General features: G+C 42.7%; 2 protein-coding genes across 3 annotated transcripts; one reads left to right on the top strand and one right to left on the bottom strand.

Annotated features, from left to right (window-relative positions):
• The first annotated feature begins 30,543 nt into the window (after positions 1-30,543).
• On the top strand, positions 30,544-49,622 carry TNMD (tenomodulin). Of its 2 annotated transcripts, none has more exons than XM_089537205.1 (7): positions 30,544-30,591; positions 30,791-30,925; positions 42,760-42,900; positions 44,591-44,692; positions 47,571-47,724; positions 48,402-48,568; positions 49,413-49,622. In XM_089537205.1, the coding sequence occupies exons 1-7, from the start codon at positions 30,544-30,546 to the stop codon at positions 49,620-49,622; spliced, it is 957 nt and encodes a 318-aa protein (XP_089393331.1). The 2 variants fall into 2 exon arrangements, with proteins under 2 accessions (XP_089393331.1, XP_089393332.1); XM_089537206.1 differs by having other exon boundaries at positions 30,544-30,595; positions 30,798-30,925.
• A 5,049-nt stretch (positions 49,623-54,671) lies between these two features.
• On the bottom strand, positions 54,672-71,714 carry TSPAN6 (tetraspanin 6). Its single transcript, XM_089536692.1, has 8 exons — positions 71,305-71,714; positions 68,436-68,624; positions 64,734-64,808; positions 63,221-63,319; positions 62,219-62,374; positions 61,240-61,323; positions 59,700-59,802; positions 54,672-58,584 (listed from the first exon to the last, which is right to left on the bottom strand). Exons 1-7 carry the CDS (start codon positions 71,392-71,394, stop codon positions 59,734-59,736), a joined length of 762 nt encoding a protein of 253 aa, XP_089392818.1. The 5' UTR covers positions 71,395-71,714; the 3' UTR covers positions 54,672-58,584; positions 59,700-59,733.
• Positions 71,715-72,089: the final 375 nt, after the last annotated feature.

The following is a 72,089-nucleotide window of genomic DNA, read 5'->3' as shown; positions in this document are numbered from 1 at the left end:
AAACCTGACCTATTCCATGATGAGTTGGAGATTTCTCTCTGATGTTAATGAGTCTGTGAGAGAAGCACAGAGGAACTAAAGTCATTTAAAATGGGGCTCTGGGTTTACAGGTATACTCCCACCTTTTATTCTCACAGTTTTGCCAGTGCAGCTTCTAGGACATTTACGATATTGACATCTGAATCACACGCCAAGCAACACTGTACAACTTCTTTTTACTAAATAATCCAACATTATGGCATTTGTGAGAGAGACATTGTGAAACTGGAAACCCACAACCAGTATGTTGGCTACTTAGCTGGCATTAGTATGTGAATTTCAGACATGTACACACATCTGGGCTTTTCTGTTCACTCAGACCCTAACCTAATATTACTTAGCTTTCAAAGTTCCCTTGCCCAGAGCTTGGAAGGGTTTCTTTTTAGATTACAAGAATGTTCCAGCCAGCATAGCCAGGTACTGGGAACTGGACTCCAAAAAAAGTTACATTTCCCAGAACTTTCTTTGCCTGGCCATGCGCTTCCTACAAGCAACATTCAACTCTTCCTCTCTGTAGATGAGGTTATTCCTAAATTCCTCCAGTTTCATTGCTCAAAATGTGGAGGATGCAGTAAATAATGCTTTATGAAATACATCACCCTCTCAATATTAGTAAAATCATTATCATTCTATAAACAATAGATAAGAGGGCCACTGTAAACAGGTAAGGAAACCACACATGTTCAGTGTCCACTATAATTAAAGGTCCCTCCTCTCCAAAAACACCAGGGGTCTCTTCTTAGTACACTATTATAGTGCTATTCTTCCATTGACTGCCATGTTTTCATTCTATGGGATCCCAGAGTTTGTAGTTTGGTGAGATACTAGAGGAGCTTCTGGTTGATAAACTGCAAATCCTAGGATTCCCTAGAATGCAACCATGGCAGTTAAAGTTGAGTCATAGCACTATAACTGCATAGCATGAATGGACCACAGGACTGGTGCTACCATTTGGCACAGTGAAGCAACTGAGTCATGCAGCAGATGTTAAGGAGCAGCAGACATAGCCTCTTAGCTGTTTCCCTCTGAAGACAGAGCTGTAGGTACTATACAAACAGTCCATGGCACCTTAAAGGCTCTGATGTGATGAATGACACCATTTGTTAACCAGTTTTCAAGATCCAGCTGCCAATCTTCTGTACATGAAATGGGGAAGGGATGCCATCTTGTCTGGCAGCAAAATATAGTGGGCCAGCCCTGAGAACCACTCATCATCCAATAACTTATTATTATTATTATTATTATTATTATTATTAATGGTATTTATACCTCGCCCTTCAGCCCTAAAGGCTATCAGAGAGGCTTAGAACAGTGATGGTGAACCTTTTAGAGGCCGAGTGCCGAAACTGCAACCCAAAGCCCACTTATTTATCGCAAAGTGCCGTGTCCCTCTGGCTTTCTAGTAACAAACTCTGTGCTGGGGTGACGGCACCCATGCCCACAGAGGGCTCTGAGTGGCACCTCTGGCACATGTGTCATAGGTTCGCCACCACTGACTTAGAAGATGAAATGGCAAGACCAACCTGCAGAGGAAGGCTTTATAGTCCTTACTGTAGGAGTGGTCCAATGAGAAGCTCCTGTTGGCAGAGATGCAAAATGCTACAGCCTGGAAGACTGTTGTAAAGGTGTTACAATTCCTTTAAGACAGGAGTAGGCAAAGCATGCCTCATGGGCTGCAAGCAGCTCCATTCCCTCGAGCCTCCAGGGATCAAAAATCTTTTGTTTCCAAATGCCTTCTAGGGATGTTAGGGGGTTTTTGGTTTTGTTTTTGTTTTGTTTTTTCATTTTTGGGGCCCCTTTCCGTTATTAAAAGCATGGTCTAAAAGCATGGACCTAAAAGCTCAGTCAGTATGCTTTCCACACCCTTTAGAGCAGTGGTTCTCAACCTTCCTAATGCCATGACCCTTTAATACAGTTCCTCATGTTATGGTGACCCCCCCCAAACATAAAATTATTTTCATTAATACTTCATAACTGTAATTTTGCTTCTGTTTTCCTATGATCTTAGGTGACTCCCATGAACCCCCAAAGGAGTCACAACCCACAAGTTGAGAGTCGCTGCTTTAGAGAGTATTTGGAAATGTCTGGGAGCAAAAAAAAAATGTTTGCAGGGGGTGCAGTAGGAGCATGGCCTCCATGTTCTCTTCTGCCTCCCACAGCTCTTCAACCTTACTTTAAGCCTTATCATACTACTCCAACAGAAGGCTTATTTCTTACACCTGAGGAGGGAGAATTGGCTCTCAGGAAGAAAGTTTGCAGCAGGAACCATTTTGTCTGTTTGGTGAACATCATAAAGGAGCTTATCACTTGGGCAAATATACCGGCTTACTTCTTCTGGCTTCAGTTTTGGATCCAAGATGCCCCCGGATGTTCTCAGACCTAAATTGCCTCCAATCTAGGCAGGATGTCACCTCCCAGATTCATCCTAGGTCGAAGCCTTGCTCAGCCAGCACTTTTTCGAAGTCAGGGAGTTTCCAACTTCAAAAATTGGCCAGCTGTGTGAGGCTTCAACCGGGGTGCATCCGGGCAGCAGCACTGCAGCTAGATCGGTAGCAATTTAGGTATGGTAACATCCCAGGACATCCCAGATCCAGAATTGAAGCCGGAAGAGATAAGCTGGCTTGTTTGCCCAAGCAATAAACTCCAAAGCACACAGGCCTACAACTCCCTTAGAGTCACTCACAACACTTGACCAAAACCTCATAGGATCATAGAACAGGAGCATGAGTGCACTGAAAGCATAGAAGCAAATAATCCAGAGGGGGTCCTGGAACCAAACCCGAGAGGATACCAAGGGCCCATTGTAACTCTTATTAACTATATACTTACATTTTTATCCTGGTTTTACTCCAATGAATTCAAGGTGACATAGTTGGCTCTTTCCTCTCCAATGTATTCTTACAACAATCCTCTGGCATAAATCAGGTTGAGAAAGACTGACTGGCCCAAGGTCACCCAGTAATTGTCATACCTCTGCGGGAACTGGATCCCCCAAGGTCTGATGTAACACCTATACCAGGTGAGATAAACAGAGAGAGGGAGAGATGCATTGAGAATTCATTCCCATTTTTATCCTTACAACACAAGGGTTGTGTATCTTGCATGGCAAGGAGTTGAACTGGATGGCCTTTGTGGTCTCTTCCAACTCTATTATTCTAATAACCCTGTCAGTTAAGCTAGGCTGTAAGATAGTGACCTGGACCAAGGTTTGTGGCTGAGTGGCCATTTGAACCTACAGTGAGTCGCCAATCAACCACTGTAATCATAGAATCATAGAGTTGGAAGAGACCGCAAGGGCCATCCAGTCCAACCCCTGCCATGCAGGAACTCTCAATCAAAGCATCCCCAACAGATGGCCATCCAGCCTCTCTTTAAAGACCTCTAAGGAAGGAGACTCCACTACACTCCAAGGGAGTGTGTTCCACTGTCGAACAGCCCTTACTGTCAGGAAGTTCCTCCTAATGTTGAGGTGGAATCTCTTTTCCTGTAGCTTGCATCCATTGTTCTGTGTTCTAGTCTCTGGAGCAGCAGAAAACAAGCTTGCTCCCTCCTCAATATGACATCCCTTCAAATATTTAAACATATCACCTCTTAACCTTCTCTTCTCGAGGCTAAACATACCCAGCTCCCTAAGATGTACTGGATGGATGGATATATGGATGGATGGATGAACTGATAGATATAGGCAGATAGCTAGACAGAAATAGACAAGCAGACAGACCAACATGTTTTAAAACATTGTGTTTTCCTACTCTAAATCTTTGGGATGACATGGGTGACAAATATAGCTAAACTGTCCCACCATTAGCTGTTTTGGGAGTTGAAGAACTGTCACCATTAGGATAGAACAACACGGAGTGAAAGCTGTTGCTGCCTTTTATGTTCCTTCCTTTTGCAGGCCTGTCATTTGCATGAGATATTTATTGCTCTTTCCACATAACAAGGCACTTAAAATTCCACAGTGTTCTCTACCAGCATTGGAAAGCAAAGATTTACCTCTGGCCATACATTAAGCATCAAAGGAAAAGTATTGTAAGGAAGATGAAAATGACTGCACATAACTCCTGTTATTATGTCTCTGTGTCTCTCCCCGCACCCCCACAATCATTCGACTTGTCGGTAATGAGCTTTTGCACATCAGGGCCAAAAAAACAAAATAAATGCAAAATGCTCCTCTTGCCAACAAAAAGAATGTGCACTTATGTGCAACTGTGCCAGAGGGAGCAAGTCGCTCAGGCTGCAACCTTCAAACTACTCCAGTCAGGCCAGGGAGATTCAGATGGTGTCAAAAATGCATGTGGAAGAGGAGGGGGCAGGCAACAGCTCCCAGTTTCCTGACATGAAGCATGTCATCCACAGGCTTCAACATCCACAAAGAGAATGCCAAATGTGCCTCCATGTCGCTTACCTGTCATCTCCAGTAGCCATCGGCCCAACAGAATGCGACACTCCAGTGCCTGATGTAAGGCACGAGCCTGCACACATAAACACCTTCATCAACATCTAGCAAAACTTTCTAGGGATTTCTGAAAGGTTTGACAATAATAGTAACTGGGTGGCAGGGAGGGGGAAGAAGGCAGGCTGCCAGAAGAGCTTTTCATGCCTTCTCCAACTGAAGCGGCAGGAACAAATCAAACCATTTAGTCAGCCATTTGGGCAGCTTAGGGAAACTCAGACCAACCACAATCAGGTAGGATATGGAAGCACTCGATCACATCCTGGGGAAGCTTGGCTTCATCTGCTAGGCCCTGTGGCTTGTGTAAAAGTTGTCTCTTTAATACTGCGGCTACAATAAAGGAGCAGGTGCTTAACACAACAGAGCAACGTGTTATTTCTTCCCCACAAGGAATACAAGGCTCCACCGTATACCAAGTCCAGGCCAGACTATTTCATCATCCTGCCCAAAATAGTCCACTTTGACTGGCAGCAGCTCTGCAGGGCATTAGCAGAACTAAGCAGAACATCGTAATGAGCTACAGCGCACAGAGATACCCATAAAGAGTTGTGGTTTGGATAGTAAGGGTGTAATGAAACTAAATTTCTGAACTGACCTTATGACTTTGCAATAACATTGCTTTATTGGTGCAATTCATAAACCTTTTGAAGTTACAGGTATACCTCAGTCAACAAAGCAGACCTATTCCTGAGCATTACTACTTTAACAGAAAAATTGGCACCAGAGGTAGAAATGACATGAAATGAATAGGGATAGGTTCCTACAGCACAAAAAAAGAATACATGTTTCAGCAATCTTTTATTCCAAACTAAGAATATCCACCTTTGAAATGAAACACATGTCAGGTAAACCTTGCATAAATAAACAAAAACATTTTCAACCTTCTAGAGACCACTTGAAAGCTTCTTCCCAAATGTATCCAGGGATTGTTATTTATATTTCACTAGCCTTCACGTTTCTTCAAACATGGATCTGTGTTCCTCCTCCAGTGTGCCTTCACCAGTGACAATGCTGCTAAAAAAATCCCACCTAGACAGAGGATAAGAAGGAAAAGAGCGGCCAGGTGGCCATGAAAAGACTTTGAGAAAAAGAGCTTCTTGTCAGAGGCCTTGTTAACTGAGATACATCTGTATTCTTGAAGAAGTCTTTGGGCATTTTGACAGGAATTGTTCAATTTTTATGTCATCAGTCCTTTTTTAAAATAATAACTAGAAGTATGAAAAAAACAACTAGAAATGTAACAAGTAAGATGATTTACTTTTTGACATGATAAAAAGCAAAAATGTTGAATTACTTCTTTCAAGCATTATAATGAGTAATGGGACAATTTACTTTTCAAAACCATGCAGGGTCTGAGCCACTGGCAACAATTTTTGCTATCATCTCATGCTTATGGGATGTGCATCGTGTGGACGCCATGCCCCCACTCTGCCCCAATGCCCACCCTTATGGTCGGTCTGTCGAGGCCCTTAATTCATTTGAGATGTAGTGCTGGGAAACAATGCTGAGGATTCCATGGATAACCAAAAAGCTAAACAAATGGGTCCTAGAGATCAGAAGCCAGAAATCTCCCTGAAAGCCAAGATGGCAAAATTTAGGTTGTCATACTTTGGGCATATTATGGGATGGCATGACTCACTAGAAAAGACAATAATGCTAAGAAAGGTGGAGGGAAGTAGGAAGAGAGGAAGGCTCCATGTTAAATGAATGGACTCTTTTACAGAGGTCATGGGTATGACTTGCAGGAACTAAGTAGAGCAGTGGAGGACAGGGAGTCTTGGAGATGCTACATCCACAGGGTCTCCATGGGTCAAGATCAACTCAAGGGTGGTTATCAACAAACAAAAAAGAAAAAGAACAGCATGGTGTAGTGGTTTGAGCATTGGACCATGACTCTGGAGACCAGGGTTCAAATCTCTGCTCAAGCATAAAAACCCACTGGGTGATCTTAGGCAAGTCACACTCTCTCAGTCTCAGACGATGGCAATGGCAAACCTGCTCTGAAGAAACAAAGAAAAGCAAGAAAGCAAGAAACCCTATGCTGTCCCATGAGCCACCCAAAGTCCCCAAGAAGGTGGTCCAAGAAAACCTTATGCCTTAGGGTCACCATGAGCCAAAAATGACTTGGACACACAAAACAATCACAACAAATGAAAACCCAGTGAAATCCATGAGGGAATTCATGGGGACACCGTAGGTCAGCAGGTGACTTGAAGGCCCATATACATTCTCACAAGTGTAATGGTAATCATCTCCAGCGGAGGGGGGGGGGGGGTTGGAAATGAATGCAATTCATTACTTTAAAAAGAATCCCTGCAAGTTCTGCTCGTGCTTCAATTCTCTAATACTTTGCCAATAGCAAACATATAAGTAATGGGACTTACATCCACATCAATATATGTAAGGAGTGGGCTCTTGGGCTGCAATTATCCTGTGACTCTAGAGAACTGCTACCCATCCAGGTAGACAAAACTGGGCAAGATAAATTAATAGTCTGACCCGGGAATAAAGCTGCTTCCTATCTGTGTTTCTCAAATCTATGAACAAAAATAAATAAACTTCCAAACTGCCTGCCTCTACTCCTACTCCCTTTTTCCACCATACATAATGTCAAAGGAAGGAGTGTCACACTTGGTCCCATTCACAAACAATCATGGTATTTATGTGACTCAAAGAAAAAGAGGGAGACAGCCTGTTTCTATTCCACTTGCATGGCATCTTTCTTCCCTGCAAAAGGATCTCTTTGCTTTACTGTCATGAGCCTACAATAATTTGTGTTTCTTTTTTTTTTTCTTTTGAAAAAGCATCCTGAGCTCTGGCAGGTATTAATGCAAAGTGTGCTTTCAGTGGCATTAAAGAGTAAGAGACAGTGCCAGTGATGGCCCATCAGCATCCGGAATCACTTTCAATAATTACAGCTCCATTCTCTTTCAGAGTAAATACATTGCTAATACAGCCAAATAAATCACCCCACTCCAGCCTTTCCTTCCAATAAATAAATAAATAAATAAATAAATAAATCACAATCTCAACTCAACGAACAGCATCCATTGCCAGAAAGCAATGCCTCACCTTAAAAGTTCACTTCATAAAAAATCATACAAGGAGCTGATGAGAACCAGCATCTTGCAGCAACTTCATTATACTGAAGTCTCTCATTAACGCCTTCAGTGCCAGCTCACGCTTTCTAACAGATGGAAGATAAAAGGAAGGCAAAAAGAAAAGTAAACAGTATTTGACTGCTACATTTTAGCGTAAGAAACCACTCCAAATAGCATGATTTTGTGTTGTTGTTTTTCTGTCATTGCTCCGCTGACATTCAGAGATGTAGCAGGTCAAACTTTGCCTGTTGCTCTATTCCCATATGGGAGAGTGGGAAGTGGCATCTGTTAATGTATGTACAGCATGGAGATCTTACAACTGGGAATGGGCAACCTGCAGCACTCATCCTTTTTTCAAAATCTCTCTGGAAGAGATTAGTTTAAAAGTGGGGCAACAGCAATGTGACACACTCCTGGCAATCCATTGCAGGGGCAGGTGGGAAAAAAGCAAGAGGAGGAGGGAATAGCAACCACTTTGGACTCATTGGCCAACATGCCTAGGAATTCTGGGAGATATGGTCCAAAGTACTTTATCCAAACTTTATGCTTATGCAGGGTGAGATTGACTAGCAGCTGAAGAACTATTGAGCCACTGTCTGTACTGCAGGAAGGTGCAAGCAGAAGTGGCCAACAGAACAGGCTTTCTTGGGTCAGAGGAGAGTAGGAAGGGCCAAGCCAAGGGACAGCTCTGCAGATACTTGTGTCATAATGGAAGATCTTGGGTGAGCCATGCCAGGTTGAGGCCTGCATATAAATATGAATGCATCATTGGAGAGGTTTCCTGGTGGCATCTTTTTTCTCATATACTTTTATCCCAAATGCTCTTGCGCTATAATTATTTCATAACTTTTAATCTGCACAATTTCTGGCAACTTTTCAGAAGGTGTCCTCTTTTTCTCACATACTATATTCCAGGAGCACATCCATTAAGCCAATTTATAGTACAGTCCTGGGCATGTCTACTCAGCAGTAATACCTACTGAGTTCAATGGAACTTACTCCCAGGTAGGTGAAAAAGGAATTACACCCGTAGCTTCTTTCTTACATTTCGCACCTTTCCCTTTAATCTTTCCCATGAAAAAAAGCACACTCTTTGTGGTACTTGCAATGTATTTCCCCATCATTTCAAACACTCTTTTGAAAGAATATTGATCTTAATTGCCGGATTCGAGGAAGTCTCTCCACTTTTGTTTCAAGGAGACAGCTTTGACTATCTGCTCTGCTTCCTGCTCCAGTTTGACCTGGTTCTCAGTTTTTAATGATGAGACCCACAAAAGTTTTTGACCACGGCCAACCTTAACAGAATTTCTGTGGAGCATTTCTTTTGTTTGATCATCTTTGTCAGTGTTAACAAGCCTATCTATTATCTCTGAATTCAGTTACACCAGCTTAAATCAGCTTTATGTCATTTGGATCACCATTTTTTGTTTGTTTTTATTACACTTGGCTTCCAAAGATGTGCTTGCAAATTGGTCATATCAAGCCTAAAAATTCCAGTACAAATTTTACAGTCTTTTACCTTGGGGAAGGGGCTTTTTCATTTACGATGTACTATAAAGCATCATGCACACTGATGGCAGGACATCATAAGCAGCTAAGGCCAGCCTTACCATTTGGAAGAATGATCTGGGGATTTATTTTGTTGCATTATGCAGTAGTTTCTGGGATGCCATTCCTTTAAAAAGAAGGTGGCTAATGGCCAGTGCTTTCCAGTCCCAACCTGTGCATGTTTACTCCAATAAGTCCCACTTTATTCAATGGGGTTTGTCACATTTTATGCTTGTCTAGGATTGCAGATTTCCCAGGCAATTCTGTACATAACATAGAATCTTTTTTTGTGGGTTTTTTCACGCTATGTGGCCATGTTTTAGAAGATTTTCTTCCTGACATTTCACCAGCGTCTGTAGTTGGCATCTTCAGAGAATGCTTGCCTGGAAAAAAGGGGGTCTATATATACTGTGTGAGCCTGGGAATACAGGAGTGATTTGCATGTGTATTGTTCTGTGCTGATGGCACAGGCTGGGAGGCACAGGCTGGGAGGCTAATGCAAAAGTAGCAAACATTAATCCTCTTTTGCATTAGCCTCCCAGGCTGAGGCCAGCCATCAGCACAGAACAATACACATGCAAATCACTCCTGCATTCCCAGGTTCACACAGTATATATAGCCCCACTGTTTCCAGGCAAACATTCTCTGAAGATGCCAGCCACAGATGCTGGCGAAACGTCAGGAAGGAACTCTTCTAGAACATGGCCACATAGCCCAAAAAACCCACAAAAAAACTATGGATGCCGGCCATGAAAGCCTTCGACTTCACATGGAATCTTTCGTTTGCCGAACATGCATTCCATTAAAAGCATACAAAGTAAAATAAGGGAAGTAATCCCAAACCAAACTTTTAAAAAGGTGAGTAGGAGAGTGTTACTGGACAGCACTATCCCATACCATTTTCCCTCCTACCTCTTTTGCTCTTTTGTTGTGACCTGAAAGGGAGACACAAGAGGCATGAAAAATGGTGGTTTAGGTTCAGCAGGTCAGGTAGGAGTTTCAGGACCTTGGACAGATCTGATCAACTTTTGCTTTCTTTCTCGGCTCTTCTCCCCACTCCACTTACTTTACATTGAAGCAAAATGAACATATCTAAATCAAAAATGTAAACTTATACAAATGCATATAGAGGAAGGCATAAATCCGTACATTATACATTAATAATGAAATAAAATAATGAAAACAGAAATGGCACACTGTACATTCATCATCTCATGAGGACATATCAGAACATATTTTATAAACATTGCATATTAATAAATATTAATAATACATAAATAGGACACTTCAAGTCTCTTGTGTTTTCCTGCTATTTGTTTAGGCTTTTAAAATAATATTGTATAATTAGATATATTATATTTGGGCTAGACAGCTGAACAATATTGTCTAATATTCTTTGGCCAGAGGTTAGAAAGTTACTTTCCAAAAGTAATTTTTCTCTTATTTTTTATAGTGTTTTAAAGTCATTGACTAGTCTTACCCATTAGTCATTGCGTTACCAATTATTTTCGTGTTTTTTAAAACTGATAGATATAGAATTTGAAGCATTCCTATCAACATTCCTCTAGAATGCCTCATAAAAATAACATTGAAAAGTAACCAGAAAATGTTACTCATTGCATCATAGAATAATAAAATCATAGGGGCCTCATGGGACATCAAATCTAACCCCATGTTTTGTGCAAGCTCTCCAGCCAGCCATCCCCAGCAGGTAGCTGTCCAATCTCTTTTTGAAGATGTCCAAAGAAGGAGACCCCACCACCCTTCCAGGCCATCGGTTCCAATGCTGAAGCACTCTGACTGTCAAGATGTTCCTTCCAATGTTCAATTGAAATCTGCTCTCCTGCAGCATGAAACCATTAGACCTGGCACTACCCTCTGAAGTGGAAGAGAACAGCCTTGCCCTCTTCTCTCTGTGACAGCCCTTGAAATGCTTAAAGAGTGTAGTCGTGTCACCACTCAACCTTCTCTTCACAAAGCTGAGTAAGCCCAGCTCCCTCAACCTTTTCTCATGTTTTGTTCTCCGTGCCTCTAATCATCCTTGTTCCCCTTCTCTGAACCTGGACCAAATTGTCTGTATCCTTATTAAAATGAAGTGGATGCGGTACTCCAGATGAGGCCCGACTAGCACAGAATATAGTGGGACTATTACTTCCCTCCGCTTGGAAACTATGCTTTTATTAACACAGGCTTAAGTAGCATTCACCTTCTTTGCTGTAGCATCACCCTGTTGGGTCACGTCCAATTTATAATCAACAATCATCCCAAGGTCCTGTCGGGATCCTGACAAATCCTGTTATGAATAATGGTTTGCAGTTGTTTTAATTACTTTTCATCTTCATAATGCATACAGTCTATAAAAGTTTTGGGCTGAAAATTAAACATGTTAAACTGGGCATGACATATTATAGAAGCTTGGTAATTTAGCAGATGGGAGTTATAGTGTTTGTTCTGGGAAAAATAACTGCCTGGTTAGAGAATGCACAGATGCACAGAATGCACCAACAGATCAGGACCAAAAATCTACTCAGGCCGCCCAACCACTGGGACAGTTACTGTTGTTAGATTGTCATACACACATCCCACTGGACCCAAACCACCCCTCTTGTGGCACCCCTCTGCAACAGATGGGGCTACAGTGGCAGGGCATCACCTGGGGGTGACATCTGATGAAAATGCTGAAAAGCCACCCTTTTTCTTCACCCAGATGGGCAAATGGGCAGCAACCTAGCCAAGTGAGAAATCTAAGGTGAAACTGATCACCACCCATCTGGGGAGGGAGGCACCACACTGGTTGGTTCATCTTTACAATGAACAGCCAGCACTGAACAGCCTGCAAGCATTTATGATCCTCCTGTATATCCATTTTGAAGACCTTTCTGACAGGAGAAAGCCCGCACCCATTCACTGATGCTGCAACAAGGGGCACAGTTGGTCACTGAATATGCTGAAAAATTCAGGTGGCTGGCTGCCCAAGTTCCAGACTGAACTGAGGCCACAAAAATCCCATATTTTCAAGATGGCCTGCATCCAGATATCTTAGAGTGCTCACCGTCATGGGACAACCCTGTAATGCTCATGGGCTGGATTCTCCCAGCTGGGGAAGGAGAAATGGTAAAGAAATGCTCCCAGTTTGCTGGCCACTGCTGCTGCTGCCTCTCATTCCAGTAATTCCATGACTGAATTCTCCTCATCAATCAGCAGGTGCTGGGCCAAGCAGTTATCTGTTAACTTTTAGATTTTACTCTGGTCCTGGTGCATGGTGCATCAGCTTGGGAGAGTACAAAGAGGAGTTTGGACAATCTGTCAAATCTATCAGTAAACCAAGTTCAGAAAACTGGGCTGCAGCAATTAAAAAGTCAGTAAACCTTTATTCAGTAACTACAGTTCCACACCAGAGACATTCATTGTCAGAACTAGACAGCAAGTGTTAGCAATCCATAATTACACTACACATCATTTCAAAATATGTTGGGGCTCATTATTCATAGAACCATAGAGTTGGAAGAGAGCTCAAGGGCCATACAATCCAAACCCCTGCCATGTAGGAACACACCATCAAAGCCCTCCTTGTGACAGATGGCCATCCAGCCTCTCTTTAAAGGCCTCCAAAGAAGAAGATTCCACCACTCTACAAGGGAATATTCCACTGTCGAACAGCTCTTACTGTCAGGAAGTTCTTCCTAATGTTGAGGTGGAATCTCTTTTCCCGTAATTTGAATCCATTGCTCCGGGACTTATTCCCTGAAGCAGCAGGAAAAAAAAGCTTGCTCCATCCTCAGTATGATACTCCTTCAGATACTCAAACAGGGCTATCACACCACCTCTTAACCTTCTCCTCTGCAGGCTAAACATACCCAGTTCCCTAAGTTGCTCCTCATTGGGCATAGTTTCCAGACCCTTCACCATTTTAGTTGCCCTCCTTTGGACACACTCCAGCTTGTCAATAGCCTTTTTGAATTGTGGTGCCCAGAACTGGACACAGTATTCCAGGTGGGGGCTGACCAAAGCAGAATTGCATGGCACTATTACTTCCCTCGATCTAGACACTATACTTCTATTGATGAAGCCTAGACTCTCATTGGCTTTTTCAGCTGCAGCATCACACTTTCTAGCAAGCCAGTGCTCATTCTCCGCTTTAGCTTTTCTGACCCTCCCTTTACACATGCTAGCAAGTTGTTGGAATTCCTCTTTGGTGATTTTCCTTTCCCCCTATTTTCCCTTTTTCCATCATTCATTGCAAATTCAAAACAACCTCAGGAGTTCCTTCATTTCCCATACTGCTCCTTGGTATCCTTTCATCAGTTCCTTCTCTGCAGAATGGCCTTAGGTGTTCCAGTCCAAGCTGGCCTCTACTACTGTGTTGTCATACCAGCCACGCAATAACCATTTCCTTACAGGAACTGCTTCACTGCACAACCCATCACAGTATTACCACCTGCCCCATTAAAATCATGGCTGGTAAGATGTAAAACACTGCAGCTCTTGACAGCCAGCAGGGGGCCCCAATCTCCTGTAAAATGGATGCAGGGAGGAGCAGTTAGTCCCATTATATTCATCTACCTTTGAATCCAACCCAAGCTGCATCCACACCGGAGAAATAGCCCGGTTTGGCACTGCTTTGACTGCTCTGGCTCAAGGCTATGGAATTCTGGGAGTTGGCGTTTGTTGTGGGCCCAGAGTGGATGCAGCCCCAGTTCATATAATTTAATTCCAAAAAGGATCTCCATGCAGAGAAGATATTCTAACATGATCTGAATCTCACCTAAGACTTTTTATCCTTCTTGTGCCAAACTGTTCTTGCCAGGCCTTGCCCTTTTTCTGGAAAGTGGAATGCCCGAAAATGGCTTTCATTTGTTAGGTAGTTTGTTAGATGGGTATTTATAACCCGCCCTATATCTAGCGATCTCAGGGTTAGGTACAGATGATATTAGAGATTTTTTAAAAAATTAAAGTAAGTTAAAACAGCAAACACAATCCATGTGAGTTAAAAGATAAATCCACCATTTGATGAATGTTGGCCCCCAAAAGCCTTGATGAAGAGCCAAGTTTGTTTTTGTTTTTTTAATATCTTTATTCAAACATTTTTTATCCATCCATCTTTACATAACATATCGTTATATATTCTGGTACGTAGCTAATTCCATTTCATTCTTCTCTGTTACATTTATTTCTTCTTCTTTTGACATGGGGTTTTCTCTTCTTGTCTTTTTTTTCTTTCTCTTCTTTTTTTTATCCTTTTACAGTTTGACCTTTAGCACTTTAACGCTTTTGTATTTATTCATACTAACCTTGCATCCTCTCTTGCACCTTTATTTCATTTCCTTCATTTTATTTACTTATAATTAGTAATAACTTTTGCTCTCCAATTGTTTTATTTCTCCCTTCTCCCTTCTAATAAGCCTTTTCTTTTTTTCTCTCTTTCCATTATTGCTACCTTGTGACTTTACTTTTCTACCTTATTCTCTTCTTTAGCCTCTTATTTTCTCTAATTATCTTTAACATCCTCTCCATCTTCTTTCCTTTCTACATTTCTTTTGCCGTTCCCCAGCCCTTTTTTCCTATCCCTATTCTTCCTCTCTGATGAAGAGTCAAGTTTTAAGTTGATGCCAAAATGAGTTCAGCATCAGTGCTACTCATGCCTCCAACAGGAGGGCATTCTACATCATTCATTCTGTGACTTGGCACCCAGCATTTCCCCTCTTAGTCTTACATGTCACCTGTGCTGACATTGGAGGAGCACGAAACTATTAGGTTGTTATAGTATAAAGGAGACTAATCCTCTAGCAGGACCTGACTCAGAACATGCTGTTTCCGGGCTTCCCAGTTCAATGATCTTTGGATTAAAAGGCCCAGGCTCTGTGTTGGAGTCTGTTTTTGTGGCTTGTGCCACTAATCTTCATGATCTCACCTTCTCTTTCTCCTCCTGCTCTTCTGAGTCAGTGCCCTGACTGCTGCTTGGCAACAGCGTCGTCTTTCTCTCTCACAGACACAGATCCACAACCACAGTTCTCTCAGCCAGGGCCTATGGAGCTAACTACTGATAATGTGAAGTACATCACCTTATGGCATCCTGGAGTTTTGTTTTGTTTTGGATTTAACAATATGCAGTCAGCATTTGAGAAAGTGCCACAATATGCACAAATGGTCAGGGGGGGAAGCTACAAACTCTCACAACCTGAAACAAAATAAGGATAGCAAGAAAACGGATATGGAGACATACAGCAAAATTGAAACTGAGAAATTTCCGTGTCCTTTCTCCCCACATGAAGCAGAGAGGTCTGTTCAATGGAATGAAAGGCGAACACCCTGTGATCAGGATCCACAGTTGTGGGTGGGATCTACTCCTGTTCGTGTTTAATGGAAATAGAGTGTGCTTTTTTTCATGAACTTCATACATAGGGGTTTATTTGTTGTTGTTGTTGTTGTTGTTGTTGACTTTAACTCATGGCAACCCTGTGGATGAGACACTTCCAAGAACCCTATCTTCCACTTCTCTGCTTCGTTCCTGCAATCCCATGCCTGTATCCCCCGACTGAGCCAATCTATCTGGCATCTGGTCTTCCTTTCCTTCTTCTGCCCTCTACCTTTCCTAATGTTATTGACTTTTCCAGTGTTCCATGCCTTCTCATTATATGGCCAAAGACTCAATTTTATCATCTTGGCTTCTAATGAGATCTCTGGTCTGTTCCAAGGCTGTCCACGATATTCTAAGCACTCTTCTCTAGCACCACTTCTCAAATGAGATGATTTTTCTTCTGCTTCCTTTACAGCCCAGCTTTCACATCCATACATAGTGATGGGGAATACAATGTCTTGAACAAGTCTAACTTTTGTGCTCAGTTGTATATCTTTGCCCTTCAGTAGTTTTTCTAGTTCTTTCATAGCTGCCCTTCCTATTCCCAGTCTTCTTCTTATTTCCTGACTGCTGTCACCATTCCTGTCTATATTTGATCCTAGCTATGGAAATTCTTTATTAATTTAACTATTCTTTAACTATTAATTTAACTATTAATTCTTTAACTATTTCACTTTCCTCATTGTCTAGATTGAATCTGTGTTTTATTAGGCAAGGAATACTTAGAGGTGGTTTTGCCAGTTCCCTAGCCTACAGTACGTGGTATTAAAGGTATAGGTAAAGGTAATCCTTTGACATGAATGTCTAGTCATAACCGACTGTAAGGGGTGATGCTCATCTCCATTACTAAGCCAAAGAGCCAGTGTTGTCCAAGGACTGCTCTGGCAGTCATGTAACCAGCATGACTGCACCGACTGCTGTTACCTTCCCACTGAAGTGGTACTTATCCATCTGCTTGCATTTGCATGCTTTCGAATTGCTAGCTTGGCAGAAGCTGGGACTAGTGACAGGAGCTTGCCCCATCAGGCAGCACTTGGGCCTCGAACTGCCAACCTTCCAATCTTCCGATCATCAGAATTGGCATCTTAACCACTAAGCCGCTGCATCCCTTGTTATTACCTCCTGTCTAATGGCCTTCTGCAAGGTGACAAAAATATTTTCAAAGGAGTTTATCAGACAAGGGAAATTGGAAGTATAATCCAATGGCAATCCAAACGCAATCATGGAGTTTAACGTTATTGCGTGATAGACTACCACATGCAATTTCGGGCAATGGCAAGCTATTCTTGGGCAATGGGAAATCAGTCCGAAGGCAATCATGGGGTTTCACATTATTGCGTGAGAGGTGATCACATCCAATTTCGGGCAATGGCAAGCTATTCATGGGCAATGGGAAGTCAGTTCGAATGCAATTCGAATTCACGTAAATTCGCTGAACTAGTGAATTCACGTGAATGCGTTCTGGCCCCATTTTCTTTTCATTGTTCAAAATTAAGAGAAATTCCTCCCATGTGATAAACTAAAGACTGTTAGGCTATAGTGGATTTGTTTTTATACTAATCTCTGTGTTCTTTAATATTTTACGGCTATTTTCTGTTTACATGTTGCCTACTGTTTTAAGTTCCAGTGTTAAAGTTTAATCTAAATATTTTAATGTTTTTTGTTATATTGTAAGGGTTGTATTAAATTGTTAATATGTGGGGGGGTTTCTTTGCTGTTAGACCCCCTCGAGCTTTCCAGAGAAAAAGTGTAGCATAAATCAATCTAAACAATTAAATTCAAATTGCCTTCCTTCTGCACCCTCCCTGCTTATTATTAAATATTTCTTTGAAAATCTGATCTAGTGCAGTGCTGGTATTTTTATGAACATGCAGACTTGGGCCTTAAGATGGCCAGATTCAAAGATTAAAGCACCTCTTTATATTTCCTGATGCAGTGGAAAACAAGGCAGATGCAGGTTCATTGCTTAGCAGTTCATGCCCCCACTTCCCACACCCCATACCAAAATCACATGAAAGTCAACATGCACTCATTACAGTATCGGCATGTGAACTCAAAGGGCATTTGCCTCTTTTACATGCTAGCATTAGCATCTTCTCTCCTTACCTCTACACTAATGTTCGCTGGTAGCAATTGGTCCCTGCAGACCATTTAACTGCAAATGCTGATGGGGCAGAAAACAGCTTTTCAACACCATTATGAGAAGGTTTAATGATCTCTACACTGGAAAGTCTCCCATAGTTCTTTAAGTTGAAGAGTCAGTGTGTGCCTCCCGTCCTGTGTGCTTTTGCCAGCAACAAAACATCACCCAAGCAATTCAGACCCAGCCACCAATATTGTCTGGGCACCATTGCCCAAGGCACAGTAAAAATCCTGGGAACTAGGAAAAGAAGGGGCTCAGAAAGCTGCTTTTTCTACACAGAACACAGGAATGTGTTTTGCTCCAGTGAAGTGTTAGCTCTATGGACAGAGATCCATATTCCTATTCTGTAAAGTACAGTAACACTAGGGAGGAAGATAGTTTAGTTTCATTTTTCATTAATTTTACATTTGGGTTTACATTTAGGCTAATGCAGAATTATGGGGTGCTGGGAGTTGTAGTCCACCATATCTAAGAAGCACCCATTTGGGAAATACTCTAGGAGAGTTATTAAGCCATTTCAGATTAGACAAACAAAAATAACTCTTCTTTATTCCTTCGCTGTACCAGCTTCCACTTTTCTGCTCTTCAGTCTGTCTCAATACCAAACACTGTACTATTTATTTCACACAAAGACTCAAACCCCCTAAACACTTAACTGCATTGGGCTGAGATCAGGGCTTGGAAAACTTACCTTTTGAACTACAGCTCCCAGAATTCCCCAGCTGGTATGACCATTGGTTGCGCTGGCTGGATGTTTGTTTGTTTGTTTAATCTATATCCCACCTTTCTCCCAGTATGAGACCCAAAGTGGCTCACAAGATAGGATTCTAGGAACTGAAGTCCAAAAAATAACTTTGCACCTTCCAAATTGTCCTAACTATCAAAAAAAAAAAAAAAAAGGAAGGCATCCTATGGCACAGGGACATAGCCAGGATTTTAGGAAGGGGGGGGGGGGTCCAGACTAAGTGCCACCATTATAATGGGGCTTGGGTGCGGCGGCGCAGCAGCACACACCATTCATTTTTCTAATGGAAGGTGGGATCCGAACCCCAAGAACCCCCCCTTGGCTACGTCCCTGTATGGCAGCTTAGGATCTTTATCAACTAACCAATTACAGTTTAATTGCCAATGAATTTCCAGGTTACAGACAAAGATCTCAGCCATCTCCTGCTAATTGAGACTTTTAGTGAGAGATGTCTGGATTTGAAGCTGGGACCTTCTTGCAGGACAAACATGTTGCTCTACCATAGAACTATGATTGTCTTCCCAAAACATGGTCTCTCTTACTCCAGGCACATGGATATATTTGAGCAATGAGACCAGGAGGATGACCTCCAGCAAGTGTCACAGAAAATTCTAATAAACACACACACACAGGGATCAACTTTTTCCATCCTGGTGGCCACCAAACATGTTGGACATGACCACTGCCTTCATCCCTAACCAGTAGCATGGAGGAGGCTGCCCTAGATCATAGTGTGCCTGAAGAGGGAGTGACCTCTCCTGCCCAAGGTCTGAAGTGATCATTACTCACTTACAAAGGCAAAGTCAAGGAGGGGACAATGCATCATTGACAGAGACCAGATGAACTAGAAAAACTAGCAAAGAGACGGGAAGATCTCAAGTTAATAGGGTCTAGTTTTGAGCAAGGGAGCCTCACAAATTCAGCAGTCTGTTTCGGAGTGATTCTGAACAGAACAGAGACTTCAGGTTTTTTACACCAAATCCACTACTGGTTTCTCCAGTTTTCCTCATTTCAGCAGTACTGGCTCAGTGTGTGCGGTGAAAAGAGAAGCAGACTAGAAGCCAAAATGATCAGCATTGCCTACACACACACACACACACACACACACTCATCTTTGTAGTTTGATGACCAAGAGCAAAGTCCATTAACTTTGAGTGCCAGGCAAGACTCTCTCCCAAGAGCTGTAGGGTGTGTTTCTCAGAGTGGGGTAGCCAATGCATTAGTCATGAGCCCTGTGGTCTGGGAATGAGTCTTGCCTGCTGCTCCTAAGGAAAGCTTTAGAAGGATCCTTCCATCTCAGGCCCATTCCCTAATGCATTTGTGGTCCCCTCTGAGAAACATGCCCTGCACTCTGGGGGCAGATCTTGCCCTCTACTCCTAGGAAAAGCTTTAGAAGGATCCTGTGATGTGCAGTGGGGGAAAAGCTGCCAAGCAGACCTCAGCCTCCACCTCAAGCCCAATGCCTAATGCATTTGCTGTTCCCCTCCAAGAAATGTGTCCTCCCCTGCTCTAGAGGAGAGTCTTCCCTGCTGTTCAAAGTGAATGATATCAGCAAGTCACTCCTAAAAAATATACAAGTCACTAGTCAAATTGAGTCAGTGCATCATTTATTGTAGAGTTGAATCCAAGGAGCTTATCGTATGAACTTTAAAACCGGCTCAAGCGTCCCGGGCTGCAGCCAGGATACGGGATGGAGGAGGGGATTATCTCATGCTAAATCACCACCTAATCACCAGCCGCCATCAGCCTGGGTCCAAGCCGGGGCCCAGCCACACTCCACCAGCACTTTTTTGAAGTTGGAAGCTTTTTGGCTTCTAAAAACTGCTGGCGGAGCGCAGCTGGGACTCGGGCTGATCATGGCAGCCAGCCATTAGGCAGCAATTTAGCATGCAATAATCCCTGCGTCCTCCTGAATCCCAAATGCAGACCAGGATGCTTGAGCCAGTTTTAAGGTTCATGTGATAAGATCTCAAGTAAAGTCATTGAATCGACTTGAATCTGATGAGTAAATTAAAGTGAAATCTGAGATAAGGTCACAGGTTCTTCAAAAAAAAAAAGGGGGGGGGGAGGATCTAAACAATTACAGTTTGACATCTAATACCAGGAAAGATTCTAGAGCAGATCATTAAATAGTCTGTAAGCATGTAAAAAGGCATGCTGTGATCACTAAAAGTCAACGTGTATTTCTCAAAAAATAAGTCATACCAGACTAATTTTAACTCTTTTTTTAACAGCGTTACAAGCTTGGTAGATGAAAGGAATTCTGTGGATGTAGCATATCTTATTTCTGTAAGGCCTTTGATAAGGTCCCCTATTATATGCTTGTAAGGCAACTAGCCAATTAGGAACCATTCTTTTTCTTCATATTCTGTTCTAACAGTAGCCTCTTGTCCCAAGTATAGATTCCTCCTCAGGACTATCAAATGCAGCGGCACTCCCATTTCTTTAAAAGCATCCCATAGCTTTTTCATAATTATGCAGTCAAAGGCTTTGCTGTAGTCTATACATGCTGAGGGAAGTGATAGTGTCACTTTATTCTGCTTTACTCCAGCTTCACCTGGAATACCATGTCTAATTCTTGGCACCACGATTCAAGAGAGACATTGACAAGCTGGGATGTATCCAGAGGAGGATACCAAAATGGTGAAAGATTTGGAAAACATGCTCTATAAAGAGCAGCTTAGGGGGCTGGGTATTTTTAGCATGGGAAAAAGAAAGTTAAGAGGTAGACAGGTGACATGATAGCCATATTTAAATACTTGAAGGAATATTATATTGAGGATGGCGATTATGGAACTTTTTTTTGTATGCTTCAGAGACTAGGGAGATTATCACATTGACATTGACAAATAATCTGACTGCTCCCTAATGGGATGCAGCCAGGGTTATGAGATGCAGGTGAGTATTATAGCCCGTAATTTGTTGCTGCTGCAGCGGGCAGCTGCATAACTACATCCTGGGTCCTGGCCACACTTCAGAGGCCGCTTTTCAAAGTCGGAAAGCTCCCGGCTTCAAAAAGCAGCTTCCAAAGTGCAGCTGGGACCCGGATGCAGCGGTGGCAAATTACCTGCGATAATACCCAGCTGCATCTCGTAATCCAGCTGTATCCCATTAGGGAGCAGTCAGGTTATTTGTCAATGTGATAATCTCCTAGGACATGAAGCAACGGATTCAAACTACAAGAAAAGAGATTTCATTTAAATATTAGGAGCCTTCTCTGCTGGGTAGGATGGAAATAATCCTGATACTAAGACCTGTTCAACAGTGGAACATGCTTCTTCAGAGTGCGGTGGAGTCTCCTTCTTTGGAGGTTTTTAAACAGAGACTGGAAGCGCTTTGACAGTGTATTTCTGCATGGAATGGGGTTGGACTGGATGGCCCTTGTGGTCTTTTCCAACGCTCTGATTCTATGTTGCCTGCTGATAGGTCATTAGACATCTCCTTTTGTTTGACTGTTATTTGGAGGTGGGGGAGTGATTCATTTGCAAAACTGAATTAAAACTTTGTTTTCCAAAATGCCTGGCTTCCCTCTTTGAATAGCTGGTGGGAGCCAAATGAAAGTTCCCAGAAGGAGGTATTCTTTAATTTTGTCATAAAATAAAATGACTGCTCTCTGCCTATTTGTGGCAGTGCATTTTGCCTGTGTGAAGAGCAGTGCCATAAAAATAACCCATTTTTCCTCCTTATGGGGAATGCTTGTTTGTCATTTTTATAAATCAGTGTTTATAGGTCTAATTATTGTAAATGCAGCACACAATAAAGGTGACTGTGATTGCAATATCTGATAATCAATTTTGCAGCAAGCCTGCTGGGCTTGAAGCCGACAGCAAGAAGGACATTGTACCAGCTTGATGGCAAAAAAGAGAGAAACTAGCTCCTTTGTATTCCGCCCCTTCCAGACAGCATGGAAGGGCTCCAGCAGGTTCCTGCTGCTTGCTTAGGATATCCATATTAGAGCCTTTTCATCTTTTGGGGGGGAAGTGTTGAATGCTTCATCATGCCTGAAGGAAAACTGCAGTCCCTTCCATTAAAAAACTGATAATAAAGCATTCATAAGGAACTCAATAAAGGATAATTTGATGCCCTCTGATGCCAGAAATGTCTCACCCAGGAGAGTCACCTCACTCAACCGGGCTGGGCATTGCCCTATCCTCCTACCCTTCGCCAGTTGCAACCCTGAGTCATTTCTGTGCTGTGACTAAAGGCTGCTCATGGCAGCTCATTGGCCACAACACAGCACAAATCCGTAATGCTACCCTGCAATGCACCAGACTGATAAATGCATTTGGCTGCTTCTGATATTGGTATATTTTAAAACAAATGCTTCTTTTAAACTATGCAATCAATATGATAATGTATGGCACAAGTGTTTGAACAGAATGGAAATCTCATTCATGGAAGCTGCAGTCTTGCCCACAACCTCTTTTGATTTCCTTTGTTTATTTTATTTTAATATTAATAAACCACCATTCATCAAACCATATAAGGACAGTGAACAATACGATGGTTGTTATGTGCCTTCAAGTTCACTCTGACTTATGGCAAATCTCTCACGGGATTTTCTTGGAGAGATTTGTTCAGAGGACATTGTCTTCCTCTGAGAATGAAAGCGTGAGTTGCCCAGGGTCATTGCTAAGAAGGGATTTAACTCCTAGTCTCCCAATATTCCAGTACTCAAACCTGTACACCACGCTGGCTGTCAGTGAGCAATATACCTCTAATAAAAACAATAAAATACTGTCATAAAGCTATAAAGGCCATTTTAAAAGGACAACCATAAAACAAACTGACCAACTTAAAGTGTACCAGGTGAACAGAAGACACTTTGCCCCATGCCAAAACGATTATAGAAGTTGGCACCAGCCACATCTCCATATGGTTTGCATTGTTTGAATGGGGTGCTCCAAGAGCAGGGATGGGATTTATGTGCTCCAAGATGTTTTTGAACTGCAGCTCTCAGCATTTCTCACAATAAGCGATGCCAGCTAGAAATGCTGGAAGTTGCAATTCAACAGTATCTGGAGCACCCCATTATCCCCATCCTACCCAGCAGAGATTTACTCTTTCCCTGAGTAAAAGGCACCTTAGGAAGAGCCCCTCTGTGGAGTTCATGACACAATTTTAACCCAACCATGCTCTGTTCTGGTGCTTTTTACCAGCAGTAAATATAGTAGAGCTATTGTAAAAGTGAAGGGGGCCAAGACAAGCGGGTAACTATAAATTAATAAGAATCCCCCCAGTGAAATTTTCCTTCAGTCCCCATGTGCGTAGCATTGCAGAGAGTGAAAAAATTAAACACATTTACTATGTTTGCATTCCTTTGGTAATTTGAGATCCCCATTTCTTTGGATGCCTAAACTATGTTCAGTCAGTCAATTATAATTAAGAGCCATAGAACCAAATTTTACACATTCAGTCAAAAATGTACGTATCATCAAATTCCCCAAAATAAAATTGCCCAAAACTAAACTATATTTCCAAATATTCAACTGAAGGTTTAAATTACTGCAATGCTAGAAATTTGGGGACTGTAGGGAAATTTCATTTGGAGGAGGCACAAATCTTATTTAGGGAAGCAACTTCCTGATTTTGTGCCCTTCAGCCCAGCTACACCCCTGGATCCAGTCAGTGCTGGCGAAAAACAAACCTTTTCATCCCAGAGTAACACTGGAATTCCAGTCTGGGAAGAGCATTCTTGGGAGATTATCGCACTGCCCTTTTCTGTCCTTTCCTCCTGAACTAAGTGTGGAATGTAAACTTTAATACATGGATTTTATCACACACCTCCATGCCCAGGCTGGAGGCATCTCATGGCATCCTGTACCTGATCCAGACTTCTCCCACACCTTTTGAAAGAATGGATTTTTCTGTTCTTTGCAAGATGCATGAGAAGTCCAGATTGCTACGATCAGGTATGGGATGCCTCCTGCCTGGCCACAGAGGTGTGCGATAAAATCCATGTATTAAAATGCACATCCCACGCCTAGCTCTGGAGGAAAGGATGGGAAAGGACAGTGCGATAATCTCCATATAGTGGCCAAATCTAAGAGGAAGGGAAAGGGCCAGAGCAAAGGGAGAGGACCAGATGGAATTCTTGCCAATTTGTACATTAACCAAGCACACAAAGCATAGCTCAGTTCTCAGTAAGCCCAAGCACAACAATGGTTTGGTCCAACAGCTTCCTAGCCTTTAAATACCTTCTTGTTTCTGAAGACTTAATAGAAACAATAGTACTGTAAAAGAATCTTGCAGAATGGATGAGGCACCCACACAGGCTTTGTCTTCCTCCGGCTGGAGGTTTCCCATTCCTGCTGCAGACAAGACTGGTCTCAATGGACAAATGGTTTGCACTGCCAGGAAGTGACTTCCAGTCAAAGGAAAAGAAAAGCTTAACCTGGATGCTTAACTACAAGATTCACATGAACAAGTTCCTAAATATGTTTGGTGGCAGCAGCAGACAAAAAGGTACATGTAGTTCTTTATGAAATCTGCCTTGCCTTCCACACTGGGAGAAAGACAGGATATAAATTGAATAATAAATTAATTAATTAATATCTGCAAGAGGTTTGGAGACTTCTGAGAATGATCTGCATGTGCCCAACACAACAAGGCCCACAGGTGTGAGTTACACAGACTGTGAAAAATAGCAGTATGTTCTTTCCTGAACTGTTATTTCAGTATTACTTGCCAATAGATTCAGGGGGGAGAAACCTACAGAAATTGGCCCTTATAAGAGGTAGGCTTTCATTCAGTTGGAGAAGCAGCTCCTTCTTTGCTGTTCCATTTGAGACCTCAAGATGGTAGCAGCATTGCGCTTCTCAGAAAGAGATTAACACAACTCTGTCAAAACGCTTAAAGTTGAAAGATGCCAAGAACTCTGTAAACGTTTTTAAAGAGTTTTCAGCTAGAAAGGAAATTTGAAAGGGTTGCAGCCATTACCTACCTGCCCGCAAACATCTGAAGGAATGACTTTAATGTGTCACTTCCTAGCTTGTGTCAAGTTATTAAAAGAAATGTAGGGTCACCATACCAAGATATGTTGCTGACTGGGGCAAATTACAATTTTAGAATCAGAAAATCATAGAATTGGAAGAGACCCCAAGGGTCATCCAATCCAACCCCCTGCAATGGAATACAATCAAAGCAGTCCCACAGATGGTCCTCCAGCCTCTGTTTAGAAAGCTCCAAAAAGGAGACTCCGCCACAGTCTATGGAAGCATATCCCACTGTCAAATAGCATTTGCGGTGGATAGGTTCTTCCTAATGTTGAGGTGGAGTCTCTTTTCCTGTAGTTTAAATCCATTACTCTGTGTCCTAGACTCTGGAGCAGTATAAACAAGCTTGTTCCATCTTCAGCATAATATCCTTTTATGGCTATCATGCCAACTCTTAACCAGGCTAAACATACCCAGCTCCCTAAGCCACTCCTCATAGGGCACAGTTTTCATTTTGCTCACCCTCCTCTAGACACTTTCCAGCTTGTCAGCATCTTGAATTAGGCTGCCCAGAACTGGTCACAATATTCCAGGTGAGCTGTGACCAAAACAGAAGAGAGTGGTGCTATTATTACCCTTGATCTAGACACTATGCTCCTTTTGAAGCAACCTAGAATCACATTGGCTTTTTTAGCTCCTGCATCGCACTCATGTTTAGCTTGTGGTCTACTAAGACTCCTAGATGCCTTTCACATATATTTTTTGTCAGGCCAGGTGTCGCCCATCCTATATCTGTGCATTTTATTTTTTCTGTCTAAGGACTTTATCACACAAGGCTAGAAAAGTGTAATTTTAACAGGATAAAAATGTCTTTGGGTGGCCCAGTCACATAACATCATGTCTATTCTGCTGCTGCCTTGCATTCCATTCATTGCTGTAGTGCACATTTTCATTGAGGGGCAAAACCTGTCAATAGACTCTCAGTCTTGCTACTATTCCATTACTGCCTTCGTGTTATAGGTCCTTCCACTACAGTTCTGCTTCTCAGGCAGTCACATAATGTGAGTGGGTATGATCGCACTCTTTTTCACCCTGCAGCAATCATGGCCATTAACACCTTCCTGAAGCCAGCCACTGGCTTTGGGAGGTGGTTGGCAGCCATGATCAATCACTCTCCACTTCCCCCTGCAAGACGATGTTTGGCAGTGCAGAAAACAGATCATGCAACCGTGGATCACCAAAGTGCTACCGTGGGAGAAAGTATGAAAAGGAATGATGCCAAACCGATATGCTTCCATTTTTAAACCATCTTTACTGCTACCACCTTGGCCTCAGAGGGAGAGAAGAAGAGGCAGCCACAGTTCCACCATGTCTAGCCCAGAGGCAGATGAAAGGCCCTGCTTCCATCTTAACTGCTACTACCCTGGCCTTGGAGGGAGCGAAGAATGGGCAGTATCTGCTGGACTTGATCCCCTTCCCCACTGCCAATCTCTTCTCCTTTTGTGTCAAGTCTTTTTAGACTGTAAGTCTGAAGGCAGGGAACTGCCTATTTAGCAATCTGAAAGCTGCTCTGAGAGCCTTTGTGGCTGAAGAATGGGATATAAATGCTCTAAATAAATTAATAAATATTAAACTAGCACAATTGTGGTGGGACAGCAGGCTGATATGATAAAGCCCCAAGTGGAGTACCTTACATCTCTCCCTGTTGAAATTCACTTTGTTAGTTTTGGCCCAGCTCTCTAATCTGTTAAAGTTATTCCAAATTCTGGTCCTGTCCTCTGGGGTATTAGCTAGTCCTCCTAAATTTGGTGTCATTTGCAAATTTGATAAGTATGCCCCCAATTCTGTCATCCAAGTCACTGATAAAGATGTCCAATAGCACTGGGCCCAGGACAGAACCCTGTGGCACCCCACTAGTCACTTCTCTCTAGAATGAAGGGGAGCCATTGGTGAGCACCTTTTGGGTTCAGTTGGCTGGACAAGATGGGGAAATAAACATTCTTTAACTATTACTTTCTATTCCTTCATAGTAGGCCAGCCAAGCTGTATTTGGGGGCTCATTCTGCCACATGGGGCCCATAACATTTGCCCCAAAGTCCTCTCCTGACAGTACCATGATATGTGTGTGCGCATGCGCACTCGTGTGTGTGTCTTCAAGTCACCTATCAACTTATGGTGACTCTATGAAATTCATAGGGTTTTCTTAGACAAGGAATACCCAGAGATGGTTTTGCCAGTCCCTTCCTCTGAAATATAGCCTATAACACCTAGTATTCATTGATGGTCTCCCATCCAAGTACTAACCAGGGCTGACACTAATTAACTTCCAATATCACATAGCATCTGGTGCCTTTAGGGTATTTAGATTCCTAACCTTTAGTAACTGGGACTGAGCAACAACATCTGGCTTCAGATCCTTGTCTCTGCCTGAGAATATGTGAAAGAACAAGCAGAGTGTCCATACACAGCCAGTCTTTTCCATGGGGCTAAATAACCACCATACTCTGACCCCACAGACCTCAAATTTAAATCAGTTAAACTGATTTCACTTTATGTAAACCTGAGATCCTGAAGTAGTAGAGGATATAAGTATTTGAATGAATGAATGAATGAATGAATGAATGAATAAAGGATGATGGAACTGTAGCTCAAAAAAGTGCGGCTTTTAAAAAATTCAATTGTAAGCACCAGAATTTTCTCTCTCTTGCTCTTAGCTATCACCCTGTCAAAGGAATCTTAGTCAGTTCATCAGATGAATTTAAATTATTCAGTGGATCAAACTTGCATATGAAAAAAAAAACCCAATAATTTTAAAGGAAAAAAACACAGTTGTTTTCAAAAGAGACAGAGGTACCATATCTGAGGAAATACATCTCAGACCTCATATATAGGATAGAAAGGTGTTTTTTTTCTGATGTAGCATTTGCCATTGCCTTTTAAAAAATTCTTTAAACTATTGTTTTGAAACTTTTTTAAAAAAAATCAATAGATCTAGTGTGCCATTTTGGTCAATCAAATATCCAGGATCAGCTAATCTAAACAGTCCATAACATAAATGTTACAGCAGTGGTACAGTCCTACATATGTGTGTGAGCATCTGTCTGTGCGTGTGTGTCAACTACGGCCTCTTTGAGCATCAATCCCTTACCAGCAGCATCAACATTCCAAAAAATAAACAACATGGGAGGGAACCATCAATTGAAAAGAATGTGGAAGGCACCAGAGAAAGGGCAAAATGTTCCTCCATGTTTGTCAGGCAAATAGACAACAAGCATGTTGTCAAGTATGCCAGTTCACCACAAAGGCTACCAAATGGCACTCCCATCTCCATTCAGATGCACCAGCTCTCTCATTGTAGGTCAGCATCAGTAGGGAGGAACCCTGCTTTCACAGATCCCTTGGTAAGATTCTACAAGTAGTGTGGTCACACACAAAGCTAAAAAGAGAAAATGCATCACCAAAAAGGAAGACAAAGAGATCAATGCATCCCAGACCTGTGCACACCTTTTATTAATTTGTTTAATTTATATCCTGCTTTTCTCAAATAGGGGACCCAAAGTGGCTCTCACTGTGCATTAATATATGTCATTGTGAATGTTCCAGCCAATAAGTATAATTTGAATAGAAACAGAATACTTACCTGTGCGCAGGGTCAGCTTTAGGTATTGTGCCACCCTAGGCGAGAAATATTTTGGCGCCTCCTGTCTCCCATCATGGCTCATTTGACTGCCTTTTTCCTACACAAATAAAAGCCAAGTGATGTCCTTGCCACCAGCAGAAAAAACTGCCATATTTGATATTCAGAGTTTTATGTTTCATGCTTGACTGAATGTATGATTTGTGTGTAGACTGGGAAAAACAAGGGTGCTTTCACAATACCACTTGGAAAAAATTCTTGTGGCACTACAACTCCCAGAATCCCCTGGTCAATTGAATCAGAATGCACAAGAGGGAGTGCATTCTGGGCACAGATGGCCTGGGCACCACCAAAACAACAACAACAAAAAAACAGCTTCTCAAAATTGAGATTTCAAATTGATCTGCTTAACACTGAGGATTAATACAGAAGGGAGCTTTTCCCCCTTCACTTGCAGCAGTAGCCAGCAGGAGCGCGAGTGGCGCCCATGGATTCCTCCAAGCTCTCCTCTGGCTCTGCTGCTCTTTGCTCTTTGCAGGCAGCAGCAGGAACAACCAGCAGGAGAGTGAGTGGCGTCCTGGGGATTGCCTGGGCTGTGTGCACGCACATGCCAGGTGCCTTTCGCTCTCCCCTGGCTCTGCTGCTTTTTGCTCTTTGCAGAGAGCAGCTAGAACAGCCAGCAGGAGAGCAAGTGGCACCCCGGGTATTGCCTGGCTGTGTGCTAACCATCTCTTGGCCTCCCTTGTCACCCGCTGCGCCAGCACCACCCCTAAACTTTGCCACCCTAGGCAGCTGCCTAGCTTGCCTATATGGATGAGCCGGCCCTGACTGTGCAGCTACTAACTTGAAAGTTTCCTTGGGTTTTCCATCTTTAAGTAAGACTTGGATTAGATGGACTTTCAAGTGAAGATCGTCTTCACTCTGATGACCTCTTTGAACATTGTTGCTCTTGTTATCATCATCACTGTTCAGTCCATTTCTATCCAACTTATATTTAGCAATAGCTTAAAACTAGTTACAAATAACTACTCCCCTGTGATTATTTCCTCTTTCCATTAATTACGTCAGTATGATGATTGTAAAGTAACAAGGGATGATTTAATTCTTTTTGTGGTGTAACTGTAAGGTTTTAATTACTTTTAGAGTTATGGGGGTGTGGCATCTCTAAAAGGTGGAGGAGAAATGTCACCTGTTTAAAGTGATGGCTGGTGTTGTGCCTCATGCTTTGTCTCGTCCTCTATTGTGGTTGTTGTGATGGGGATCATGTGTATGGAAGGAAGGTATGTCAAATTAATAAACAGGTATCTATTCTAGTTCTGCTTTTGAGAAACAAGAATGGTGTACTGTTGAAAAGTTGTAATGGTCACAGTAAATATCTGCTTTTCCAAGCCTTGGAACTATAAGCATAAGTAGTAACATCATTGAACTTGGCCAGCTTGAGCCAAGGGGAAAAGGGAGCCGTTCCTTCCTTGACATACACTGAGCCAAAGCAGCGTGACTCCACCTTAGCCCCAGTGGTCTCTCGCAGTCTTACTCTGCACAACACACAGAAGGGATTTTGATCACAGAGGGGGAAACACCATGGCCAAAGATCCCCCAGAAAGCTCCCAGGAATTCTATGTGCTAGATGTAAGTTGACAATTTATTACTACTTTATAAGGTGGATTTATGTGTGCTTCCCCTCTCAATCCCCCCTCCATTATTTTCAGATCACTAACAACTCTCTCTTTCATCCCATTTTATATTGTGCACATTATAGCTTGCATGAACCAACAGCTTTATCTAATTCTGTATTTCCACTTTTTGCCCATTTGTTAACTATTATTAGGCACCAGCATCTGAGGTCAGGAAGGATCTCTCCAAAAGATACAAGATCCACTGGGTGCTCCTCTGTGCCCTTGCACTTTCTCTCATCCTAACCGTTCTGGGTGTCTACTATTTTTTGAACCCATCAACTAAAAAAGTAAGTTATATGCTCCACACTGAATTTATTTGATGCTTTATTTTAAATATCTCTCTAGCATTTCAAAGTATCTTGTTTAAAATAAAAAGGATATAGAGCATTCAAGGTGATTTTAAGGAAAGTTTTCAGCCTTCTCTGTTTTATTTTAATTTTTAATAATGAGTTCTTTGCCAGAAAAGCATTCTGTCACCTTCATAGCACTGGCCTGAGAATTAATTGTGAGAGAGCACTTTCCATTTTATTTCAATTAGCTGGCCAGAAGCTGATGGGAAACGCATTATGCCATCACATTAAGGGAAAAGAAGCCAGATTTCAAAAGTGATTGATCACTGCTGACTTTGACTGTATTTTTTATTTCAACATACCTGCTGCAGAGAGGACCAAGAGGCTCTTAAAGCAGAGAGGAATGTCCTACATTGCATTAGTTTTATTAGCTAGTGTTTGGAGAGCAGTGCTTCGTGTTTCATTCAAGGTGATTTTAAAGAAAATTTGGAACTTTCTCTATTTTATTTTTTAATAATGAACTCTTTGGCATAAAAACATTCTGATTTTTTTTAAAGAATGCATACATATGAGGGGAGAACTGAATTTATAAATGTTTAATTTTGAACTACAATTTCCAGAATCACACAAGAAATCTACATATGCTGGGATTTATATCCCCCCCCCCCCCACCTCCAAAAAAAAGGATCTTTCTCAAGCTCTGGAAAAGCATATGTATTCATGTGCCTTCGAGTCACGTGTCAACTTATGGTGACCCATTAATTTCATAGGGTTTTCCTAGACACGGAACACTCAGAGGTGGTTTTGCCAGGGCCTTCCTCTGAAATATAGCATTTGGCACCAGAATACACAGAATATGCAGGATACACAGAAAGAGGACACAATGCTTTGTGCTTTATTTCTCAAAGCACATTTTCCTTTGAATTTTTGCGCATGGGATTCTAGAGTCAAATGCCACCTTCTCTATCCTAGGTTTCCTTCCTTATGTCAACCTAAAATTAGATGATTTCGGCCTAACATTCATTTAAAAAAACGTTTTCATTTTTCCCCCATTCATGGATTTATTTTAAAAGGGATCAGCTGAAAAGAGGAGGGTGAGGATGGGGAGAAGAGAAAGAGGGCTTGGAGTTTGAAGGAACTCATGTTGGAGAGGTGAGTGCAATGCTGCCTATGGACAACATACAGTAGCTCCACATAGACTCCCACAGCCACCATAAAACCTGTTGTAGTGACAGTAGCATTTGCCACTTCTTTAAACATAAAGAAAGTGAACCCTACATGCCTTGTTTACATTTAAAAAAACAGAACTTTTACCACCTCTTCAGCAAATCCAGTGGTAGGAGAGATAGGGCCCACTTATAACAGTAGTGGAAGGACAAGTCTCTGCAGCCAACCATCCAACAGTCGCTGGACTTCCTTTCCCTCCTTGAGTTTCTTGGTTTTTTGGCTAAGATTAAATGTAATGACCATTCTTATCAGCTTAATATCTGGTACATCCTCATACTTTTAAAAATGCTTTTGTGTTGTTTTTAAATTGTAGTTTTAAACTTGCTTTTAGCCGTCTCGGGTTCTTATATTGGGAGGATGGGATATAACAACAACAACTCTCTTCCAGTATGTGACTATGCTGTCCATCTCCAGCCACAAAGGGCAACCCCTGCAAGCCACACCAGGATGTCCCTGGGCATGGGAAGTGATACAACATCACTTTGTTGCTACTGGGGAGCTTGGAGTTAACACATTTGGAGGCAGAAAATCCCCTGAATAGCAGCAAAAATGAGAGGGTTTCTGGAACTGTCAGGGAGTTGCAAAAGTGGAGTTCTGGGGCTGTTTGTTTCCCACTTCTGGTCAGTTAGTTCAGCTGTTTGTACTCCCTGTAGAGATTGGGATGTGGGACTTTTCTCTTTTTTGCCAACATGTATGCCAATTTATTTTATTTTATTTTACTTATATGATGCCCTTCTAAACTGGATCCAAGGCGGCTCACAAAAGATACTTGAAAACAGTACAGTTTTTAAAACAAAATTTAAAACATCACATTAGTTTAACAAGTTAAAAATATAAAATTACAGTCAGCCCTCCTCATAGGAGGATTGCCTTCCGTGGCTTTGAGCTTATGCGGAAGGCAAGCCCCAGCTGCAGCCTTTCTCAAATAGTGTGGCGGGCCCCCCAGGGGGGGCACGAGTAGGATTGCCATAACCCGATTGCAGCCGGGTTTTTCCCGGTTTTGGCTGCACCTTCCCGGTCACGGCACGGGTGCAGCCAAAAACCGGGAGAAGCCCAGTTGCAGCGGGGTTGCTGGGCAACCCTGGGGCCTCGCTGCCCTCCTCCTCCTCCCCCGCGCATGGCCACGCAGAGGAAAAGGAGGGCAGCGAGGCCTGAGGCGGAGGAGGCTGCAGGGAGGCGGCGCCTCGGGCGCAGCCGCGCCAACCTCCCCGCCTCCCTGCAGCCTCCTCCCTCCTTCCTGGCCTCCGCTGGGGCCAGGAACGAGGCAAGGCCGCGGCGATCGCCGCCGGGCTCCCCGCCTCCTTCCTGGTCCCTGCGGGGGCCAGGAACGAGGCGAGGCCCAGGCGATCGCCGCCGGGCTCCGCGCCTCCTTCCTGGCTTCCGCTGGGGCCAGGAACGAGGCGAGGCCGCGGCGATGGTCGGCAGCCTGCTCGCCTCCTTCCTGGTCTCCGCTGGGGCCAGGAACGAGGCGAGACCCTGGCGATCGCTGCCGGCTCCTCGCCTCCTTCCTGGTCCCTGCGGGGGCCAGGAACGAGGCGAGGCCCCGATCCTGGCCTCCGCGGCGGGGCCCAGGCGGGGAGGGAAAGCCTCCTTAAGTGGAGGCTTTCCCTCGCCGCTTGGCCTCTGCTCCCCGCCGCAATCGCCAGGAAAATGTAGGACAGAATTTTCAAATGTAGGACACATTTTTCTGTGTCCTACTTTGAAAATTCTGTCCTACATTTTTCACGGTTTTGAGGTCCGACGCTATGGCAACCCTAGGCACGAGGCTCCGCAAAGGGGGGCGCGAGGCTCTGTTATGCAGAGGTGTACTTATAACAATTTTATAGACAAATGATACTATTTACAGTCGCGCGGGGGGTGCGAAATGTTTTCTTCTTCCTGGGGGGGCATGACAGAAAATAATTGAGAAGCACTGAGCTAAAGTAATGGAGCACGTACCTGCTCTGCTGTGAACATGTGCCGCTGCAAGCACATGCTTCTGCAAGCCTGTGCCTCATTATTTTCTATGGGGCTTGAGCATATGCTCTTTTCCTCATATGTGGGGGGGAGAGGTCCAAAATGGATCCCCCACATATGGGGAAGGCAGACTGTATTTAAAAGTTGCACAAGCAAACACACTAGAAGAAACCTCTCTGGGTGCAAATGCATATTAAAAGCCTGTTTGAAAAGAAAGGTTTTTGACTTATGGCAAAAGGAAAGCAGGGAAGGAGCCAGCCTAACCTCCCATGGAAGGGAGTTCTAGAGGATTGGAACAGCCACCAAGAAGAATCTCTCTCATGTCCTCACCAAGGAAGCTTATGATGGTGGTGTGACCAAGAGAAAGTCTTCCACTGAGGATCATTCTGGCAGGTTCACCTAGGAATAGCCAATGTGGTGTAGTGGCTTGAGTGTTGAACTAGGACACTGGGGGATCAAGGGTCAAATCCCTCTCAGCCAAGGGTGACCTTAGACATACACACTCTTTCAGCCTTAGAAAAAGGCAATTGCAAACCCTCTCTGAAGAAATTCTACCAAGAAAACCCAATGATAGGGTTGCCTTAGAGTTGCCAAAGTCAGAGATGACGTGAAGGTGCACAACAACAACGCACTATAGATCAACATTCAGTTTGATGGGATCCTTCTGGAGGCAGAGAGAGAGAGAGACAAGATGAGTGAAAACAGAGGACCCAAGTGAGTAATAAGACTGGATCGTAGAATCATAGTTGGAAGAGACCGCAAGGGCCATCCAGTCCAACCCCATTCTGCCATGCAGGAACTCACAATCAAAGCATCCCCGACAGATGGCCATCCAGCCTCTGCTTAAAGACCTCCAAAGAAGGAGTCTCCACCACTCTCTGAGGGAGTGTGTTCCACTGTCGAACAGCCCTTACTGTCAGGAAGTTCATCCTAATGTTGAGGTGGAATCCCTTTTTCTAAAGCTTGCCTCCATTGTTCCAGGTTCTGTTCTCTAGAGCAGAAGAAAACAAGCTTGTTCCATCCTCAATATGACATCCCTTCAAATACTTAAACAGGGCTATCATATCACTTATCTGTCTCTTCTCTCAGCTAAACATCCCCAGCTCCCTAGGTCTCTCCTCTGAGGGCATGGTTTCCAGACCCAGATCAAAAAAAACAAAGCCATCCCACTCCACAACCTGCTTTTAGCTTTAGCCCTACTCACTGCTAGCATAGGGCTGCTGCTGACAGATTACTTGCCAGAAGGAGGCAGCCCTTGACAGTAAAGAGGTTCCTCATCTTTACATTATACCAACACAGGCATCAGTTCACCACAGAACTTCCTTTCCTTCCACTCCTCCCTGTAGAACCTGGGGCTGCTGGAGAACCAAAAATGCATCTGTGGAAGTAGACTTAAGTCTACAAAAGCTCATGCTGCCAACTTCTTTTTTTCAGTTAGTCTCAAAGGTGCTACAAGAGCTCTCTGCATACTGATTCTACAGACTAACACAGCTATATCTTTGAATTCTAGTGGGGTTTTCTTGTTCTCCAAAAGTTTTGGGGGGCACCTGGGGATGGGTTGAAATGGGAAAGGGAGATTGCTCCTTTTGTGGCTGGATTCCACTGGTCTACCCCAGTACTTTTCCAGGATCACCGTCAGAAGAGTACTATGCCCTGGAGTTGGCCATTATTGGGGTTTTTTTTCCTGGGTTCTGTTTTTCATGCTCCGCATTCAGGAGTTAGTTCTAAGAAGACTCTGTGAAAAGCAGCATCTCAAAGGCAGAGGCAGCAACCTGACTCTGATGTCTTTGTGGGGGCAGCAGGGAGGCTGGTGCCAGCTAGGAGCTGTCTGGATTATACACACCCTGCCTTTGCTTTCTTCATTGTTTGACCTGACAGTAACATCTGTTTGCAATCAGCCGCCTGCTATTCAGAAGCCAGTTCTGGAGAACGCATTTTCATTCCATATACATCAAATCCTTTTGCCACGTCTCAGATATGTATTAAAGCTTAGACTAAAAAATAAATCCAGTTATTAGTCTCAATTAGAGCAGACCTACTGAAGTAATTGAATTTACATAAATGCTAATTTACCACTTAGCAGTTGATTCAATGGGTAAATGTGACTAGCAATTGGATTTAGGCTCACAAGTCCCATTACTCAGCCTGGAAAATCCATGTCTTTTGGTGTACAACTCCCATTATCCTCAGCCAACTTAAAAAATCTTGGGGACAGGACACCAGGTTGAGGAAAGCTGATATACTATGAATAGAAGAAGAATCTATGTTGATATCCAGCTGACTTCCAGGCAGTTCCAACAGGTTTCCAAAGAGCTTCACCCCATGCAACATCTGTACAATGTCATCTACGGTCTTACAGAATGTTTTTAATGCATGGACAAAAAGGAATGAACTCAAAGCTAACCTTCAGATCAGAGAAACCAAGCTTCTCTAGATGTTATTGGACTCCCATTCTCAGCCAACATTAACAGTGTTTGGGGAGATGGGAGTTGAAGTCCAACTACATCCTGAAGGCATCGGTTACTTTACCAACCCCTAGCATTTGATAAACACCACTGAGTGAGATCTCTCCTTTCATTCCCTCTGTCTCTGTGACATCAGGAAGCAACTTTCCAGCCATACGTGGCCTTCCAGGAAAAACAAAATACACTAGGACTTGATTGCTAAGGTAATGCCAATTTTTTTGCAAACCCAAATAAAGTCAAGGAGAAAAACATGCTGAAAAGAATACAGCTTTCATCCTTTTTTCAATAAGCAAACACACAGAAGAAGGCCTTGTACTTTTTTCTGGAGTCATGCAGTCAGTTTCCCAAGAAACCCAGCATGACACAGAAGGCAGAGTATACAGACTAATCCACAGTATAAATTCAAGGCAATTCCATTATTTTTAATTCCTCATCTGTGGCGGTGGCTCTAGCAATAGGAAGTATAAGATAACTGCTTAGGCATCAGCTGCTGCAGGGCTGCCATGACCATTTCTCTTAGAATCACAGAATCATAGAGTTGGAAGAGACCACAAGGTCCATCCAGTCCAACCTCCTGCCATGCAGGAACTCTCAATCAAAGCATCCCCAACAGATGGCCATCCAGCCTCTCTTTAAAGACCGCTAAAGAAGGAGACTCCACCACTCTCCGGGGGAGTGTGTTCCATGGTTGGACAGTTCTTACTGTCAGGAAGTTCCTCCTAATGTTGAGGTGGAATCTCGTTTCCTGTAGCTTGCATCCATTATTCCAGGTCCTATTCTCTGGAGCTTGCTTCATCTTTGGTATGACACCCCTTCAAATATGTAAACTGGGCTATCATATCACCTCTTAACCATCTCTTTGCCAGGTAAGGTTGCCATTTTCCGTTTTTTCCCAGTACAATCCCAGATTGGAGCGGCCCAAAAATGGACATTTTTTTACCCTCCAATCCCAGATTCCTGCTTTGTTTCATGCCATATTTTGTCAATCTCTAGTCGACTGGAGAAAATGTGACCAGAAGTCATCTCCTCCTCCTCCTCCTCCTCCTCAATGGACTTGGCACCCACTGTTTGCCTCCTCCTGTGGCTGAGGCACGGCCAGCAAGGCCTCCTTGGAGCCGGGGCTGAGGTGCGAGGCTTGAAGGGGAAGCTGGGGCTGCAGATGGTGGAGCTGCCCACCACTGACTGCCTCCCGGACTGCGTCTTCATGGAGGATGTTGCCACGGTCTGCCAGGAGACAGCCCTCCTCATGCGCCCAGTGGCCCCTAGTAGGAGCAAAGAAGTAAGCTGGGGGATGGATGGGGGGATTCTCTCCTTCCTTCCTTCCTTCTTTCCTTCCTTCCTTCCTTCCCTCCCCCACAGAAAAAGGGAGGGGATGGCCTCAGCTGCAGAGGAGGACAAGCCAACACCAAGATGGAGGACCTTTCCCCCAAAGGTAGAGGGGGTTTACCCAAGAGAAGGTACAAAACACTCCTAGAAATGCATACTTCTTGGCCATGCTCAAAATGGAGGATGTTCTGAGAAGCATGAATTTATATTAGTGTTTTTGGCTTTTAGCTGATCGTTTCCTTTTCTTGAATGTCCTACATTTGGGCTTACGTTTTGTCCTACATTTTGTCCTGGTTTTGTGGGAGAGAATTATGGAAACCCTATCTCCAGGCTAAACATACCCAGCTCCCTAAGTCTCTTCTCATAAGGCATGGTTAGCACACCCTTCACCATTTTGGTCACCCTCCTTTGGACACACTCCAGTTTGTCAACATCCTTTTTGAATTGTGGTGTCCAGAACTGGACACAGTATTCCAGATAAGGCCTGGCCAAAGCAAAATAGAGTGGCACTATTACTTCCCTTGGTCTAGAAACTATAGTTCTATTGATGCAACCTAAAATCGCATGGTCCTTTTTAGCTGCCGCATCACACTGTTGCCTCATTTTCAACTTGTGATCTACTAGGACTCCTAGATCCCTTTCACATGTAGTCTTGTTAAGCCAGGTGTCCCCCATCCTATATCTATGCATTTCATTTTTTTCTATCTAAGTGCAATACCTTATATTTCTCACTTTTGAAATTCATTTTGTTCATTTTGGCCCAGCTTTCTAATCTATTAAGGTCATTTTCAGTTTTGATCCTGTCCTCTGGGGATTAACTACTCCTCCTAATTTCGTGTTATCTGCAAATTTGATAAGTATACCCCTAATTCTGTCATCCAAGTCATTGATAAAGATGTTGAATAGCACCGGACCCAGGACAGAACCCTGCGGGACCCCAATGGTCACTTCTCTCCAGGATGAAAAGGAGGCATTGGTGAGCACCCTTTGGATTCAACCAGTCAACCAATTACAAATCCACCTAACAGTTACATTGTTTAGCCCACATTTTGCTAGCATGTCTGCAAGCGTATCTTGAGAATCCTGCTGACGGAACAGTATACCTGCATGTGTCAAATCATCCGCCTTGCATCCCCTAAAGCCTGTGATGCAAAATGTGTTCCCTCTCCAGATATTATTGTGCTGCAAGGCCCATCATCCTTCCTCATTGGCCATGCTGGCGGGGTCTGGTATGAGTCCCAATTTGACAACACCTCAAGAACCAGACCTAATATTCTCCTGCTATAGGTTATGCTGCTGCCCTCGAATGTGGTAGAGGGTGCTGGTGCATTGCCAGTGTTAAAATAATATTCCATTTCCAATCTAGTAGGCATATTTATATGGCAGTAGGAGTGGGAAGGGGAGAATCATATCCTTTGGCACAGGCAGAAAAATATTTGGATCTGATCCCTCTCCTCAGCAGGAACAGGAGTGGAATGAGCAAGAGCAGTGTGCACATGAAAAATATGATTATGAATCACACTGTTCTGATATGTAAGGTGATTTTTATTCAAGCTTTAGTGAAGATTGGTCTTTAATGAAAATGCTGGGCATTTGGCCTTTCCTTGTACCGGGAATAAGAATCCTAGAACCCATTTGCCAAGACAAAAAACTAAAGAAGGTTCTTTCAGCAAAGGGAATCCAAATAGTAATTGTCTGAAGAGCCTGGGGGAGATGAGGAAAGAATTTGGCAAAACCAACCTATTGGTTTGCTTCTGCTCCTCAGCTCAGCTTCTGCTCAGCTTGTACATAAATAAATAAAAACAGACCATCAAAGAAAGTTGAGCCTATTAATGAATGGCTTGCTGCTGACCGTTCAAACACAGTCTCCATCTGGGGAGCATGTAGAGCCCTCAAGGCTGTTTTTAACTCTCCACAATCTATCCCCATTTCTGGCAAGCAAATAAATATATACATACAGGAGAATCCTGCCTTCAGAGTACCTCTCATGCCTTGTTTTCGCAGAAAATGTTAGTGTTTTCATAACTGGATTTCCTCCCCAAGCCAAATATAACTTTCCAGTGCCTTTTAGGAGACCCAAGGCCCAAAGAGGGTCCAGGGACATGATAAATGACTCCCAGGTCCCCCAATGCCCATGTCAGCTCTTACAACCTTATGGCACTGACTGTAAAAAACATTCATAGAGAGGGCATGACAGCAAAACTGATATAAAAAAGTTTAGCCTGGCAGATCCCAGTTAGTTTAGGTCAGATTTTTTAAATGGAAAGCCAGAGTCTGAAAGGACCTTCTCCTGTCCCCCCTAAGGAATGTGCAGAGTGCCTGGAAAAATACAAACAGTTTGGCTGTGCTGATTAAGAGTTTCTAATCCAAAAAAGCTTCTAATCCAAAAAAGAAAAAAAAATCTGAGCTCCAAATAAATTTTACATCACAAAAAATGATATATGTCTTCAGTGTGACAGAGTGCCTCAGTCAAAGGAAGCTGACCTAGGGCAAACACTTGCAACCCTGCAAAAGAGGTGGGTGTGTGTAATGATAGAAATATCTTCAGCATACGGTTGGAGGCAAACATATGTTTGTTTTTAAAACACTGAAGTAAAGTTATTTTTGTGTTTTTTTTTTTAATTTTTGGAAATTTTATTAACAAACATATATTCTTTTCACATACAGACATAAAACCATCATAATTTTCATACACTTCCATACATTCACACATTCTTCTTTTCTTTCTTTGCAATCATTTCTTCTCTTCTCCTTCCACCTTCTTCCTTTTCCTTCTTCTTTCTTCTTCACTCTTCCAGCTTCATTCCTTTCCCACTCCCTCCTTCCTTCTTTAAATCTAACATTCTCCCCTTTCTCCTCATTAACCTCTCTTCTCTTCTTCCTCTCCGTAACCTATCCATCTATTCAAACCTTCATCCAACATACTTTAACCCTCAAATTAAATTTCTCTTCTTCCCTAAGTAAAGCTATTTTGGAAAACTTGCTTTCACTGTATCAGACTTGCTCAATCCGCTGCCTTCTGAACATGATGATGATGATGATGATGATGATGATGATGATGATGATGATGATGATTTATAATCACCAAAGGGCAGAACATCAGACATATATAATCAAGAAAAAAAACTAAAATACAACACTACAATATACTAAAATACTATACTAATATACTAAAAACAAAATCCCCATCTTCTGCTACCCATCTTGGCCACCCCAGTCACACTCAACAGCTTAATCCGGCAAATCATAAAAGAAAACAGGCAAAATCTTCCTCCAGCCAGAGGTGCAAAGGAAGACCATTTCACAAAAGTGGAGCCAGACCCTGAAAGTCTCGTAGCCTTGATAGAGCATTGGTGGAACTGACAGTAAGCCTTTGCTTGTAGATCTTAAATTCCTTGATGGTATGCAGCATGCTACCTAGGCTGCCAGAGATTCAGGGAGGTTAAAGTGCAGAGTCTTAAAAAACAGGACCAAAAACTTGTAAAGATCCCTGGCCCAAATTGGTAACCAGTGGAAGCATCTATAAAGGGATGAGACATGTGAATATTTGGGGAGATTTAAAACAGCCCCAAATGAATGATAACTCTCATTATCTCAAGCCGCAGCAGCAAATGACTGCGCAGCCTAGGAAGGATGGGAATGATTCTGGGTTCGTAAAGGCTATTTTATGCCATTTTAAAGTCTGCTGATACTCTGCCTCCCCCCCCCCCTTTCTCTCTCCCCCTGCCTCAAAAAAGTTTCAAATGGTACACTCAGCCAAAGTCATAAGAAAAAGTTTCCCCATGCGAAAGATGGAATTACAAGATCCTTTTCCAAAAGAAAAAGAAAAAGTCTTCTGATGCCTCTCTGCCTGATGTGAAGCACAGCTTGTTCCTGGAGAAAGTCTGGCAAGTTAACATGCCAGTCCTTTCCAGGATTTCATCTTAAATGTTCCATAGTATGAAATGCGGTGGTGGGAAATTTTCCAGAGTTATCTGTCTGACAGCTACAAATTGAACGATTGCTATGGTTTTGCCTAAAATGGCATCGTTGGAGCATTAAATAATAATAATAATAATAACAACAACAACAAAAAACGTACAATACAGTACAATAAAATAGCCCCACTGTCCTCTCCCTCATTAAAACAGATCCACACAATATAAATAAATTTCATTCATTCATTACTGTAGGTATTCCTCTTAAGGAGCAACTCACGCAAACTGCTAAGCCACTAGGCATGCTGTTGTGAAGATTCTGGGAGCTGTAGTACAAAAATGTAACTCCCCAAGCTCTGCGACTGACTCACCTGCAGGAATAGCACCTGGCAAGCATGCTTGACAACATGTGTGAATTTTCACTTTTGAACTCATGGAGACAAAGGGCCATATTAGAACCAGGCCCTAAATTTATTATTTATTCGTAACTCACGTTTATATCCTGCCTCAAAAGAGCACAAGGTGGAATACATGGTTCTCTTCCTCCATGCTTTACGCTTTCAGGTTGATTGAAAGAGGTTGATTTGCTCAGAATCACCCATGCTCTATCCACACTGCAGAAATAATCTGGTTTGAGACCACTTTAACTGTGATGGCTCCATGCTATGAAATGAGAATGATACCACTGTGCCCCACCACTATTTTACTTTGGCTCCAGTGGACACTGGTGGCACTTGACATTAGTGTCCAGTGGCCATGCTGGGTGAGGGATTCACAGAGCTGTTGAACCAAAAAGGTAACTTTTCCAAGGTCAGAGAAACACGAAGTCGTTTCCACAAGACTGAAGGGTGCCCACCCACCTCTGTCTTAGATGACACTCTCTTGCTGCTACACAACCATTGCTTCTCTGCTCTCTTTTCTACTCAATTCATTGTTTCAGATCTATGACATGGAGCATACCTTTTTCAGCAATGGGGAGAAGCAGAAAATATTCATGGAGATAGACTCTCTTGCCAGAACCGAGATCTTTCAATCTGGAAAGGGCAGCGAAGAAGTCCTGGAAATACACGACTTTAAAAATGTACGTACAGCTGTTTTCCTCTGTTCAGCAGTGGCACTAACATTAGCAGACTGAGGCAGTTGCCTCTAATAGAAGACAGTGTGGTCAGGGAACGGCAGAGAGGTCTCAAAGGTAAGAGTTTTGTGCATTCTGAAGCCAGACCTCTGTTGTCTAAGCTAATCTCCGCTCTAATGTAAAGGCAGAATTTAGAAAAGCTAATTTTTAACATTTACAATGCACAAAATCCATATTTATAAGATTCTGAGGTTTGCGGTACAAAAATGAACATTTCCATGACTCTAGATAGAGGATGTCAGCTTCTACGCATGGAATATGGAGCTGGACTTGTTCTTTGCCTCAAAGTGTCTTGTGTCAAGCTAGCCTCTGGCAAGAGTACCTCAGCAAAATACCGTATCAAGTTAAAAATAAACCTGGCAGGGAAACAGAGAGAAGCACATTTTTCTTTCTGTCTCCACATGATGTCAAAACACTTTTGTGCTCTTCCAGTTGTAAAAGCATGAGAGAAAGTGGTAAAAAGTCTCTTTTGCCAAACAGATTTTTCCAGATTGGCAAAAGGAACATTTTTACGACACTTTTATCACCCTCAATTGCTTTTACAACTGGAAGAGAACAAAAGTACTTCCACATTATGCGGAGATAGAAAGATGAACACGCTTCTCTCTGTTTGCCTGCCGGGTTTGTTTTTAATGGAGACATTATTAAAGAAAGCACAATGAATGTTCAACACTCACCAGGTTGGATCTAGAGTCTGCCCTACACCAATGGAAGACATGTGCAAGTACATCAATTTATTTTATTGCACAACTCATGGTACAATATTGTTACGTGTACACAATAACCTGCCATTCCTATCTTGAAACAGTTTCATGGAATTGTATTGCCATTAGCCGCTCTGAGACCCTTTGGGGCTGAAGGGCGGGGTATATATACCCTAAATAAATAATAAATAAATAAATATATCTTTTCCATAAACTTATATGGGATCCAACATACTATTTCATGTTTACATTTATTAATATATTTGTATCAACTCTTCAAAAAAAGTCAGCTTTTATAATAACTAGGAAATTGGTTTGGGATCCTGGGTTGAATCTCTACCCATCTGATCCCATGCAGGTGGGAAAACACAACCATCTGCCATCCTCAATTAGAGCTTCTAGTCAGTGTTGCAAAAGAGATGTGGCTCTGTTCCCTCTTGCCTTCTCCATTTGGGAAGAAAGGGGAGCAAAGTGCTTGCTGCAAAAGCCTTTCTGTTCCCATGGCTTGGGTCTGGGAAACTGTCTGGCATCAGGTGAACCTGCAGATTAGGAGAAAGCATTGCAAATGCCAAACCACAGGATGCCTACAGAAAGCACTGGGGTCTCAGTCCCTTTCCCTACTCCACACTTTTCCTCATCAGGATAAATCACTGGTCTGGTTTGAAGCTGAAGACAAAAGTGAGGACTCTCCTCTCCCTGATTGGACTGGAACCATTTTAAGGCCAGATTAGATTGCCGAGACAGAGGTTCTTCTTCCCTGCTTTAAGTGCTGTATCAAATGTTACACCTACCAATAAAATCCTTGCTTTGCTTTACTGAAAACTAAAATGGTGTGTTATATTCTGAATTTAGCTATAATGATAGTCATATCGACGACCTGTGCCCCTTTCCTTCCATTCCTCCTTCACCTGCCTAATCTTCTATTCCACCAGGGACTAACTGGCATCTTTTTTGGCGGGGACCCAAAGTGCTTCATCAGGAGCCAGATTAAAGGGATACCTGAAACATCCAACATCAAAATGGAGGAGCCTGAGGTATGCCAAAAAAAAAAAAAAAATGTAACTTGCTGAATTGCCAGAGATTGCAAACAGCATAAAGTGTTGTTATTGTCAACTTCAATTTATGGAGATACTATGAATGAGCTTGTCTCACAGTTGTCTCGCAGTGGATGCATCATCGGCATTTGGAGCTCAACATGTGCAAGACGGAGCTTCTTATCTTTCCACCTAAGTCCACCCTTCAATACTCCTTTTCTGTTCCTGTTGATGACATTTCTGTTCAACTGGTCCAGAAAGCCCACAGTCTTGGTATCACTTTTGATTCTTCTTTGTCTTTCATCCCCCACATCCAGGCCACAGTCAAAGCCTGTAGATTCTTCCTTTACAGCATTGCCAAAATCCATCCATTTCTCTCAACCTCCACTGCAAGACTCTGGTCCATGCCCTGGTGGTCTCCCGACTAGATTACTTCAACCTCCTTCTGGCAGGGCTTCCTCTCTCTCATCTTCATCCTTTAATTTCCGTTCAGCATTCAGCGGCACGCATCATCACATCCGCATGCTGCTTTGACCATGTTTCTCCTTTTTTATCATCCCCTTTCCATTCCATATCCAGTATAAGTTTCTGTTAACTTTTAAAGCCCTGCATGGGCTGCCCCCTCTTTATTTATCTGATCTTCTTTCTCCTTACATTCTCACTCGTACCTTTTGTTCTAGTAGTCAAGGTTTGCTGTCCCAGCCTAGGATCTCCACTGCCCCGTCCCGGATTCATCCCTTCTCACTTGCTGACCCTTACTCCTGGAACCTTCTTCCCCCATGAACACGGGTCATCACTTCATTGACGGCTTTTAAATCTGAGTTGAAGACTACCCTGTTCAGGGAAGCGTTCCCAGGCACTGTGTGAATATTTATCTGATATTTGATTAGATAGTGGATGTTGATGTTTTAATTGTTGCCTGCTTTTTAACTAATTCTATTTTATATTACTACTTATTGTTTATATGTATTTTGTAGATTGTACGCCATTGGCAGGTTTTATATTTTTATTGATTTGATTATTTGGATGTAAAGTGAGGTGTACATTTACAGCGCTATAAAAATAAACAACAACAACAACAACAACAATAATAATAAACCTCCAAGTCACCCTATCATGTACAGTCCTGCTCAGGTCTTGCAGACTTAGGGCCATGATTTCCTTCACTGAGGCTGTCCATCTGGAATGTTGTCTTCTTCTTTTCCTACTGCCTTCTACTTTACCAAGCATTATTGTTTTTTCTAGTGAGTCTTGTCTTCCCAGGATACAGCTAAAGTATGACTGTCTCAGTTCAGTCATCTTGGTTTCTACGGAGAATTCAAACCTGATTTGTTCTACGATCTATTTATTGGTCTTTTTAGCAGTTCATAGAACTCTTCTCCAGCACCACATCTCAATTCAGTTCTCTTCCTATCAGCTTCTTTCACTGTCCAGCTTTCACAGCCATGCATAGAAATGGGGAATGCAGTGGCATAGATAAGCCTAACCTTAATATATATCTTTACACTTCAGGATCTTCTCTAGTTACATCATAGCTGCCCTTCCAAGTTCTAGCCTTCTTTTGATGTCTTGACTTCAGTCTCCATTCTGATTAATGACTGAGCAAAGCTATGGAAAATCTTGTACTATTTCAATGTCTTCATCCTCTACTTTTAAATTATGTAAATTAAAAGTATGTATCTGTAGTCATTATGTTGTTTTCTTAATGCTCAGCTGTAAACCTGCCTTCTTTCTTTATTTTTTTCAGTAATCATTCCAAGTCTAGGCTATTTTCTGCTGGTAGAATAGTGTCATCTGAATATCTTAAATTGTTGATATTGCTTCCTCCAGTTTTCATGCTGCCTTCCTTTTAATCTAATCGAGTTTTATGTATGATATTTTTAGCATACTATTTAAGCAGATAGCGTAATAAGATGCAGGCTTGCCTCTTGCCAATTGGAAACCATTCCATTTCTTTGTATTCTGCCCTAACAGCAGCCTCTTGTCCTGAATCCAGGTTACTCATTAAGACAGTCAGATTCTTCAAGAGCAATCCATAGTTTTTCATGATCTATACAGTACAATGTTTTAGTATAAAGAACAGGCTAATTTTCTTTTGAAATTCTTTGGAAATTCAAATTACAAATTTCAAAGAAAAGGGAATAATCCCATTAGCTTTCAAATTGCTCACAGACCAGGCAGATATGATCAGCGTGTGTTAAATGCCAAGCCAAACATGTCCAGATGGAATCAGTTTTAAACCTGAAACTGGCCCAAGTTAGTCTAGTGAAGAAAACAATGTGAAATTTTTATCCAGGATCCATTCATGACTTCTTAAAATACAAATGTGTCCAAATAAGCTCTTTTGTTTTTATCCTGGTTTTGATTTCTAAACTGAGTGCTTGGAGGAGGGATAGAATCATAGACTAGTTACTAAGCTTCGATGCAATAATTTTGGGACTACAATTTGGACAGTTGTCCGTCCAGCTAGCAGAGTCATGAGAGTTGTGGTAAAAAAGTAACTTTCCAAGATCTGAAGGATTCTAAGAAACGGGGTGACCAACTATTTGCACATTTTTTAAAAAAGAAAAAATGTGTCACCAATAGAAATAGGACTAAAGGGGGTACAACACTGCATACAATTTGCATTTGGCTAATTTATATGTATAACTACAACACCGATTGGGTTATCCTTCAGATTTCAGAAGGACATATGCCCATTTTTTTCTGAATGCAACTGAGAAAAACACATGTTCATCTTTGAATGTAAAATGAAGTATATCACTTTAACCAAAAACAAAACTCTAGCCTAGAAACAAAAAGCTGGTAAAATACCTCTCACTCAAATTGCTTCTTTGAGGTAACAAATGAAGTGCAAGACTATTTCATTTCTTTGCAGGAAGGGGAAATTGCAACCACTTATTTCGAGCAATCTGTGGTCTGGGTTCCAGCGGAGAAACCTGCTGAAAGCAAAGATTTCCTGAAGAATTCCAGGATTTGGGAATTCTGCAGAAATGTAACAGTCTACTGGATCCACCCAACCTTGCTGAAAGGTAAAGCATCTTCTTCTCTCAGTCTTTACCACCGTCATGTTAATGCCAAGCTAGAGTTTAGAAAAGTTACTTTTCTAAAGTTACAGCTGGGTGGGGAATTCTTGAAAACATCTTCATAAGAGTAATGTTTCCAAGTTCTGGCAACCCCTTGGCTTTTGCGGCACAGTTTCCATGTCACCAGAATTCACTTTTCAAACTGGGAAGCAATTGTGCATACCCAAGTACAGATGCACCATTTTAATGCAAAGTAGATGACATTCAGAATCATAGAGTTGAGCCTCTTCCAACTCTATGATTCTTTGGAGCAACTAATTTGTTTATGAAGCCAAAAACTGTTTCCCAGCTCAATTTCCTTGCAGAAAGTAGCATACAGCTAGTTTGAGGGATGGGTTATAAATGAGAGTAGCCCTTGGAAGTGTTGCTTTTTTGGGCTACACCTTCCAGAATGCCCCACCATCCTGGTCATGCGAACTGGGGCATTTGGGAATTATAGTCAAAGAATTTGATTATTTGACCCACAATATCCATAATCCTTTACCATTGGCCCTGCTTACTGGGACTTCTAGGAAATAAAGTCCAAAACATCTGGTGGGGGGGGGGGGAATTCCCCACTTTTGCTTTACATTTATGCAGCTAGAAAAATTCATGATGGCCATGTGCCTCTTCTTCTTTTTAAGAGACAGGAGTCTTTGACTTTGAAAATGAAGGAGAAGTGGAGAATGGGTTTCCTATGAACAAGCAAGAGTGGGCTGAAGATCATCAGAAGGAAAAGAAAGGAGGAAGACCAGGCAACAAACGTCAGGCTCGACAGCTCACAGAGGAGGACTTTCCAGTGAATGACTACGTAAGTTTCTAGGATGAAATAAACAGTCCTCAGGTAGCACTGAGCTCTGAGACTGAGGCCCTGTTCAGACCAGCCTGAAAGGCTGGCCTGGGGTCAGAGTCGGGGTGTTACGTCTAGATGACACACACCCCAGCTCTGCTCCCCAGGGCACTAGGATGCTGCATGCTGCTCCAAATGGCAATGGCATCATGGCGCTCCTCCGGAGCTGCATCCATATGACGCAGTGCCAAAGGAGCGCTATATAGTCATGCTGCAGTGGCTATGACACCCTTTCAGGAGTGCAAAAAGGAGCCGCTTTTTGCGACTCCTTTTCACACCCTCAAAAGACTGGATCGGGGCTGCAGCATACGGTCGCTGCTGTCATAATCTTGCTGGAAAAGGCACGAAGTCTGAGCTTCAAAAGGAGAAAATATCAAGTATGTATTTCTATACAGCCCCATTCCCCTACCTGCTTGTCTGCCCCTTTCCTGCCACCACCTTGGAAAGTAATTTTTAAATCTTGTTTTAAAAATGCTCCTCCAGGTATGTCATTCCAACTTCCAGCATCCCTAGTGGCCATACTGACTGGAGAAAATGGGAACTGTAGTCGAACATACACAGAAGGTATCAGGTTGAGAAAAGACTGCTTTAAAGCATTACAAAATTAGAATGGCAGGGAACATTGCATAGGTGGGAGCAATGAGTTTGCACCTGCCTTCCGCAATGCTGCCCTACATAATAAGCTGGGATCCCTCCCAATAAATAATTGTCCAACACTGCCTTGGCACCAGCCTGAATCTACTGTGTTCCTGGAAACAAGATCAGGAATGCATGTGTTATTTGTCCTTTTCATTTTCCTCTCTAGACAGAAAACGGACTCGAGTTCCACCCGCTGTGGGATGAGAGGGGCTACTGTTGTGCCCGTTGCCGCCGTGCTCATCGATATTGCCAGCGAGTGTGTGAGCCACTACTAGGTTATTACCCCTACCCTTACTGTTACCAAGGTGGACGCGTTATCTGCCGGGTAATCATGCCATGTAACTGGTGGGTAGCTCGTATGTTGGGACGGGTATAAACATGCTCAGCAGAAGAAAGTAAACATGCCACAACAGTGCATAAAACCTTCCCAAACCATTCCCTACAGGCATTTGTGCTATCAGTACTCTAAGTGCCTTTCCATCAGTCCCATGGGGACACCTTGATGTAGAATGGCATAAAGAAACCTTTCACTCCTCATCAATGCCAATCATACATGTCCACCCTCAAGCACTAGCCTGGACAACAAGATGGCAGGCAGGGCTGAAACAACCTCCAGAAGGTGACAAGAAACCTGTTTACTGAATACTTCAGAATTTTTACTGTGCCCAGTATAGTTTCAGTATGTTACCAACTTTATTGGGGGGAAAGGCATATGCTGGCAATACAGAGTGCCCCCATTTCAGTCCTTGTCATCTCCAATTTGTTTTTGTTTTTTTTAAAAGAATCAAATATAAGACCCTCACCTGAACCCCGAAACAACTGCTTCCAGTCTGAGCATGCAATATTGCACTAGATTAAAAAAATAACTTGGTTTAAGTCAGGTTCCTATGTTCAGAGGAAAATATAATTTCATGGTTTGGTGTTTTTTTTGGCAAGGATAAACATCTACTGACTGCAACTTCTGTCAGTGCCCACACAATCAGTGATGAGGTCTCATGGGAGTTGCAGTCCAACATCCTCTGGAGGGACACACATTCCTCAGCCCTGAATTAATGAAGATGGTCTCTGACAAACAGTGGTGAAACATGCTCAATAAATTTTCTTCAGTATACCTGTATACATATTTGGTGCTTTGGGAGGCATGCTTTGTTTCTGGATTTTAGAATTGATGTTCCCCTTCCCCATATTATTACTAATGTAGATCTTTGCCCCCCATAAAGCCCAAACCAGTAGGTATCCTGTGTGCTGCTTCTTTAACGCTAGTTGTAGCTAAAGATTTCCATTTTGACTAATGGTGCAAATCTATCATATCCCAAAGCTAGCATGTGTGCACATGTATACACAGACTGTCCAACACAGTCTGTATAATTTCCCTGCATACTTTACAGACATGATGGCCCTATACTGATAGCTGATTTCCAAATTAACTGTGCTTTTGCCCTATAGTGCAGTAACTGCTGCCACCTTGTGCATTTTTATTTTGTGGTTGCAATCCAAAAAATGCTCAGCCACAAGATGCATCAACATCTCCTTTTCACAATTTAACTCAGAAAGTAGTCTTATGGGGCTATACAGATGGGCAGCATGCAGCTGCCCCTTTTCGCCCTGGATAAGTGCCACAGCAACCACATGCAGCTCCTTGGAGAGAGCAAAAAGAAGCCACCCCAAGCAGCTTCCTGTAACAGGCGTCATAAGCTCCCTTCTGCAGTGCACCATTTGGGCGCTGCAGCAGAGGTGCATCATCATGGCACATGCTGTCTAAAAGGGCACATGCCAAAATGGTGCCCAGCGGCCCAGGCAGTGGCGTAAGGGCTTGGAGCGTGCAGACATTCAGCCCTCACCCTGCCCACAGGCCGGCACATAATGCCAGTCAGTGTGGCCCCTAAGTTCTCTGAACATTTCACTAAGCCAGAATCAAATACAGTCAAGCCAGGTTGCTAAGAAGAGGGGGGGGAAGCCATTTTCCACTCAAGCAGCATTTGAAAGCTCATCTGAAAAGCCACAGGAGGGCAGTCTTTGCCAATCCATTGCCTGCCTGCACTAGATTACCCAGCTGTCTGAGAGCCAGAGTGGTTTGAGTGCTGGACTGTGACTCTGGAGACCAGGGTCTGAATCTCCACTCAGCCATACAAAACCCACTGGTTGACCTTGGGCAAGTCACATTCTCTCTCTCAGCTTCCTTTCAGAGGAAGGCAAAGACAAATCCCTTCTCAACAAATCTTGCCAAGAAAACCCTGTGATAGATTTGCCTTAGGGTTGCCATAAGTCTGAAACTACATGAAGGCACATAACACACATCCAGCTGTCTGCCGTAAAAAACAAAACAAGATGCACTTTGCATATTCCTTCTGCAAGCCCTGTGTCCTATACATTCAGAAAAGTGCAGAAAATGGATGCTTTACTGAAAGATAGCTGCAATGCTATATAAAGTGGTTCCTTGGCTTACGCAGGGGATCAGTTCTGGACCCAGCATAAGCCAAAAAACCATGTGTTCTTTCTCCCATCGCGTGGCTTCTACGTAAGCAGGAAGTCACATATGGGCCTTGTATTAGTAAAGGGTGAACTGGCAGACACACGGTCCAGCATTAGGGGGTCATACATATGAATCTCCTATTTCCTAATCTATAGGACAACTTTGACAAGAAAACAGTGTGTTCAGGAAGACTCATTCCATTTTTATTCCTGCCAGAAGCCCAAACAAACATTAGCAATTACTCTTTAACCTCCAGTTCATTGATAAGGGATTCCTCAAACTTAGCTTGGACATTTCAGCAGGTGTTTTTTGCAGAGAGGAGTCTAGACAGTGTCTTGTCAGTTTCAATGTTGGTGGAAAAACACTTCCAAATCATTCAACTTTATTTTTTCAAGAAGAAAAATGTCATAATAGGCAGAGAGAGAGCTGGGCCTCTAGGCATTCATCTCATACTGATAAATGCACTCTGGACAGCCGTACAATTACATTTCATATATCACAGTGCCACAAATTTTCCTCTGTTGTTGTTGTTGCGTGCCTTCATTTCTGACTTTTGACAAACCTAAGGTGACCCTATCATGAGGTTTTCTTGGCAAGATTTGTTCCGAGGTTTCCCTTTGCCATTGCCTTCCCCTGAGGGTGAGAGAGTGTGATTTGCCCAAGATCACTGAGTCTCCAGAATCATAGTCCAATGCTCAAATCACTACATCACACTGGCTCTCACCATAGATTTGCCTAGTTAGGGTTAAATAATTCTTTTTGCTAATGTAATGTTGGTACATTTAAACACTTTTTTAAAATGCAGCATCTCCACCAGACACAGCACCAACGGAAGGCATCTGGCTCTCTCACAATGAATAATTGATGAGTTGACTTTTTAAAAAGAAAATGAAATAGCCCACAAAGGCCAAAGGGAACCCATGTGGCACCCACAGATCAAAGGAGGCAACAAGTGGCCCACTGGTCACAGGCAACTCCCCCCACACACACACACACCTATCTGCAGCCCCTGTGCTGGGCATCGCAACACCGAAATTAGCAGCACAGCCACCCTTACTATATTCCCTCCTCAGAACAAGACACCTGGGATCTCATATGACTTGTTGAAAAGGAGAACCAAACTCCTAGAAATCTCCCAAAGAAACAATTCTACTTTACAATATAGGCCTTGCTCCCCATTCACCTCATTTTAAACTTGAAATAGGGAGTTAAGACATCCCTCGGTATCCATGGACTTACCACTTGCAGATTCAAGCATCTGTGGATGGCAAGCCCGTTGTCCTCAGTGGTGGCATGTGTATGTGGCCATGCCGCCATTAGGAACAAGTCCCTTTGTCCCTAATGGAGGTGTGGCCATGTGCACACGCCACCACTGGGGACAACAGGGGCTGTCCCTAATGGCAGCACTGCCATGTGCATGTGCCACCATTGTAGTCCCTTTGTACCTAATGGTGGTGTGGCCGCATGCACATACTGCCATTGGGGACAATGGAACTTGAGCATCTGCGGATTTTGGTATGGGGGGGGGGCAAAACAGATCCCCGTGGATACCAAGGGCCAACTGTACTTACTTCAGCTGACAAACTTCAATGATGCACAAAAGAAGCAGGAAAATGTGGGCAGGGGATAAGACTGGTGACCTCGACTTGCTCAGATCATCCACCTCTACCATATATTCCAAAATAAGCCCAAAGGCCCGTGTCTCTTCCCAGACTTCAGATTATTAAAACTATGAAGCCATTCATGTTTGGCAAATATTCATTGTTTGTGTGTATGTGCCTTCAAGTAGCCTGTGAACTTATGGCAACCCTGTCAATTTCATAGGGGTTTCTTAGGCAAGAAATACTAGTGAACTCTTAATTTGTTTTGTCATGGTCAAATTAGGCCTTGATATTCTTGCCCTATATTCAGTTTCTTCTATTACTGTTCATCTTTGAAGCTTGCTAGTATGAGGCATCCTATATTTTTTTTTTTGCTTTAAATCCATTTTGTTGTGTAATCTAAGCAATGGTAAATTCTAAAATATATACCATGGCTTGTCTCTTTCATTATTTACTTAAAATATTTATATGATGCATATAGATGCAGTTAATTCCGAGACTGACACCTCCTTACACCGCTGGATTCTTATACTTTTTGAGGATCCCATCTTCGCAGTAACTCTTTGTTGTATGATGCCTAAAAGGCATGATATAAACATCTCACTGGAACAAATGTGGCATCTCACATTGGGGCACTTATTTTGGCTCGGACAAGGTAAGTCCGAGAGAAAGCCAAACTTTTTCTGGAGTGTGGGATAGGAAGGTAGTAGAATAAATCTGGCTTAGAAACAGCACAATAGCCCATAATACAAATGTGTTTTGTTTTATTTGATTTGACTTTTATTCCAATTTGAGCTTTCTCATTCCAAGTGAAAGGATGGAACATGTTTGATTCCACACATACAAGTACTTCTTTAGACATGAAGTATTTTTTATATCCCACAATATACTGGAGTTCTTATCAGGATCAGGGGAAAAAACTTCACAATTCATATACTGCAAGGCATTGGTTTTGGTTTTAATCTACAGCATGAGGATTTAAGAAAGGCTGACTGGAACAAAGAAGTCTTCGGGGCATTTCTAACAGCCTGTAGTTGAAGGGTTCTTTCCTAGTTCCACAGGAAAGGAGAACCACAGCTACAGGAGAACCTCTCAGAAGGACCATCCTCCATCCTTGACAGGGGGGACCTCCCAAGAACAATAGAAGGAAATGCCTTTGATTTCCAGGCGTCTGCATTAGGGTGTTTTGGCATCCCACCCTTTCCTTTCCACATCCTAAATATATTTTTAAAATCCCACAAGTCCCAAGAAACACACAACCAAGGGAACAGTTAAGACACTGGCAAAGCAAAGTGCTTACCCAAGAGAAAACAAGTAAGAAAGGCATCAAATCAAACCATGAACTCCAGAATAATAATAATGTAATTATTTATTACATTTTCAAGGCAAAGATGATTTCCTATTTAATACAAAAATGTGTTTAAAGCATCATGTAATAATACTGCTGATCAGAATCATGCCCAATCCAGCGGGGTCACTGCTGTTAAGGCTGAACCCCACCTCCCCATGCACAGAACCTCACAATACTTTCAGTCCAATTAAAAAGGCTTTATTGAAATAAAACTTTTGAAAAGTATTATTAAAAAACGTGAGTCAGGAAAGAAAGAAAGACGAAGGGATTGGGGAAGCCTTATGCCAGGCACAAAAGTTTGTGATGAGAAAACTAAGCTTATTTCAAAAGGCAGAAGACAACCATTCCTTTCCCCCTGTTCACAGGTCCAATTATGGAGAGGGATTCAAGAGCAAATAACAGGGTGACTACTTTCCTCCAGTGCTGACCATGATAAAGCCAGAAGGCTGCTTTCCACAGAAAACAAGCAATGATGAGAATCCTGCAAGATACTGGCACAGTGCACCCGCATCATACGCGGGTGCCTTTTACATGGCTTTCAGCTTACGCTGAAAGCCGCACAACGGAAGAAATGGCAAGCACACTGCGACGCACATCATGTACAAGCCCCATTATTTTCAAAGGGCTCAAGCATATGTGCAATTTGCCTTACGCGGAGGGGTCCGGAACAGATCCCCGCGTAAGACAAGGACGCACTGTACTAATGGAATAACATACGTAGTTTGTATCTATACAAACAAAAACAAAAAGCAATGGGGTACTAAAAGGCATTATTTAGGGAGGACAGAGCTTTGATAACTTACTTTGTTGCACTACAATTCCTAGAATCTTTAGCCAGCATAACCAGTGGCTGGGGATTTCTAGCAGCTGTACTCAAACCAAGTAATATTTCCACGTTCTAGAGCATACAAAAGCAGCTCCAGAACAGACTTGTTTTTGTTGTGCCTTCCAAGTAATTTCCAACTTATGGCAACCCGAAGTTTCTTCAGAGATTTGCCATTGCCATCTTCGGAGGCTGGGAGAGTGTGACTTGCCCAAAGTCACCCAGTGGGGTTCCAAGGCTAAACAGAGGTTCAAGCCCTTGCCTCCAAAGTCTGAGCATATAGAAGCAGCTCCAGGGCAGACTACACCCCACTTTTCCAAGAGGATAATTCAAAATAAAGTTTAAACCACATTGTACCATAACCATGTTTTACTCAGAGGTAAGTCCCACTGAAGTCAATGAGATTTACTCTTTTTGGTTAAGAAAATGTAAAACTACAGCCCTTAGTAAAACTGCACTTTAGCCAACTTCTTTCTTTCAGTTAGTCTCAAAGGTGCTACAAGATCTCTCTACATGCTGATTCCACAGACTAACACAGCTATATCTTTGAATTCTGAAGACTTTAGTGTTCATAAAACTGAAACTACTGTACATATAGAACCCTTAGTGTCATACCAGCTGCTTTACGTCACAATGACATCCAAAATCCGACAGGGGGAATACTGGTTCACTGCTTCAAAAACAAAACATCCTTTATTCATTAATTTACTCAAATTATGTACTCATTTTCTGGCTGTTATTGGACAAATAGCATGCATTTCACCTTATAATGGGCTAGCAAAAGATATAGGTTGAAGGAGGAGGTTACTCCCTTGTTAGAAAACACAAGAGGCCCAGGTTCTGGCAAGACAAACATAGGTGGGCAACCCTAGCAGGCCTGGGAACCAAATTTTGGCTACCAAATGGAAAAAGTCATCAGAACAAGGGGAAAATGTGTTTTCTTTCTGTAGTGTCTTGAGTTTTAGCAGCAACCTAAAGAAACTCATTTAAAAGTAGCACTATTTGCTTGCTATAATGGCTGTTTCTGCTTTGTCACCAAAATTCAGCAATACAATTTGCCATCAAATTCCAGTGTGCTTTTCAGGAACTCACCCAAATTGCCTTAAAAGCCACACATCCACCATACTGCTGTTCTTTGCTCTAAAGCAGTGATTCCCAAAGCGGGTAGTATGCTCCCCCGCCCCCGGGAGAGGACATTGGAAAGATCCAGAGGGGTAGTGAGAAAAATGGGGGCAGCAGGAGGGCCTTCAGTCAAAGAGGAACCAGCAGCCTTTAGAACCATGGTGGAGATAAGGGATTAGAGCACATGGCAGCAGGGGAGAAACAACAGCAAAATGAAACTTTCACATTTGGGACCCTGCTTAAGCTTTGTAAGCTTTGCTGTGACTTGCTTGGCAGGTTAGAGCTGCACTGCTTTCTTCCATCAGGCAGTCTGAGAGAAGAGGTAGCAGAACAAACAATCCCTGGGTGCAGAGGAAGAGCTGAAGCTGTGTGGCATGGCATGTCTCTCGGGAAGGAGGGGAAGGAGTATCTGGGGCCAGTTCTTGGAACAGTCCTTTGCCTTTCTTAGAATGAGAGTACTTCCTAGCTGGGGGAAAAAGTGGGAATCTGGCTACACCCCTCTCTGCCCTGACGAAAAAGGACTGACAGTCCTTCCTCACAGCTGAGAAGATTCTGCCTTTGCATCTGGTCTTCTTAGGAGCAACATCCAAGCAGTGACCAAGAAGCCTCTCTGCCTCTACATGAGGTTGCCATGAGGCTAGCACAGGTGAGAGGCTTCTTGGCTACTGCTCAGCCAGCTGCTTGGTTGTTGCTCTCAAAGTGACTAGATGCAAAGGGAGCAGTGACTGAGCAGGTGGTTGAGCAGCGAATGAGAAACCTCTCACCCCCTCTGGCATTTGCTGCAAGGCCGGCACAGGAGAGAGGCTTCCCACCTACTGCTCAGCTAACAGTTGGTTGCTGCTCCCAAGATAACTAGCTGCCCAGGTGCTGCTCCCTTTGCATCCAGTCACCTTGGGAACAGCTACCAAGTGGCCATCTACCCATCCTTCCTTTCCTTGGAAGCCTGATGCAGACAACAGGGAGGAGCAGGCCTGAGCCGTTGCCACTACTGTATTCACACATGAAAGGTGGAGGAGGAGAAGACAATGGCGAGCTGTGTGTGACTGAGGTAGACACCACTTTCCGGCAGGCTGGTAGACCTAATATCAAAAAATAGATGTTAGGGGGCGATAGGGTTATTGCCCAAGTGGAAAGCGGGCAGTAGCCTAAAAAAGTTTGAGGCTCACTGCTCTCGAAAGTATTAAAAAGTTGAGCAGCAGCCACCAAGAATGCTGATGCCTGTGAACACTCATTAAGAAGAAGTGCATCCAACACATATCAAATAATATAGTTGCAAAGTGCAGAATGCATAATTGCTGGGACTTTCAGTTCAGGCACATTGAAGTTTTTGGGGCTACTTTGGTTGTTGTATGTCTCCTTAGTATGGACTAAAATACATTTTTAGGCCAAAGGCCTCTAACAAGTGACAGTTTTTTCATGACTGTTTTCATGACTTGTCATTCTTACTTCTAAATTAAAAGATGCTATTTAAAGTACAGTACTAAAAAATATAAAACTATAAATAAAGTAAAGGCAAGTGTCCAAGAAACTATGTAGCCGGCCCTGTAATAAAACTTCCTTCCTTCCTTCCTTCCTTCCTTCCTTCCTTCCTTCCTTCCTTCCCTCCCTTTTTATGGTAGTGTCTCCAAGAATCTGCAAACTTCATAAGGGTCAAATTCTACAATTCACAACATAGCTGGGGCAATGCAGCAAACTACTATCTCTGACCTGAAGGAGCTATGCTAACGATCTGCCCTACACTATCTGTTCTATCCACCATTCCTTCAGAACAGACCTGACAACAACCCAAAATTGAACACTGTACATATGTAATTGCACTCAATCCTTTCCCTCCTCAAAAAAATAGGTCCAGAAGAAAGTGATGTCATCAAACAGGATTCTAGGAGCTTGGGTTTCCAACGAAGTCGTTCCCAAAAGATTTCTTTTTGCTTTTTTGTTTTTAATGTATAAAGAAAGTGTCCCAAAATTCTGGAATGAAAGAATGAAGAACAACAAATTACATGGAAAGGTTGACATTCCAGAGTCCAGAAGATAATTATGGGTAACAATAGTGTTGTTCAAATGAGTTCTTCCTGTTGTTGTAAATACAAGACGTACCATGGTGTATCAGACTAGAAACTCCCAGTAGTATGGAACCAGAAGTTTCCACCAAGCCCAAAAGCAAGGCAGGCACACAATATGTCTCCTGTAACCAATACTCAGTATTGAAATACCTCTGTTTAGAGGTAGTATAATACTGAATATTGGTTATCACATTGCTCCTTTGGTGTTATTTTTTCTTTCCCACACACGTAGTCTTCCCTTGTAGAAAAGGTGCTCCAACACTGGGATCACTTAAGTACATTTTGTCCACCCTTATAGTATTCTCTCAGAATATAGCCAGAACTTTACCCAGTAGTCTAAGCATGCCTTTGCTTTGCACTTGAACAATGGTATTTCCATTTGTAAGCTTCAGCTTCCCAGCAAACACACAATCACACAAACCTAGATGAATCTCAGCTGAGTTATAAAGTCAGAAAAACTTACAATACAGAAATGTGGTCCAAGCCAGAGTTCACTACACTGGGATACCTGAACCACTATCTTCATTATACTAAGCAGCCCCTGAGCCAAATAAAATCTGATCTCCATAAAACCAAATTGTTTAATCTGCATATTTTATTCAGTTCTTTTCCCCCCAAGAGAGCAGCAAATAGCTATAATGAGGCACTGAAGTCATTCTCTTCCAACACATCTATTAAATTCTGTTATTGGAGAAAGGGTAGATGAAAAGGAGAAAAAGAAGCATCAGCTTGCTATTGTCAAATTCACAGTTCACCAGGCACTGCACATCCCAGCCTAGCTTCACCTCCAAAAGGACTAGACATTTGGCGGGGAGGGATTTTTAAGAGGCCAAGACTCTTGGAATACTTAATTTGACTTGGATGCCAAAATCTGCACTTGCCAAAATCATACCATACTCACAGGACTGCAAGGACATTTAAAGGCTACTTCTCCTATCTGAAAAGCCATGCACTCAGTTCAGTGTGAAACTATACTGTAAAATATATATGAGTTAGGGATCATGCCAAAAAGATTCATACCTTTGTTGCAGCTGCAAGCCTGCAGGACAGCAATTTACACCATCTCATATTGATTATTTGTGATGGCTCGGGAGAGGCAACAAGCAAGGAAGATTCCAATCAACTGAAAGAAGAGGCAAGATTAAGGGTTAATGGCTAGCCACAAGCTAAAAGTCTGATGTTTTATACCCAAGGACTTCAACTCTCAAACAACTGCTGTGGCTGGGCAATAGACCAAAACAAACTGAACCACCAGCTGTTTGAAACAGCTGAAACTGAGATGAGATTTTAAAAATAAAAGAAGTTCCAACAAGCTCTTTTATTCCATCTAGAGTATAGATAAGACAAAGATAATCTATCTTGGCCTCCATGGATACGAATTCTTAATACCCCACAGGTTGTCAGATTGTACTCCATGAATCATCCACCGTTTATGAGTTTCACACTGATATCCTTGCTAATTTGTAAATAAACCTTCACAGCTGCAAAGAGCATGCAATCCAGTCTTTCAGCTGGGCTATACACAATGAATGGCAAATAAAGACATTAAATTATGGATAGTATTTATTTTTACTTTGCTTTTCTGGCAAGATTGATTTGCAAGTGCATAAAACATTGATTTCCAAGTGCATAAAGCAATGGTACAGCACCCTTCCATTGATCTGGAGTCTTGTCAGGGCCTCAAATTGTGAAAGGCTGTGACATTATATGTGTGTGTTATGTTTCTGAATGCTCTCCCAAGTAAAAAAACCTGTCTGTAAATAGTAAGCAGTCACTTCAGAGGAAGAGGGCTTGCTTTAAGCTGGAAGGACTAAAAAACCAATTACCTCAACTGCCATCTGAAGTGCTACAGCCCAGAATTTGATCACTTCGTTCTGTGCAACATGAATAAAGGTTCTAGCTGCTGCAATCTGAACTGAATTATACATTTTTTCTTTTCTTCTTTGCATGCAAGATCAACCCACTGAAGACTCCAAGAGCCAACTCTTCTCAGGGTGAAATATGAACATAATAAAGAAAATAAAACATGCATTGGAAGAAGAAATGTGATTGTTGTTTCAAATAAACAAGAGAGAATTGTACTTTACCTCCTGCCATACCAAGCATGTGAGCTATCCTATATTGTACCTGGATCATTTAAACACTAGCTTGTAAGAGAGAGCCTTGAGACAGGTGTGTGAGCTTCAAGAATCCAACTCCCAGCAGGCTTTGGTAGCAAACTGCTCCACCATAATATTGTAGTTTTGCTGCTGCCAATGTGTTGGAAATAGCAGATTGGTACACACCATGCCGTGCATCTCATATTAGGGCTGGCAACCTCATATTAGTGCAGTGTGTACCTGGCTATGAGCCAGCCACCTGCATTCTATGTGTGAGAGAAAACGGAAAGTCTTATCAGCAGAACAGCTACCCATTCCAGAGCCGTTGACTGCCTCCACATTTCTGTGCCTTACCTACCATCATACATGAAGATGGAGGGAGGTGAGGATGAGGAAGGAATGAAAACCCATTAACACAGAAAAAGATAAGCCTGAAGAGGGCTCAGGAAAGAAAATTTTACCTGGAAGCATGCAGTGCCAAAGGAGATCCCAGCTACAATGCTCATTTTGGAGTCCATTGTTAGTATCACCAGATTGAAACAACCCTGTTGGGAGGGGAGTGAGACAGAAAAAACAATGTACACCTGAAAGCTTCTGTGCAACTGCTGCTCATGAAAAAAAAGAAAGCAACTACATCCCTGAAAAGCTTAACCTTGGCTTCAGTTAGTCCAAAAACTTTATAGAAAATGGCTCTTGATCCAACCCAAAATCAGCATGGAAACTGCCATTGCAGGTTGTGTCAATATTATCAATTTGACCTCAAATACAGCCCCTTGTTTGCAGTGTACAGTGCGCCCATGTCATACGTGGGGACACCTTACATGGCTTCCAGCATACGCTGGAAGCTGTGATGGAAGAAACAAAAAGTAATGGCGTGCGTGCCGCCGTGGTCACAAACCCCATTATCTTTAATGGGGCTTGAGTATCCATGGAATTTCCCTTACTCTGGGGGTCCAGAACAGATCCCCCACGTAAGGGAAGGGACCACTGTACTTTGAAAATTGTTGGTCCCAGCACACAGCAGGACTTTCCCCTTTTCTGTTACAGACAGCATAGTTTCATGAGAGCAGGGAGACCTGAAACAAAGTCAAAGTAGCCACAAAACAATCACAGCCATTCCATCATACCAGTCTGGTACTTGTTGTCACATTCAATTGATCATGGATATTAGTCTCCTGTTTCCCCTTAAAATGAATTAAAGTAGGAAGCAAGCAAGACATTAAATAAAAGAACTGAAAGGTTATCTCATTTCTCTACCAGAGAAATTCTGGCTGCAGGCAATCAGTTTCCACTTCTTTGTCCTCTATCATGTCCATTATCAAGCTATTTCTTGAGGAGTGTGGTGTTGCAATCAAGACCAAATCTCATTATTATAAGAGTAAGTGTTGATTTAACAGGTTTCTCCCTATTCCGAAGAACACAATTTTTGAGTTTGCTTACATTCTCATACACCTTTCCCTTAGCTTTGTCTAGATCCTTCCGATCTCCAGCTGTACAGTTGTCGAGGGACTTGCAGCAACTCATGGGAATGCCATTCTGCTTGAAGTAGTCAGTTGTATTCCAGTCAGTGAAGCTTGAGACTCCACAGCAATGCAGCTGTCACAAAACAAAACAGGACATAAAATGACCTTTTACCTCAATCTCTGCAACTATTCACATATGGCTTCCTTCAATGATCTTTGCATGTTCACACATGAGGAAAAAATATTTTGATAAGGCAGTTTCAACAAATTTTAAGAATTCTGATCCCACTGGAATTTTATATCTGTGTCTACAGTTTCATCTCTTTTCACTCACACCATCTCCACATCATTCCCCTGGTAGATTCTTCACAGTCAGTGATAAAACATATACACAGGTGAACAATCCTCCTGAATGAAAGGGCTTCCAGATATTTTGGATTGAAAAATATAATAATCCTGATCTGGATGAAGTGATAGAATTTCTAGAATCTTATTTTTGAGCCATCTAGGCTAGGACCAGGAAGCACTACCAATCAAGTAAAATGTGATTGTACAACACTTCATGTGATTATCAACACACTACAAGATGAACCTTAGCTTAGCTTTCTCCTGTTCAGGCCAATGTTTGTTTTAACTATGACAATAGCTTCCTCCTGCCCCAAGTTTTAGTCCTGCCAACCTCATTTATGGGAGGACCTTGAGTTCATAAAGGCTGTGCCATGTCAACCTTCTCAGGAGTAAGGAAATCTGCCAATGCTGTCCTTGGGGTGAATTTAGCATCAAAGGTGTGATGGACTGCAATGACAGATAGCCATGGCCCTGGATTAATGGAATTCACTCTTTAGAGAGGCCTACTTTGTTATCCTTTAATCTTCAATTGTTAGCACAGCAACAAATGGAGAAGTACCCAGTATAATGAAGAAGCCAAGCAGGCCTTTTAGCAGTAGTACTATGAAGAAGAGACAAAATGGTGGCTCACCATGGTCTGGATAGTATCAACTGCATTACTGCGTTCATCTTTGGTCCCGTTGTACTTCTCCACAGCAACCTCATAGTTTTTCTTGATGCTGTCTTTAATCTGCAAAGGACAAAGAGAGATCACTTGTAAAAATTTCACATGTATTTAAAAAAAACTTAAATAGGAATTTGAAGCCATCAAATTTGCAGAAGAATAAAACCATCACATCTCAAATTTAAAAAGCACTAGCATATGTGCATAAAAACACATGATGTCTCAAAAGATGTGTTTCCCAGGTGCAACTAGGACATTACCTCTTCTAATTCTTGTCCCAACTAAGGATGGGCAGATCAGACTATTTTTAGTCTGTGTCACTTCTGCAAGAGATCACTCACAAGTCTGTTCTGTTTCTATATTAACCCTTCTAACTCTGATTCTATTATTCTAGTCTGCATTTTTAAAAACTGTACACATTTTGGTAGCTGCTTGTGATAGTTTTATACTAAACTGTGATAAAATACACATCTTTATAGATACTTCTGAATTTTTTTTAAAAAGTGACTTGCAAGATTCAGAGAAGTGTGGAATGAGAGGAACAACCATGCTCCCATCTGTACAGTACAAGTAAATGAATTTGATTCCAAACAGACACTGAACAATACCAGAGAGCATCCTACATTATATGTGCCATGACATTTTAAGACTCAGCAGCTGAATGGCCAGACATAAACAAAAATCCCCTTTGAAGGAACTGCTGAAATTAATCCCTGTTCTTATGTAATGCAATTCTTTCAATAATATGTCTGGATCATTGGCTGAATAGTTTTCAGACACAAACATTTCTACATATTAAATGTTAATCCACAGAACTTGCTCCTAGTAAAAATCAACTTGTTCTCGTCCTTGTTGTCATGTAGGCACCAGATAAAAACATTTGCAGAAACCTTTAGGGATATAATAAAGCTCCAATTGTTTTGCTGAATCTTCTAATCTTTGCTTTCAGAATTGTGATTTTAAAAATGTTGATGTGCTTGATTTTAAAGGTATATTGTTAACTACATTTGGCTCATTATGAGGACAAACAGGAGACAAATAAAGTAAGGGAGGAGATTTTTCCACCTTCTAGATGTTTAAGACCCAAATCTCCGTCAGTACTACCCAGCACAAAGAATGATAATTGCAGCCCAAAATACCTGGAGGACCAAATGTTCCCATCCATGCCTTAGGCCTAAAGTCGAATACTGAACTCGACAGCAAATGCCTTACTTTCAATGAAATCAAGCTACCGCTCTATTACAATCACCCAGAAGAAAAAGTTTGGCATATCTGAGGCCTGGTCCAGACCAGCACTTTGTGTCGGCCTGGGACCAAAAGTAGGGCTCAGGAGAGCGGAGCGTCCACATTGTTGCTGCGCTATTTGGTTGGCACGGCCAGGATGCAGGGGAAAAAGGGGTGGTCTCTGTCCGCTCCTTTCTCCCAATCTGTATAGGTCTAAAGTTCCCAATTCTGTTTAAAACCAGACATGGAGACTCACCTCGTGTCTGAAGACAAAGCCCACAATGGCAGCCACCAGGACAACAAGGAAGATGAGAGTTAAGAACATGGCATACTGTGGACAGAAAAAATGGAATCAAGGCCAAAAAACAGCATCAGCACTACTAGCACCAAACACAGCAATGATTATCAACCTTTGGCTCTTTAAACATTTTGGTTTTCAACAGCTGGAATCCCTGTGTCAGAATCACCCCACATGGCTCACTCTGCCATGTTCAAGATAGGCCTGCTTAGCTATGCTGTAACCACATTCAGAGCTTGAGCGTAAGGGGAGGGAGGTTCTTTCTAATTATTTCCAAATTCCATCTTTTCTAGCAAGATAAAGAAATAAATCCCTATTTTGACTTTTAAACCATCTATTTTGAATTAAGGCTTCTATTTTCTTGAGGTTGGTTTCTTTGGGACTCGTAGTTTCAATAGCATCCTTAGTAGTGTCCTTTACAGTCTGTTGCAGTCTTCCTTCTCCCTTTTCTAAAAGTACTTGTTCTATCCTCCCATTTTTCATTCTCATTTGAACTGTCCGACCAGGGGATCGCTGCCAGTATTTCCCTAAGTTTATGGAAATCAGCTTTCTTATGAAGTTTAGAATATGTGTCTGACTATGCTTGGTTTCTTCCATTGTCAATCCCACAGCACCTCATAAGTATTTCTAAGACTGTTATCCTTTTGAAATAAAAAGAATAAGGGTTTCCTTTCATCTTACCCATAGCCTCAACACTTGATGGCATGCTCACTAGACTTCCTAAGAATCTTAGGCCAATATCCTGCATCAGGAGATGTAACTACACAGATGTAGCTACATCTCCTGATGCCACCCTCCAAAAACCTACCTCTTAAGCTACATAACTATATGAAGAGGGCTGGATGCATCATCACTTGTTGGGGAGAATGAGCAGCTTAAAAGGTAGGTATTGGAAAAATGTGAGTCATTGCATTGACCCAACAACTGTAAAAGTGAGATTTTATGTCAGATTTACAATATTATAACTGCTGAATGGGATGACAGCCTCTGTTTGTATGTATGCTGCCAAAATAAAAGATTGTTTGTCCACTATGCTCGACTGTAAAATGTTTCAGGGATCCCACATCAGGGCTCTACAACGGACTCAAGATTATTTAGTTTTGGGATGAGATACCAGAGATGGACCCTCCAGATATTGCTGGACTACAGTTCCCATCATCCAAAGACGCTCATTGTAATGGTTCAGACTGATGAATGCTACAGTTCAACACCACCAAGAGCCACTCATTCCCTATTATTGTGTGTAGCCAAGCAGTCTGACACCATTTTAACTGCCATGACTTATCCTACAGCATCCTGGGAGGTGTTCAGCCTGATCTGCCAGAGAGCAATGGTACCTCACCAAACTACAAATTCCAGGATTCTGTAGGACAGAGTCATGGCAATTAAAGAGGTATCAGACTGCTTTAATTCTTTATGTTGTTAGTACACCCTGCATACCCTGCACTGTATTTAGGGCATCCGTAATTTCATATTTAGAGCTAACATGTTCTAAAGAGGTCACAGTGACCTTTGGAACACCAGGTAGATTTCTTTTGAGATAGGAGAAAAGACCAGATGGCATGTGTAAGGCCCAGAAAATACTGAATGGGTGTACTAATCGTTCCTTCCTTCTCCCAGCTCTTGGATATTCTCTTGCACCATGACACAAAGGAGAAGCCAGTCATTCTGCCTACCTCCTGATTTGATCCCAGCCAACTTCAATGTCCATTCACCCTTAGGTTGTCCCATCCAATCACTGTTTTTGTTACCCTAAAGTTGAAGCCATCCAGCAGTCTGATCCACTCCTGCTTTCCACAGTGTACTCTTCAGACAGGTAATTATCACCCCTCAAACTCTGCTATCCAATTTCTATATTTCCGTTTCAGTTAGCTCTAAATGTGTGTCTGTTTGAATTACTACCATATGTATGATTGCACTTTGCATATTTCTAAATAAAACCTCCTTAATTCCCTTAATGACCCTTGTGGTCTCTTCCAACTCTATGATTCTAATTCACCCAAACTTGGGAGTACTCCTCATTGAGTATTGGTATACACTAGTGCCAATGATCCTAAAGGTAAGTGTAAGCTAATTCCCTCTGCATTTAAAGAGAAGCTGACCAACTTGGTGGAGATTCCCTCTTCTTTGGATACCTGTGTGGTCACACCTCTGTCGTAGCTGTTAAGGAAAATTGTGCAACCCATAAGACTACAGTAAATGCTCAAAAAAAAAAACAAACCCTGGGAAAAGGTTCCTGTAGATAACAGCAATGCCTTCTATTGGAGTCCAGTTGCTATATACATTTTTGAAGATTTTTAGTGCTTTTCATTTATACCTAGTTTACTGCCACAATGTTTATGGTTATGCATTTTTATCTGGCGTTATGCATTTTACTCTTAAGCCTGGGTAGGTATATTGCGTGTGACAGACTATGGCTAAAACAAAGAATTCAACTGCATGACATATAACTGTTTGACTGAACTTTAACACAGTTCCTTATCAAGACGTTATACTGAAGTCACACCCTTAGAAGTATATTGTTAGCCCTTCAAACAAGCAATGAATTACAAAAATATCTCTGTATGTCTATTTGTGTCTTCGAGTTGTCTGTCGAGTTATGGCAACCTCATAAGCTCCAAAAATATATCAAGACTAAACTTGGCAAATCACAACAGCAGCCACTGCTTCAAGAAACCGCTTTACACTAGAGATGAATTTGCCACAGGCAACTGAAGGCAATTTCATATAATCCCTTAAGCTTTGTGCATGTAAAAGTCCAAGTGGATACAAGATGAAACCAGTGGTCTGTTACCTTTATGTACCTGAAACCACAATTCAGTGCAAGGTTAGCAACTACAGATGGGCCTTTGCTGTGAACCAGCACATATCTTCTTATGTTCTTATTCTTTGAAAGGACAGCACCCATCATTAGAGCATTATGTAAACACACTTTGAACACATACGGTGTACACAGAGAATCACAGGCACTGTTAAAAGTACATGCATTTGTTGGGGAAGGGCAACAGTGAAGAAAGAGCAAAAGTGGGGGGAAGGAATGCAGTGAGGGGCAGAGGAGAAATCTGATGAACTAAAATTCAATTATAGTTGGTGAAGCCCACAAAAGCCAAAACAGAAAAGGGGAAAAATCTAAAGAGAAAAGGGAGAGAAAGTAGTTTTGCTGCTTCTTATACATATCCACTGTTGGCCACCACAGTTTAAGAAGATTATCAGGAAGCCAGAACATGTCCGAAGGAGAGGTGGCAAAGGATGTGGAAACAATGCCCTATTAACTGCATACATTTAGCCTGAAGAAGATAAAATTGAGAGGTAGTAATGATAAAGGTAAAGGATTCCCCTTTAATGTGATTGTCTAGTGGTGTCTGTCAGGGGCAGTGCTCATCTCTGTTACTAAGCCAAGGGAGCCAGCATTGTTGAAGATGGCTCCATGGTCATGTGGCCATCATGACTAAATGCCAGGGCACATGGAACACTGTTACCTTCCCCCCAAAATGGTACCTATTTATCTACCTATTTATTCATTCATTCATACTTGCACTTTTAGATGCTTTTGAACTGTTAGGCTGGCAGAAGCTGGGACTAGTGATGGGAGTCTATGAACATATGACATGTCTGCAAATGTAAAGATAGGTACAGGATTTCTGTGCTCTAGTCACTTACCAATTTTAGCATCCAAGTGCTCCCCCGGCAGGTGGCAAAACAGCCAAATGTCCCCAGGAGGATGACAACTGTACCAGTGGCAATCAGGACATAGGGAACATTGGTGGCCTTCTCATTCAGCAGGGAGAAGTACACCTCCAGGCTAACTTTTCCCCAGATGCCAACTGCCAGAAGGATAATGCCAGAAAACTGAAGAACGAGAAAGGGGGGGGGGGGGGGAATCCATCAGTAAAAGTGTACCATTTCAGTAAAAACCATTTCAGCTGATACAACAACAGCCACATTTTCACACTGTGTTAATTCCTCCCAATCATTAGTATTGCTTCAATTCACACTCCACCATTAACAGAGAATCTCAATTCTGCCTTTATATCTGTACTGAAGAACCAGTACTGAAGAATTGCTGGAATAGCAGTTCAGTTAACAGCCAAAGATTGACAACTCTGCTGCATTCTGTTTTGTTTTCCCCTGCATAGTAAGGCACTATCAATCTTACTATGTCTTGATGAGGTTGACTATATGGGTGCAAAGCCAGAATTAATCTGCAGTATCTTAAGTATGTGAAAGATACTACTCAATGCACCACACTGGGTCTTAGGCATGCATGATGAAGAGACAGTGCTTCAGGGTGACAAAAGGCAAAGGATCTTCTATGAGAAACACAAAAGAGATAGTGGGACCAGTGCACTGGCTGGGAGGAAAAGATAAAAACTATCATCTGTGAAAAAGGTGTGCTGGAACTGGAACAAAACAAAAGAAATGGTTTCCAAGGCATCATTCTGACTGTTGAGGTTCAGGTTGTTCTGTGATTGGCAACAGCCACTGCAACAGTCATTTTGTTAGTAAACACAACCCTTTCTCAGAATATCAAATGTCAAATTAGCCCAAAGAAGTAGGGGACCCCTTAGCCACCCTGACTGTGGTTCTCCTAGACCTCAGACAGAGCCTTTTCATCATCACCTGCCACCTGATCCTTTTAAATGAATATGCTGTTGATTGGACCTGGAATCCTGTGACAGATAAAATAAGAGTCTACAAAACTCCTGTGCCGACTTGTTTCTCTCATTTTTCTGCTTCCAAAACACAGATCAGCAGCTCAAAACAATACATTCATTTTCCCTCACATGAAAGTTTGTTTTTTCTTGCCCCACTCCTTCAAATATAAACAAATGAGGACTGTTCTTTGAATCCTTCCCCTTCTGTTCGGGGGTCAGGCTCACAGACATGCGTCTCTCTCATTTGCACACAAAAGGAAAGAAGGTACAGCAGCTGCACACCTGAGGGAGAAAGACAACTCTGCTACTCCCAGGGGAAACCACACTCACCTGATTCCAAGATCTGAAGCAGCAATGATGAAAGGAAAGGACAGGGATTACTGAATGCATTCCACAGATGATTTGTTATTCACTGAACAGGGCCAACACAGCAAACAGGAATATTGAAAACAAAAAACAAAAGAGATAGCAAAAACCAGAACAGAGAGGAAACCCATTGCCACAGGGAAACCTCTGCTATTGGAGGACATGCCTTAGAAGACAGATGTGTGTTACATGTGTTTTATTACAAAATGCCACGGAGCAATGGGAGATCATAATGTGACGTCTGTAAGTGCTGAGAGAAAAGCGGGCATCCATTTTCTCATGGGTGCTCTCCAGATGTTTCAGGCCATGCACTTCATCAGCCCCAGCCAGCATGGCCAATGGATAAGGATTTGGGAGTTGCAGTTCGCAATTCATACCACGTTGTAGGTGGAAAAGCTACTGTATTCTTCTCAGTGGAGCACAAAGAAAGAGCACAACCCATAAAGAAGCAGCTTCCGTTATTGTCCAGAGTTATGTCCCTGCTTATAGGGTTAGAGGGAAAGGTTACAGAAAGCGTCTTCCTATTCACTCCAGAAAGAAGTTTGGAAGTGGAAGGGACCTAAGGGGGAAAGAATGTTCTCTAAAAGGTTAAGAAACAGGGGCTTCTGAGACTGAGGAGCAATTTTTATCTGCTCTTAGACTGGTGTGGACCACTGTGGCCTTCCAGATGTTTTGCCCTACAGTTCCCATCAGACCTAGAAAGCATAGCCAACAGTAAGGAATCATGGGAGATGCAGTCCAAAATCATCTAGACCAGGAGGCCACCCCCTACTTTAAAGTGTCAGAGCATTGTATTGTTTAAATTTTATATATACATATATATATATATATATATATATATATATATATATGTATATGTATAATGTAAATTATATTTAAAGTATCAGGAGAGCTCCGCTCTGGGCCCACAGCAAATTCCAACTCCCAGAATTCCATAGCCTTGAGCCAAGCCAAGGGCCAAACCGGGTTATGTCTCCAGTGTGGATGCAGCCCTTGTATGGAGAGCCAGCGTGGCAAAGTGGTTTGAGCCTTGGACTGCGGTCCAAACCCACTGCAGAAATAACCCAGACTGCTTGAACTGCCTTGGGTTCCCTAGCACTGAACCAAGGCAGTTAAAGCAGTCTCAAACTGGGGCGTGTTTTGGAGCTACGGCTCTAAGAGACCAGGGTTCAAATGCCAGCTCGGCCATGAAGCCCGCCTTGGACCAAGTCACACTCTCTCAGCCTCAGGGGATGGCAATGAGCAAATCTTGCCAAAACAAACCCCCCCAAAACTAGGATAGGGTCGCTATGAGTTGGAAAAGTTTAAAGCAGTGGTCCCTTTAAGACGGTGCCCCTTTAAGAGACCTGGGACTTCATCTCCCAGAAGCCTCAGCCACGTTGGCCAATAGCCTGGGATTCTGGGAGCTGAAGTCCAAAATGCCTTAAAGGGGTCGAAAAGCCCCCAATAAGAACAACAAGCCCCCGCTCAGGGGAGGCGCTCCTAGGGCTCCCTGAGCCACATCTCACCCAGAAGACGAAGCTGTAGATGAGGAGGACGCTCTTGAGGCAAGTGATGACCGGCTTGGTCTGCAGCCTTCGCGAGGAGGACGCCATCATCCCAGCGCCTCAGAGACACACCTCACACGCCGGAACAAGCCGAGCCGCGCCGGAAATCCCCGAAACGAGGAATCCCAGGCTCCGCCCACCCGCTTCGACGATCCCACTATAAGCCTCATTTGAAGAGGGAAGATGTCGGAACAAGCCGAGCCGCGCCGGAAGTTCCCGAAAGGAGGAATCCCAGGCTCCGCCCACCTGCTCCACGGTCCCACTATAAGCCTCGCCGAAGCGAGCCGAACTTTTCCGGAAGATGCCGAAAGGGCGAAACAGACGCTGGGCCGAAACAAGGCGAGACGTTCCGGAAATTGCCGAAAGGAAGAACCCCAGGCTCCGCCCACCCACCCCGACTATCCCACAAGAAGTCTCGCCGAAGCGAGACGAATCTTTCCGGAAGATGCCGAAAGGACGAAAAAGAGCCTGAGGGGAAACAAGCCGAGAGGTTCCGGAAATTGCCGGAAAAAACCGAATGCTTTCTGAGGGCCTCGAGTCATTTGTCGCAGTCAGAGAAAAAAACCGTAGTACAATAACGCCCAAAAGAGAGTGGTCCAAAACACACTGAGGAAACGGTTTGAGACGGTTTTAACTGTCTTGGGTGAATACTAGGGAATTCTGGGAGTTGCAGTTTTGTGAGACATCGAGCCTTCTCTGTCAGGGAGCTCTGGGGCCACAATAAACTACAATTCCCAGGATTCCCT

This window comes from Sceloporus occidentalis, unplaced genomic scaffold, assembly GCF_023333645.1.
Source record: "Sceloporus occidentalis isolate IW3139 unplaced genomic scaffold, rSceOcc1.0.p SCAF_8, whole genome shotgun sequence".
In the NCBI taxonomy this organism is placed as follows: domain Eukaryota; kingdom Metazoa; phylum Chordata; class Lepidosauria; order Squamata; family Phrynosomatidae; genus Sceloporus; species Sceloporus occidentalis.
This window is presented reverse-complemented; position numbering and strand designations above follow the sequence as displayed.

Coding starts and splice junctions, on each gene's coding strand:
- TNMD (XM_089537205.1), top strand. CDS start 30,544: ATGGCCAAAGATCCCCCAGAAAGCTCCCAGGAATTCTATGTGCTAGAT. Junction 30,926..42,759: donor TGAACCCATCAACTAAAAAA/GTAAGTTATATG, acceptor TCATTGTTTCAG/ATCTATGACATGGAGCATAC. Junction 47,725..48,401: donor CCACCCAACCTTGCTGAAAG/GTAAAGCATCTT, acceptor CTTCTTTTTAAG/AGACAGGAGTCTTTGACTTT.
- TSPAN6 (XM_089536692.1), bottom strand. CDS start 71,394: ATGATGGCGTCCTCCTCGCGAAGGCTGCAGACCAAGCCGGTCATCACT. Junction 64,809..68,435: donor GCACTTGGATGCTAAAATTG/GTAAGTGACTAG, acceptor TTCTGTCCACAG/TATGCCATGTTCTTAACTCT. Junction 61,324..62,218: donor AGGGAAAGGTGTATGAGAAT/GTAAGCAAACTC, acceptor CCCTCCCAACAG/GGTTGTTTCAATCTGGTGAT.